The sequence below is a fragment of the Phalacrocorax aristotelis genome, chromosome 7 (assembly GCF_949628215.1).
Source record: "Phalacrocorax aristotelis chromosome 7, bGulAri2.1, whole genome shotgun sequence".
NCBI lineage: Eukaryota > Metazoa > Chordata > Aves > Suliformes > Phalacrocoracidae > Phalacrocorax > Phalacrocorax aristotelis.
In genome coordinates this window covers 29,523,006-29,583,953 of record NC_134282.1, presented here as the reverse complement: position 1 = coordinate 29,583,953, position 60,948 = coordinate 29,523,006, and the positions used below count along the sequence as shown (strand labels likewise).

The window sequence follows — 60,948 nt, the reverse complement described above, 5'->3', positions numbered from 1 at the left end:
ATAAATATATATCCATAATATTTGGATTATTGAATATCCATATTGGGGTGTGTGTATATCTATGCCATGGTTATATACCCAAATATATGTGTATATATGTGTGTATATATATGTATATACCCATATAAAGGATAGACGATGGAAATTAGGATCTTATATCCATAAAGGTGTAGCTATCCATACGAAATATTCTCTAATTAGTCATAATGAAATGAATAATAAAATTTACACGTAAATACGAAGTAATTAAATAGAACTGCACCTCAGGGAGCTTCAGGGCGCCCTGCGCGGTGCAGGCAAGACAGCTCCCCTCAGGGTGGGCAGAGCCCCAGCAGGAGAGGCGGGGGGGCTGCCACCGGTCCCCGGCTCCCCGCCCGCCAGCCCCGGCGGCCGCGGGCAGGGGCAGGCCGGGCACGCGTCGCCGAGCGCCGGTGTCAGGGCCCGGCCTGGGCGCACGGACAGACGGAGCCTGCGCAGGGGGCGGGGTCCGCCCCTGGCGACGGCGGCGGCGGCGGCGGCGGGGCGCGGCGCGGCGCGGCGCGGCCCGGCCCGGCCATGAGGCTGACGCGGGCGGCTGTGCTGGCGCGGGCCAAGGCTGCCGCGCTCGACGGTGTCCGCCGGCTCAACTGCTGGTGGGGGGCGGCCCGGGGCGGGGGCTGGGGGGGGACAGGCAGGGCTGGGTGAGGGGGGAGTGTGTGCAGGCAGGGCTGGGGGGGGAAGCAGGCAGGGCGGGGTGAGGGGAGCTGGCAAGCTTTGAGGGGGGGGAGCAAGCAGGGCCGGGGTGGGGGGCAGCAGGCAGGCCTGGGGAGGGGGGGCAGGCAGGGCTAGGTTAGGGGCACAGACGGCCTGGCATGGGGAACTACAAGGCCCATGGTGGGACGTGTCAGAGCAGCTTTGGCAGATGGAGGTGGTGGGAGTGCAGGGGCCAGGGCTGTGGGGGCAGTGGGTGGGGGGCAGGGCTCTGCTGTGCTCCTAGTGACCCCCACTCTCCTTCTGCAGGGGCAGCCACATAACGGATGTAAGTACCACACAGCCAGCTCCCATCCTGTGAGGACACCTCCCAGCCGCCATCCTTGACCCCCAGCCAGTGGCACATGCGGTGCTGGTGGGGGGGAAGCCTTAGCCTAGGCCAGCAGCTGGAGCAGGGAGGGGATGGGGTTGATGGGGCCCTGAGGAAGGCGCAGGCCTGGGTTTGGGTTGGCCTGGTGCCAGCAAGTTGCAGTGCTTTTCAGGATTGATTAGCATCTTCTACCAAAAAAAAAAAAAAAAAAGGTTTGACGTTTCCAGCGTGTGCTTGGAAAATTCCTCTTCGAGGCCCTGCACAGACCCCTGGAGAGGAGCACCCTGAGTCCTACCTCATCTGTTTGGGACTTTGGATGATGGAATCTCATTAGGAGAGGGCTGTCTGGGGTGAGAGGGATCCCTTTCTGTGTGCAGTGGCTGGAAAACCATCTCAGAGACTGCAGAGTTACTGGAGCAGAAGAGCAACGTGATGCTGGCTGCTGTGTGTGCTTCCACTCCCAGGCAGAGAGGGTGGAGGAGCTGCTGACTCTGCAATGACTGTGGAAGCAAATCTCTGGTTGTGTTAAGCTTGGGTTAGACTGAAGCAACCCTAAATTCCTGGTCTTGCTTTTATCTTGCTTGTTGGTGATTTAAATTGCTTTTATTTATATGTTTTTTCTGGGAGTGCCAGCTTGCTGTTTCTCTCTCTTTCTGCCCAGATATCAATATGTCGGGATTTGCCCAACATCGAGGTGATCACATTCAGGTGAATGTCAGGCTGCCAGACTTGGAGAGGGCAGGGGAAATTTCATTTTGCATAGGGCTGTGGCTTGCCCTGCATTTTGTACCACTTCTGTGATTGTGTGTCTGAGCTGCCTGGCTCTTCATGCCTGATTTCTCAAGCGTCAGAGATGCAGAGATTATTCTTCTGCTAGCTCCTCTGCACCTTTCCCTTTGCTACTTGAGAAAATAATACCTGTTTCGAGAAGTGTTAAAACCTCTTAGGACTGTTGCTCCCTAAGTCCTATTCCATAGTTTGGATGGGATCTTCTGGGCCCCTATATAGGGCCAGTTTGCAGAATGCACGTTGAAACGCTTCTTGGATCTCACAAACCTTTTAGTTTCCATAAGCCACCCCCCAGCACACCCATCCTGTGGATCCCACAGAGCCACTGCTCTCTGCGACTTAGAGCTTTTCAGCTTGGGAATCTTATATGGGATCTCTTTCAGTGAGTCTAAGAAACTGCTACAGAAAAGGGTGCAAGTGTGATGGGTATTTGGGGTAAGCAAAGGCAGTTTGTCATCTTCAGCGGAGAGGAGAGCCTCTTTTTTAATTCTTTCCTCTGCTTAAAAAAATTTAATTATGTATTTTTGTTCTGGGTAAAGCCATAGGCCCCTGAATACCCCTTGTGCTGTGCTGGGGTGAGACTCCTCAGTGAAGCTGTGGCAGGAAAGGGGGCTAGAATGCTTGGTACAGGGGCTGCCATGCTCCTACCTGAATGGTACAGCGAGGGAGGGATGGGCTTGCTGGTCTCTGATCCTGCTATCTCTCTTCAGTGCCAACGACATCTCAGACCTTGAGCCGCTGACTCAGTGCCAGAATCTGAGTGAACTCTATCTGAGGAAGAACAATATTACAAGCCTAAATGAGCTTTTCTACCTCAAAAACCTACCCCGTCTGAGGGTCCTGTGGCTGTCTGAAAATCCCTGTTGTGGGTCAGACCCCCACCGCTACCGAATGACGGTGCTGCGTAACCTCCCCAGCCTGCAGAAGCTTGATAACCAAGGTGGGTGTTTGCAGGTAAATGAAGAGCCCTAAGCCATGGGCAGGGTGAACTGTAAGCTGGTGACATGTTGGTTCCTTTTGTTAAGGTGTCCTTTGACTCTTCCTTGAGTCAGAATCTGTGAGAGGTTGACTCTTCCTTCTGCAAGATCCACTGCTTCTAAGCTGTTTTCTCCCTTCCTTTCCCTTCCCTGCAGTGCCAGAGTTGAGACTAGTTGAGAGCGCCTCATTACGGCTGAGGGAATACCACTAATTAGTGATTTTTTTAGAGCTCTCTGCTGTGGCAAGACAAAGATTATGTTGTTGGATCTACTGCCATAAAAAAATGAGAACCTTTTCTGTCTGGTAGCAGTAATTTGGTGGCTTTTGGAGCCTTCTCCAGAGACAAGAAATGGCAAAGCATGTTTGCATCCCTCCCTGTTTTCTTTCCCACTTTGAGAGACTGGTGATGGCTGTTGGCGTTCTCCTGCATGGCTTTTACTGCAGGAGGAGGATGAAAGCAAAAGGCCAGTACAAAGGGCAATTTTTGGACCCAACCCCTGCGATATAGCTTTGCAGCAGCAGTACGTGCACGTTACAGGCTGTCTTCCTTGGCTGCTGGAGTTCATTGCAGCAGGGTTTTGTTTTGGTTTTTGCAGCTGTGACAGAGGAAGAACTGTCCCAGGCCCTGGTTGATGGTGAGGAGATCATGGCCCCGCCAGCCAGGAGGACTGTGGAGAATGGCTGCCCCGAGTCCACCAAATCCAGCGCTGCTGAATCCACAACGGAGACTGAGAGCGAACTGCTGAACTTCAGTCTGGAGGAGACAAAGTGAGGGCTTGCTTGTGAGCTGTTAGGATTTCTGGGCTGAACTTGCGTGTAGCATGAAAGGACCCTGACAGCCAACCCTGATATTCCATGGGGCAGGCCTGCAGCTGGTGCAAAATCCCGTTGTTCCAGTTACTGTGGTGGAGCTGTGCTGGTTTAATAGCACTGTGGGTCTGGTTCTGTATCTGCAAAACAGGCTCTTCTGTAGGTGGGTACTTAATCTCAAGCGTGTCAGCTGCATGTGCAGACAGAGATGGATCCTCTCTGAAGTGTGAGCTCCAGTCCATTCCTGCTTAGCTCTGCTTCTGTGACACGCTTTGGTACATGTCAGTGCGGTGACACTGTGTGGTGCTTGAGTGCATGGTCTGCAGTCCCAGCTAGCATCGGGCATGGGAATCTGTCATCCCAGGTGGGGCTGCGAGCAGACACCTTGTAGCAGCGTGCTCCTTTACATTTTATAGCTGTGAGGCTCTTACTATGTGTGGGAGTTCTGCTTGGGGTGTTGTGGTCTGTAGGCAGTGGTGGTGTGTGAATAGATGTGCCTTGAGTCTTTCAGCTAAATGCCTGCATGGTTGCCCATGATTATAAAGGATTGGCCTGGCAGAGAAGGTTCTGCCAGCTGGTCATAATCACATTTGTTCTTCCTCCCCTGTGTTAGCAAAATTCGAGAGGAGCTTGGTATGAAGCCTGTTCCCAGGGATAAATTTTCCTCCTTTTCACCTCGAGAGACAGACTGCAATCGAAAGAAGAGAGTGAGTATCTTTTAAAGACCAAATTGCTTTCATCATGTGCAGTTCTGGGCGGCACCATTTAAGAAGGATGTTAGGATGTGTGAATGCATCCAGAGGAGGGCAACCAAGCTGATGACAGGGCTGAAAAGCATGTCCTGTGAGGAGCGACTGAGGAGTCTGGATTTGTATAGTTTGGAGAAAAGGAGGCTGAGGGGCGACCTCATTGCTCTTTGCAGCTTCCTCAGGAGGGGAAATCGAGAGGGAGGTGCTGATCTCTTCTCCCTGGTATCCAGTGATAGGATGCATGGGAATGGCTCAAAGCTGTGTCGGGAGAGGTTTGGACTGCACATTTGGAGGCATTTCTTTACCGAGGTGGTGGATGCCTCAAGCCTGTTGGTGTTTAAGAGGCATGTGGACAATGACCTTAAGAACATGCTTCAACTTCTGGTCATCCCTGAAGTGGTCGCATCATCCGTTCACTAGATGATCATAGTAGGTCCCTTCCAACTTCTATTCTATTCTATTCTATTCTAATTTTTAAGACATTATGCAATGTAAAGAAAGCCCAGTGGAGCTTGTCCTCTTGATCTGTCTGCGTATGAGCTCATGTGTGTCCCTTTGATGGGTTTGTGCTAAGAACATTTGGTAGTTGGGCAGCAGCTGAAATGCAGCTGGAGGCTGTTGGCCTGGTGGACAGGACTGAGGTGGTTTTTCAGATCCCTCCATGGTGTAGCCTCAGATGAACCTCATGGATCTTGGCTGTTCTGCTGGGAATGGCTGTCTGCTGGGCTCAGTGCCATCACTTCAATTGTCAGGGTGAGATCTAGACCACATTCTGCCTCGTTGCGATACTAGTTGTCTGTGATCTCTCTTCTGTTCATGTTTTAAATGTATTTTGAGTGTATTGCTTTGCAGCACCATGAGAAGTACTGCAGGCTTTGGCCTTTGGGAAAAGGAAACATTAAACAAGGGGAGGTTCAGGCTGGACATTAGGCGAAAGATTTTCTCTAGGAGGAGAGTTAGAGAGGCTGGAGAATCTCTCCCTGGAGTCTTTCAAGACATGCTTTGACAGAGCTGTGGTCTGGTATGTGCAGGAGCCCTGCATCGGTGGGAAGTTGGGCTGGGGACCTTCAAAGTTCCTTCCAATTTGTGCTTTCATGATTCTCCCAGCTCTTCTTATTCCTCAGATCAGAGGGTTCCTGACCCATTACATGCAGTCATGCTGGAGAGAGAGGGTGGCGGCTCTTGAATGAGCCTCTCCTTGCAAAGTCAGTTAGGAGGGTGGCCAGGAGCCAGAGGCATGTGGGCAGTCTGTGCTGGACTAGGCAGATGGGTTTGTCCTGCATTCCAGCTAGCCTCTGCCCATGTTTGCCCCAAGGGCTTGGGTGATCTGTCCCTGTAGCTGCAGGTGGCTGTTGCAAACTGCTGGCGGTGGCAGTAGAAGAGGAGTTCCTAGAAAGAAGCAATCTGAAAATCAAGTGTGCTTTTCTGGGCTGGCTTTAACATGCTGTATAAAGCAGTGTCTGTCTTGTCCCAACAGAACAATGTCCTGAATGCCATCCTGCTTCTCATGAAGGAACTGGATGTGGAGGGTCTGGAGATAATCCAGCAGACAGTGGGGAGGAGGCTCCAGGCCTTTCGGAAGAAGGAGCTGCAGGAGGAGTGACAGTGCCCATTACAAACCTCCACAGAGCACCAGCCAGCCCCAGACCTGCAGCGCCGTTCTTCTCACACATACATGGCTACAGCCAAAGCCTTGGCGTTTTCTGCAGAGGGGCTGGAACAGGGTGCTCCTGGCTGCCCCTATAGCTCCTGACATCGCCTCTGGCTGTGCGCATCACACTGGGGCTGGCAGCAACCGATCTGGCGCTCAGCTTTCCTGCTTGCGTAGCAGGCTCTGTTAACATTTGTATCTCATGTTGCTGGGGCTGTTTGATGGGAGCTGCAGGGGAACCAGCAAAGCAAAAGTGAGCAGGGCTACAGTGAGAGGTGCTACTGTGCTGTGCGATCGAAGGGGAATAGCAGAGCCTGCTGATGGCTAGAAAGGTCACTGCTTGTTGGCGGCTTCCTGTCAGACTAACCCTTGCCAGCCTCCGTGTGTAGCAGGCTCTGAAGGCAGCTTCTACCACAAAGGTTTGTTTTTGTAAAGTCTTTCTAGGATACTGCCTGAAATCATCACCAAGAACTGTCTGGTGCAGATGGTGAAGGTCAATGTCAAATTCTTAATTTATCTTCAACTCCTGACTTCTTCTGGTCCTTGTTAGCGCATGCAACATCTGATTGGCAGCCCAAAGAAAAGCTCGGTGCAGCCTAGGTGAAGCAGGAATTACTCCCTGCCAGATCCTGAATGCTCAGCTCTGCTCTCTCCCCCACATGCCCCAGCAGGCATTAGAGCAGCTTAAGGAACCTTAACGTCAGAGTACAAAGTCCTGTGCGTTTTGCAGTTGGGAGAAAACAAGCCAAGTGTTACTGTCCAGTTTGCACAGGCATCGGGGTGGTGTTTAACTGGAAAAAGCTGCATTTACTAAGATTTTTTTTTATAGAGCCGTTAAATGCAAACTAAACCGTTGTGGCATACCAAATAAAACCAGTTATCCCTCTAGGATGTGTAAGTTGTGGCTGGGGTTCAGCAAACAGTGAGAATGACTGACTCTGGGCATTGCTCCATTACGTCTGGTTCGCGGCTTGCATTGTCAGCCCTGTAGAGCAGGAGGAGGGCTGTGGGCCCTCGTGCCCTCCTGCTTCACTGGACCCATGAAACAGCTCACCCGCCTCTGGTGCTGCTTGATACTGCACCAAGCTGCTGCAGGGCTGCTTTTCAAAAGTGCTGTGGTATTTGGGAACCTTCATGCAGCCAGAAGTCCACACCTAGTGCAGGAAGCAAAAGGAATGGTGAGCAAACCTTGCTTGCTCACACAGGTGCAGAGCCTGCCCGGGCAGGATGATGGCCCCCGAGACAGGACACAAGCCCTGTGGCCACTCAGCTGCAGACCCTGGTGCTGCGCAGGGCAGACTGGCCATTCTGTGTCCCCACTCGCCCTGTTTGTACAGGTGTCCAAGCCCCTGCATGCTAGGTTGCGCTGCTGGGAAGGAATGCTCCTCGGGGATGGTGACGGACCTGTGTCCACAGGCCTGTTTACTTCATCTTGGTGGGAGGGGGCACAGTTTGACCCTGTCACTTGGGTGAAGATTGCTGATGCCTTTAACTCTTAAAATGACCTAGTTCTTGTCTTCTGCATTAAATCCAGCTGCATTTAAATGGCCAGTCTGATTTATAATATACCAGACTTCCCTAGACAGCCAGGGCCAGAGAGACTTACTGGTCATGTTTGCATCTTGCCCGTGCATTGAGGGCAAGTCCTCTCCCAGGCTGTCTCGATGGCCTGCTTGGTGGCAGAAGTCACACCTGTCCGTGTTCAGGAACAGGGGAGCTGCTGTTTGGGTGTGCTGGACCGCCCAGCTTTGCTGGGAGGAGAGCGATCAAAGCAAGTGTCATCCTTAGTCATCAGAGCTCGTTTATGTTGAAGATGGTTAATGGAGCAATCGCCATGGCCTGAGGCTGCTCTGGCACGGTTCCTCCTCTCTCCGCTGGAGAAGTTGGGCTGTTAATCCCCTGGCATGACTGTCCCCAAGCAGAGCTCGCCGCCTACGTGCCTCGCTTGTCATACTTGGCTGGTGTGGGTGCTCGGGCTGCCAGGCAAGCTGCCCTTGATGCTCCTGACTGACCACTCCTTGCAGGGTGACCCCGCAGCATCCTGCTTGTTCTCAGCACAGCCTGGGGGGGAGGCTGGCTGCTTCAGCTCATGCCTCTTCACTCTGGGGACCTGGCAGCCTGCCTTTCACTGCAAGATGCTCATGGCTTTGTACTCTGCCCTCTCTTTGGGGATGGGGGAGGCTGGGGGCTGCGCTGGATGTGCTGAGGAAGCCTGGGTGCACAGTCACCGCGTCTCCTCCTGCTTGTACTGGCAGGACACAGGGTGGTTGTTCCCAGTGGGATGTGGGGCTGTGCCTGTTGGTCTCCTGACAGGAATTTGGCACTCCAGGCTTTTTTTCTTGGGTGGAAACAAGGTGTTAGGGCTGCAGTGACCCCTGTCCCCATATACATCCAAATGTGCAGCTGGTTTGAGTGTGGGGACATCCACTCCACCCACCCCATTCACACCCTAAACCTGGCTGCTGGAGGGCTGTGGTGCTGTGCCAGCCCATCCAGTGCCCTGCCTGCTGCCAAGAGCATCAAGCTGGAGAAAAAATGCGTGCTGGAGAGGAGTCGAACACCCAGGGCCTGCCAGCTGCACCAGGGCACAAGGGTCCACCTGGGCTATGGTACAACCATGGGGCTTTTCGGCATGACCTGCCTTCACCCTGACCGGCCTCAGCCAGGGGTATTGAGTAGCGAGGGCAAGGTCATGAAAAATTCCAGTGCCTGTCTGCCTCCAGGTACAAATCCAGAAGACTTGCTTTCAAAGCATCCTTGGGGACTCTCAGAGGCCGATGGTGAGTCAGGTGTGTGGGACCACTGCAGCGCAGGGGTTCATGGCTGATGGAGGTGGGTCTGGCTTGGAAGCTGGATGTGGCTCCTCAAATATGGCACATGGGATGGTGGAAGAGCCCACTGGCTCTGGGAGGAGCAGCCAGGTCTCTGCCTGGGGTCTGCAGAGCAGATACTCACCAGGAAGAACAGTGATGCACACAGCAAGGAAAACACTATTTCTCCATGGATCCAGCTCTGGCAGGGAATATACAGTAATTATCATCTTCATCCAGGGTCTAAAACAAGTAATGTGGCCAGCTAGGGGAAAAGCACTGAAACCGGGGGGGCTTTTCACTTGGGGACAACTCCACGGAGAGGAAAAAAATTACTGCATGTTTGACCCAAAGACTGATGCATCCTGGTGCTGGCGCTGTCCCAGAGGCTGGAGCTGTGACCCGAAAGCCCCAGGAGGAAAGCGGCCTGGGAAAGGGGCTACATGCAGCCATCTGGCATTGGTCGAGCACGCCAGAGCTCAGCCAAACCCGAGCGCTGCACGCGGGAGCCGGCACACTTGGCAGTCACCCTGAGAAACTGCATTAACACACACATTGCCTTGATTAAATCACTTCAGTGCTTTCTTTGAAGGTAGAAACCAAAACAAGGGAGAAGTAATTTTCCTCTGAAATTGCAAAGTCTGTCCGCAGAGGGATGCTGATCTTGCATCCACCACAGCCTGGCCAGGGAGAGGCTGCCTGTGGTCCCACTCTCCCAGGCTTTGAGGACACACAAGCAGGGAAACGTTGTGGCCCAGCGTTAATCTGGCTCCAGCAAACCATCTGGCTTTGTTCACAGGGACTGTCCCCCCATCCTCACCCATGGTCTGCCCCCCCACTTCCCTCCCCGTGGGGACTTGGCCCATAATGATCACTCTGCAGCAAGGCAGGCTTGGTTCCAGCAGGTTTTATCTCTAGAGGAGAGCAGCACTGTGAACAGTACAAGATTTGGGGGCGTCACAGAGCAGCGGTGAGATGACGGGCACGGCCCCCGGGGCCGCACGGTAACTGTCGCAGCCAAGCATCATGCTAGGTGGCCAGGGAAGAGGGGCTTGCCAGGACCGGTGCTCTGTGCTGAGCCCTGGAGACACCTCACCACGCAAATGCCAGAGGAGGCTGGAGCTTTACTGGGGCTCATGCGGCAGCTGAAAGCCCCCAGGACCAGCCCCTACGACCAGCCCCTACCCACTCCAGGATGGCACCACATCTCCTCAGCTCCCCTCCCGCACACAAGGCAGGCAACTAAAAGCAGCAGTTGGCTCAGGTGGTCAAGCCACTAAGTAAGGAATCAAGATACCCCATCATTAAATAAGAGGAATAAACTATTATGGGATGATTAAGGGTTTGGGCTGTGCAGCTGAACACACCTCTTTTCTGCATCTGCACAGGGACCAGACCCTGGACCCTGTGATTCCAGGCAAGATTGTGCTGTTTTGGGAGCCAGGACCAGTCTCTGTCTGCTTTAAGGGGTCAGTGGCAAAGCTACAGGGCTACTGAGAACACGGGGGACCCGGTGCTCCCCGAGCAGCAAGTGGGGATGGAGAGGATGCGGAGGGGAGCTATGGCTCAGGCTGGTGGGACTAGAAGCCCTTCTCGATGCTGAGTGTGCGGCGGGTGACATGCTCCATTGTCCCCGAGATGTACTCGGTCAGGCTGATCTGGTAGTTGGCGAGCATCTTCAGCATCAGCCGCAGGTTCAGCCACCACTGCTCCTGGGGCAGCCGGTGCCTGTGCAGGTGGGTACACGGCTCTCAAGCTGCCCCGGGGTCAACTCAGGAAGGTCCCCCTGGGACCTGGTGGCTGGGTCAGGGGGATGGGGACTTACTCGAAATCAGTGACTTTCTTGAGCTCTGTCACAGGGCTGAAGGCCACCACCTTCTTCCTGAGCCCAATCACACAGGCAGAGTCGCCCGAGTTGGCAAACACGCGCCCTGGGAGGGGGACACAGCCAGCCACGGTCACCTCACCAGGGGCCAAGCAGCAGAGTCCAGAGCAGCAGGGCCAGCCCAGTGCCATCAGCCCCACCCCATGGGACCCCCAGCCCTCGGCTCACCTTTGCGGTAGACCTCCTGCAGCTTCTCTGACATCCACAGCACTGCCTTCACTCCCAGCTTGGTCCCATAGTTGCGGTCAAAGGGGGTTGGGGCTCCACCCTGGGGACAAAGAAATGGAGATGTCAAGCCTGCCCAGCACTTGGGGACAGCACTGACCCATGTGGCCCTGGCCCCCATACCTGCTGGAGGTGGCCCAGGACATTAATCCTGCAGTCAAAGATGCCTTTGCCTTCAGAGGAGTAGAGGTTGTAGAGGAATTCAGTGGTGTAGTGCTCGTGGCACTTCTCATTGCTGGAGGAGGACAGGGAAGGGATTGAGGAGCTGCTCCTTAATCTGGCATCCCCAGGGGGTCTCTCCATGCTCCCCTAAACCCCTGTTTTTCCTGTTTTGTTTTCTCTGAGGCCCACCTCCCCAGCCCATCTCCCCAGCAGGGCCCTGGGGCTGGGGTGGGGATGGCAGTGGAGGCATCCAGCACAGGAGTGGCCCCTGGTCACGTGTGGCATCCCTGGGCAGGATGCTGTGTGCCCACTGTGCCAAACCTTGCTGCACCCAGGGACCCTCTCTGGCCATGGGAAGGGCTTGGCTCCGGCCTCACTTCCCGCCATGCGTTTTTCAGCGAGCATCCCCAGGGGTCCCCAACTCACCGCAGCACCAGCCCTCTCTGGATATCTGTCTTCATTTTGTCAGTCAAGTGCTCCACGTTGGCCTGCAAGATGAATGCCAGGATGCTGGCAGCCATCCTGGGTTCCTCTGGTCCTCTTGTTTGGACCCAAGTGCCACTAACGTCAACCCAGCAGCTTCATGGGGCTTGCCCATGCTCTTCCAAATCCTGTCTTGCCCTGGAGCCCTCTCTTTCCTGGTTTTCCTTCTTACTTTACCGAAACAATGCTGCCAGAAAGCAGCCCCCCTGCCCTGCTCACCTTCAAGTCGTGGATGGTGAAGGGATCTTCATAGACGTAGGCAGCATCGGCGCCCACTGCAATGCCAGTGACGGTCGAGAGGTACCCACAGTAGCCCCCCATTGTCTCCACGATGAAGACACGGCGCTTGGTGCCTGAGGCTGACTGCTTGATGCGGTCACAACTCTGCGCCAGGAGAAAGGGGTGGGGGTTTCCATCAGGAAACCCCAAATTTGCTGCCCGGCACGGGATGCTGGTTCATTCCCACATGTCGTCCCAAAACATGATGGGACCTGGTGGAGTGGGACGGCCCCGTGAGCTGCCCCCTGCCCTGCCCCTCACCTCCATAGCCGCGTTGACGGCCGTGTCTGAGCCCAGGCTGAAGTCAGTCCCGGGGACGTTGTTGCTGATGGTGGCAGGGATAACGCACATGATGATGCAGAGCTCTTCGTACTGCCCACGGGCCTCCACCAGCTGCAGTACCCCCTCGTATGCCTGCAAGCAGCCAAGGGCTGGAGTTACGCCAACGCCGGGGCCAGATCTGCACCCCAAAAGGGATGGCCCGGGGTGCCTGCACCGCCTGGGATGCCGACAGCCCACCCTGGCCCCCACTGAAAGAGGGCTGAGGATTCTCGCGCACCTCAAACCCCCCAATGACCAGCAGTGCCTGGATGTTGAATTTCCGCACGTTCTCCACAATCTTTTCCATGCACGTCTTGGGCAGCGTCCTGTGGTGGGGAAGGGGAGGAGAGACCACAGGGTGAGGACAGGGGTTCCCTACAATCCCCAGGGACAGCGGTGTCCCTTCTGCTACATCCCCTGGCCCCCCCAGGGTTGTCCTTACCGCTTTGTGCCCAGCATGGACCCACCGCGTCCCAGCCAGCCCGCCACGTCATGCCAGCCCACTTCGCGGATCTGCAAGCAGCAGCACTCAGTTTTGGGGTGGGGGGGTGCACCCTGCCACCCCTCTCCAAGCCCATACCTGTCCCCCTGGGAAACCCACGGCACCCAGGTTTACTGTCCCCCTTACCTGCCCCTTGGACAAGCCCTCGAAGCCGTCGCTCACCACATAGACGGTGTGTCCCTGGCAGATGCCGATCCGAACGGCTGACCTGACAGCGGCGTTCATGCCAGCGGCGGGGGCGCCCACGTTCAGGATGGCCAGGCTGAAGGGGCTCTGTGGGGACAGGGACAGGGGTGGCACATTGGCCCGTGTCCCCAAGCCAGGGACAGTGTCCCCTGCTGCTCCCTGTCCCTCCTCACCTTCTCCTGCGCTGGCTTCTGGTGTGCCAACAGCTTATAGATGTTCCAGTTATTCTCAAAGCTCCTGCAAGGACAAGGAGGCATGGCACTGAGGCGCGCCTGGACCCACCCCATGGTGGGGGACCCTCCCTGGCCACAGGAGCCACTGGTTTCCCCCCAGGGAGAAGCCCCCATTCCAGCACACTCTTTTGGCTGCCCCACAGGGATGTCTGCCCCCATCCCGCTCCCCACTCCTCACCTCCCGCGAAGCTGGATGGCCTCCTCAAACCTCTTCTCATCCATAGCCTTCTGCACATCCTTTGTCTTCGCGGGGTGGGGCAAAGATGCAGCACCATAATGCTTGTGTTTGCAGGGAGGGGAGTGGGACCACCACCGAGTGGGGCTGGTGTGCCCGATACCCCCAGGTACTCACCACCTGAACGCACTCCATGAGTGGCAGCCGCACTGACTGGTTCCCAGAGAGGCTCACCACGCAGGCAGGCGTGTCTGGCGTGGCCTCCAGCAGTGCCATCACTGCTTCCATCCCCATCTTGCTGCTCTGGAAAGGGAAAGGGGCACCTGCCATCCCCTGACACTGGGGCCACCTGTGCCAGCCGCGTGGGATGCTCCCCTGGGCTCCCACAGGGATGCTCCCACAGGCTTGGAAACCACAGGGCTGCTTACAGGACTGATTTACGGCCAGACAGCTGCTGGTTTTATACAAAAACCCCCAAGAAATCTGCAGCAAATGGTGGGAAACGGGCACATTGCCCTGCCTGCCGAGCCTGCAGAGACTGTCTGAGCCTTATCCCAGCTGTCAAGTCCTTTGCAACAGGCAGAGGGAAGGCAGGAGCGGGGTTCCCCAGCTGCCTGCTCCTTTCTGCAGGTGACCCCACTGTATCCCGCCCCCCAGACCTACCAGCACGCGGTCAAAGGCTGATGGGGTCCCTCCACGCTGCACATGGCCAAGGACGGTGACCCGTGTGTCGAAGCCCAGGCGTTGCACCACCAGCTGTGGAGCAGAGAGGATGTCACGCTGGGGACCCTCCAGTCACAGCGGGTGCCGGAGCAGGCACTTACGTCCTTCACATAGTTGGAGGAGATGGGTTTGCCGGTGCGGTCGATGGCGCCCTCGGCAATGATGATGATGTTGAGCCGTGATCCTCTGCTGCGTGTCTGGCATGAGGGGAGGAAAACAGCCACTGCGGCTTAGCCAAAACTCACTGGCAGCTCAGCTGCAATATCCTTTCCCCCGCTGCTGTTGGCTGCTGCCTGGGGGGTGGCTCAGGTTCTGGGTGATTGAGTCCCTGGGCCAGTGCTGCCCCTGGCACTCCAGGGCTGGATTTGCGCTTGGCTCAGTGCCCTGTTTCACAGGGACAATGGCAGGAGCTCCCGAAGCTTCGCAGGGGCCAGGCACCGGCCGCAGGGCTCAGCCCAGGTCCTTGTGGGGACTCTCTGGGGAGAAAAGGGGGATGGGACCATAGGAACCCCCCTTGCTCACCTCCCCGAGCCTCTCGCACATGAGGTCCTCCCAACCATCTTCTGGAGGGGATTCAGGGATGAACAGCCAGTCAGCGCCTGAGGCCAAGCCGGACACCAACGCCAGGTACCTGGGGAGACACGGCAGTGGCAGTACCGGCACTGCGCCTGAAACACGACATCCCATCCTGCCGATGGACTTCCCCACCCACAGGACCTTACCCGCAGTGGCGGCCCATCACCTCCAGCACGAACGTCCGCTGGTGGCTGCAAAGACATGGGTGGGAGGAGGAGGAGGGTGGGTGCGATGCCCCAGGGTGGGCTGGCATCCAGCGCCCAGCCTGCTCACCTCTGGGCCGTGGTGGTGATGGCATCAATCACCTCCATTATACGGTGCAGCGCCGAGTCGGTGCCGATGGTCATGTCGGTGCCACAGAAGTCATTGTCGATGGAACCCACCAGCCCCACGATGTTCAGGCGGCAGTTCTCCCGTGCCACCTCCTCGCTGATCTGCCCTGTGGAGGGGGAATGGTGTGCCGCCGGTTATTTTAGGGTGCTGCCACCCACCCTAGCACCGGGCCAGATCCTGCAGAGCAGCAGAGGAGCCCGGCCCTCCCTGGGGCTCACGGTGCCCCAGAGATGGATCTCTAGACCTCAACACCCCTTGAATGCTTTCACTTTACCCACGCAGGGATTTTGGGAAAGGGGGATTCACGCACCATCCAAGACCAGCTCCTCCAACAGCCCGCCCCACTCAGAGCGGAAGATATCGGCACCCGTCAGGCTGCCATCCCCACCGATGACACAGAGGTTGGTGATGCCATGCTCCACCAGGTTACGGGCAGCCCGCAGCCGGCCCGCACGGGTGGTGAAGGCTTTGCAGCGGGCGCTGCCGATCACCGTCCCACCCTGGAGAGATAATGGGGGGTCATGGTTCGTTGGGCGGATTTGAGGGGGTGGGATTCAGGGGTCCTGCAGCCCCACCAGTGAGCCTCACCAGCTGGATGATGTTGGAGACGCTGAGCCAGTTGGCTTGCTTGATGTTGTCTCCCCCCTCCACCAGCCCCTCATAGCCCTGTGGAGAAGTGGGGGGTGGAGGTGAGGGATACCCCAGCACTGGGGGGGTCGGTTCCCCCCCACCTACAGCAGGGAGGTGCTCCAACCTCATAGATGAGGAAGACCTTGGCTCCCACGTATATCCCCATGCGGGTGACGGCGCGGACAGCGGCGTTCATCCCTGGAAAGGTGAGACGTGAGCCGGGGCAGCCCCAAGGTACCCCCCACATGGTGGGTGTCCCATAGGGGACTGGATCCTATAGGTGACCCTGAAAAGCCCGTGAACAGTCCTCTCGAGTGGGGGGCAGGGAGCCATGCAGGCAGAGACTGGGGAAACTCAGTGCACGGGTGGGAGCTGCAGATGAGGAACCATCTGAGAGCAACATGTATTAGTGCGAGCTGATTCCCCCCGGGTGGGGGGGCCCACCGTGGGGTTCCCCCGTGGGGCCCGTGACCTCCCACGGAGGGTGATGGGGAGGGGGAAGAGCCGCGGGTGGGGTGAATCGACCCCTTCCCCCGAGGGGGGAACCACGGGAGGGGAGTGTCCCCGCTCCCCGCCCCCCAGTGGGCCCTGGGGAGGAGCGTGGGGCCGCGTCCCGGCTGCGTGCCCCCAGGCCCCGCGGGGCCGGGCGGACACGGACATCACGGACACGCAGCCCCCACGGGCCGGGGGGGGGCCGAGGTGCCCCCCGCCCGCCGCCCGCCGCCGGGCCCACCTTGCGCGTCGCCGCCGCTGGTGAGGACGGCGATGGCCATGCCGGCCCCCGCCATCCGCAGCCGCTCCAGCTCCGCCGCCGCCATCGCTGCGCTCCCGGCACCGGCGCGCCGACCCCGCCCCCGCGGAGACGCGCCTCGCAGAAGGCCACGCCCCCGTCCGCTTGGCCACGCCCCTCCCGCAGCCGTGGCGCGCCGTGACGCGCCACGCCACACCGTGCCACGATATCCCATACCATTCCTTAACATGTCATACCATCCCATGCCATGCCACACTGTGCCATAGCGCCCCATACCGTGCCATACTGTCCCACACGGTCCCATACCATGCCATACTGTGCTATACCATGCCATTCCGTGCCACACTGTCCCATACTATGCCATACCATCCCATACTGCGCCATACTGTCCCATACCATCCCATATCATCATGTACTGTTCTATACCATGGCATAGCAGGTGGTGCAGTGCCAGTACGTGCCGTCCCAGGCTGTGCCAGCAGGATGAGCTGCATATTTTAATACAAATTTTGCATTTAAAAATTTTTAATCTATAATTATTTTAGGTATAATTAAAAAAACAAATGTACGGAGCAAGCCCAGCGGGGTTTTTTTAGTCCCAATGCCCCCACCCAGCCCATGACGGGAGATGCCGCATCCTGAGGGTCGCTGTGCCAGCACTTGCAGAAACACCAGCACTGGATGTCCACCGCGGGCCCCACTGGGAGCAGTGTGGTGCTGCGAGGTGCTCCCCTCTGTCCCTCTCTCCCTTCTGCTCATGGAGCCGTTCCATTGTGTCCCCACTGGCCTCCCCTGTCACCTGGGGGGAGCAGGGATGGGGCTCCCACCCAGCCAAGGGATGGGGAAACTGAGGCAGGTGCTGGTTACTCTATGCCCCACCGGCTGGAGTGGTGTTGCATGGTACCGCATGCCCTAGGGTGAGCTTGAAGCCTCATCCCCCACGACCATCCCCAGGTGCTGCAGGGCTGGGCAACCCCGGCATGTCCGGCAGGGAAGGGGTGTGGGTGGTTCAGGCTAAGGAAATGGGAGAGACCTGGCTGGACTCCCGCTCTCCTCCTCCCGCAGCCCCACCTCCCCGGTCCCACTTAACTCCCGCCAGGCCAGCACTGGGGCCACCATTCCGTCCCTGTCTCCATGATGCTCCGGTTGCTGCTGCTCTGCGGGGCCCTGGGCTGCGGCGCAAACCAGGCAGGTAAGGCAAGGACACAGTGGCAGCGGGACAGCCAAGGCTTGGGGTTGGCATGGGGGGACACAGCTTACAGGACAGGGACAGGGATGGGGCAGTGGGTGATATCCAACATCTCTCGCAGCCCCGCTCACCTTCACCATGCTGCAACGGACCCACATCTCCAAGGGAAACTCTGTCTTCTGGGGGAACGCCAGCCTGGATGGGAGGCTCAGCCATCTCCTGGATGGGCTTAATGTCACCCAGGTGCTGCCACTGGAGCCACTAGATGTCTGGGCCAGGTGGCAGCAGGACATGACCACCTACCTGTACTATTTCAGCCAGCTGGTGAAGCTCTTCAGCAAGGAGAGGCCCTTCAACTGTGAGTGGTACCCTGGGGGGGCATGGGCATGCATGGCCTGGTGGGGGACAGGTTCCACTGGAGAAGGGGAGACCCCCTGCACTGCCTGGGTACGGGGATGGCTCTCCAGGGTTAGTGGGGCAAAGGGATGGGGACATGGCCATGTGCAAAATCTTGCTCTGGGCAAAAGGAGCCCTTCTGCAGAGCCGTGAATTTCTTACCCACCCTGGGAACAGGGCAATGCTTAACCTTCTCCTGCCCCTCAGGAAGCAGGGCTGAGGGCTGCAGCCTGGGAGGACAGTGAGGTGCACCCTTCCTGCCCTGTGCCTCCACACTACCTGCACCCCACCTGCACCCTGCCAGCAGCCTGCTTGCACCCCGCCTGCACCCTGCAGCCTTCGTGGGAGTTGTGGGATGGTGATGGTTTTATGTTCTTGCCTGCATTGCTCCGCAAGCCCACCATCACCTCCATAATTCCAGTGCAGGGTGTGTTTTACCTTCATTTTCTTTGTTAACCCCAAACCAGTTTTGCCCCAGCTCTGCATTTCTTTTCCTGGCCCTTGGGGAGCACTTTCTTACCTCGGGGGCTCTGGTGTGAGCCCCATGCCTCCTCTTGCCCCATGTGCCCTGTGCTGCATCCTTCTGCAAAAGCAATGAATAGCTCGCTCTGCACCAAAACACCCTCCTGTCTCTATAAAACTGAAGCTCTGCTGTACGCAGATAAGGAACAGAAAAATAAGCACAGCTCCCCTGCCATTGGAAAAGACACTGCTGCAGCTAAACTGAGCGAAAACAAAGCTGTGGTGGGTCAGGTGGCGCAAGGCCTTGCAAACTCAGTGCACAGCTTAACACTGGTGACAGCAATGGGCTGTGAGGGTGGGAACGTACTGACCCTGACCCCCTCCCCCTGTCCCTGCAGACACCCAGAGCCTGAGCTGCCTCCTGGGTTGCCGCCTCTTCCCCAATGGCACGGCCCACAGCTTCTACGAGGTGACCCTCAATGGGACAGCTTTCCTCAGCTTCCATGTCTCCAACGCCACCTGGCAGCGACACTGGCCTGGCAGTGGCACGCTGGCTGCCTTTGCCGAGAAGGAGCTGATGAAGTACCCCAAGACCACCCAGGACCTCCAGCATTTCCTCAACACCAACTGTGTTGGCATCCTGCAGGCTCAGAGCACCTGGACAGGTCTGTGCTGGGGCTGGGGGGGACACGCATGGTGGTGGGGACCCCAGTTTTCACCTCCATCCCTCTTGCCTCTTGCAGAAAAACAGAGCAGCCGATCACACACACCTCTGGTGATGGGCCTGATCCTGGGGACCTTTGCCTTGTTGGGTATGGCTGTGGGGATCTTCCTCTGCACGGGAGGGAGCTGCTAGTGGAGCTGGCAGCCATCCCACATCACCCTGTGGAGACAGGGGACAGACCCATCATCACCCCATGGAGGCAGGGATCAAGACCATGCCCCACAAGGGATGTATCTCCCCAGTGCAGCAGGCTTTGCTCCCAAAGGACACCAGTGGCTTCCCTGCGCAGTGCCAGCTGGGTTGACCCCTCCAACAGCAGCACCCTGCCCTGGGAACAGTCCCCATGCCAGGCTGGCACAGTGCACCAAGACTTAATGCAGATATATGCTTGGCATGGATGGAAAAAATGGGGAGGGGCAAGTGACAGGAGAAACAGCCAAGAAAGGGTTAAAAGGATGGCACTGAAACCCTCATTTATCCCAGTTCCAGTAGGGATAAATGTCTGGGAGGGAGGATGCCACACTTTCGTGACCCTGCTTTGAGATGTTGTGTAATAAAACTGCCCATGAACTTTCACGGTGCGTTTGGTTGCTCTCATTTCCCCCCAGCGGCACTGCTGTGGGGCTGCAGATCCATCACTGGGGGCCTGCAGTTGCCAGTGCCAGGTAGGCTCATCGGCATTGCCAGCCCCTGCCTTGACCCCAGGCTATGCACCAAGTTTGCAAGGCCTCCGGAGAGAGGCTGGTGGGGTTTGCGCCTCCTGAGCTCATTTCAATCTGCCTGCAGCTTTGCTTTGACTCAATTAAGTCATTTTTCCAATGGCCAGGTGGCGATACTTCATTTATTTTTCATTTCCTTGTCTTTGCATGAGACACTGAGGTTGAGCAGAGACAGCTGTAACAGGGCAGTTTTTCTGAGCAGATTAATGCGTTTGCTGCTCTCCCATAAGGATGCTGCCCAGAGGGATATGGGAGCGTTGGGGTTGCCAGGTGAGGGGCAGGGAAGGCTTGGGGCGATGTGCTGGGGCCCCCAAGGTGAGAAACCACTCCCCAAGGACCACCTAAAGAAACACAGAGCTGTATTACTAGGAACACAAAACACCATTCCTTGCTGTATTTTCTTTTTCTGTAATCTAGATCTGAGCTAAAATTTGCTCTTTGACTGTTTAGACTTCAGTTATATTAACAATAACCTTTTGGCTGCATTTCCCTTTCGCAAGATTTTCAGCATGACACATCTCTCATGCTTGTTTCCACTGCTCTGGGGGCAGGAAGGGCTGGGGATGAGCCAGGAGCTGGCTTGGGCCACCAAAAGAGGGGACAGCACAGGAGCAAGGAGCTTCCCTGGATTAACCTCCAGCTCATTCCTTTCTAAATACCCTTCCCTGCAGCTCAAAGCAAGAAAAAAAGGGTGGGCAGGGGGAAGATGGGAAAGAAGATGCAGGTCAGAAAGGGAATGTGAAGATGACGCAGTGGTTGTCCTTAAGGAAGGATGGATGGATGGAGGAGCAGGTCTCCAAAGACCACATCTCATCACCCTGGCCACCGGCCACCCCCAAGCAGCCCCCGCCTCCCCCAGGCTCCTGGGGCAGGGGCCAGGGCGCTCCCCACCCTTCAGCAGCCTCCTTTGTACGAGGGAAATGGCAGCCAAGAGGCTGGAGGATCCAAAACAAGAAGGCTGAGGCACGTGAACTGCTCAGCCTCTAAAGAAGCATCCTTGGCAGGAGCTCTGCTGCAGGCCAAGCACTGGGTGTCCCCACCATGGGCATCAGGGGACATGAGGCTGATGCCAAAGGTCAAATGCCATAGGCTTGCTCCCCACAAAGGGATAAAAACACTTGTAGCCAGCTTCCAGCAGGGAGAAACCGCTTCATTCATGGCTTTGCTCTGGTTTTTGGACTTGGGGCATCTCTGCTGCCTGCACATGGAGGCAGATATTGCACCATGGTCCCAAGACCCAAAGTAATTCTCGTGCCAAGTCCCCACCCTGGGCTGCAGCTCCTTACTCCAGCTGGGAGGGCAGTGTGTGGATCCTGTGGGAGAGTGATATCCTAAGGCTGCAAAGGTATGGTTGGCCATAGGCTGGCAAGCAGAGACGGCACTGGGTGAGACCCAGGCTGGAAAAACTGGGGAGGTCTGGAACAACAGGGCTTGTTTTGCTTTTTGCTTCTGAAATGTGTTATCTTTTGGACAGATGAGGAAGTCTCTGCTTTAAACAGCTCTGGAAAAGCCTTTGTCCTGCCCTCAGGCCTCCCATGCATGTTGGTCACGTTAGGAGAGCGCTCCAGAAAGGAGATGACTTTGCTGCTGGTCTCTCAAGTCTATGCCAGCAATCAAAAGGGGAGTGGGCAGCAGCCAGCAGTGGAGATCCCCCTGAAACTGCAGGATCTTAAGAAACAGCCTCATCTCTAACCATGCCCATGGGCAACACACCCAAAGCTGCCCCCCAGCCTAGAGCCACCTTGCTGGTGGTGACCAGCACCTGTGCCCGATGTGGCCACGAGCAGAGGGGTTATGGCAATAGCATCCACCCCCCACCCAGCACATCACAGCCCCCAGAATTTCTCTTCCTCATACCAAAACCCTCAAACTGCCTCATCACAGGGCCACCAATGCCTGGCCCAGTGCAGCATACCGGGGACATGCAGCCCAGCTGCACCAGCCTGCGAGGTGGGCTCCCTCCCTCCTACTGCTCCAACATGTGGCATCCCCCTGGCAGCTAGCAGCCACATCCACAGCCAATCCTCTATTCTTCCACTCTCAATTACAGCTTAGGTCAGGCACCAACACTTAACTGCATATCCTGTCAACCAAGGGTTGTTTTTAATTTGTGCCTCAGCTTTTTTTTTTCCTCTCCGCAATAGGGTGAACCAACCCACATGCAGACCTTTGGAGACTTTAACCCACCCCTCTAGACAGCTTCTGCCTCAAAGCAAACCGTTCCAGTCATCTGCACTGACTGCCATATGAGGCTTAGCTTTCCCTGCACCACATGGTTTCCATCACTCAGCTCTGCTAGCTCTGGTTTGGGTCAGGGTTGAGATAAGACACCCAGCCTTGAGCATTGTTCCAGTGAGATGATGCCAACATGCTAGGAGCCAGCTCTCCCCTATGCCCACATCCCATGGGTGCTTCAGCAGGGTGGGCAGCTTCCCTTCCTGCCTAGCAGGGACATACAGTCCCCCCCATTGCCTTTTGGACATCAGCTGCCACCAGAAGGTCAGTGTCCCTCGCTACATCCTTCAGGAGCCTCTGGCCACTTGCCTTGGCTTCACACCCCAGCTGGCAGCCATGGCACCCTGCCTGTCCCCAGGGACAAAGGGCTGGACGGCTCCAGGAGCTGCCCAAAGACAGCAGCAGGCTCCGGTGGGAAATGCAACAGCTGGGGGAAAAGGTTGGGCTCATAGCATTGGTGCTTATCATACAAATGGGTATCACCAGATTTAAGTCCCTGGGGACAGGAAGAAGGGATTATCCTTGTAAACACCCGTTACCCACTCAGTGCTGGCACTGGTGTCATCGTTACTTTTCTGGGCTAAACAAACTCCGTTCTGCCGAGGTGCCCCAGAGGCCACAGTCACAGTCCCAGCTGTTTCTATTTCCAGCACTGCGAGTTTGTGAACATCCTTTTTAACCCACAGGCTGCACTGGGGTGAGGGGATCTGCAACATGTGCAGCCTCCAGCCAGTCCTCCCCGAGCACAGGATGCTTTTTTTTTTGGGCAACATAGTTTTCAGGGTGGAGGCTGTTGGGTCTGGTTTGGTATCCACTTTCTAGTGGCCTCCTATTCCCACAGGAGAACAGGCAAGTCCCTGGAAATATTTAACAGCAGAGCAAAGGGGGGTGCTGGTTTATCCCTCTTCATAGGGCATACAGCTACCCAGGACCCATCACTGCCCTCTTCCCTTTCCTCTCACCCCCCAGGTCAGTGGGCCTGACCAAGCCAGAGGAAACAGAAAGCTGGCCACTAGCCACAGTCAACATGGAGCAGGGCTACGCAGCAGCGGGAAGCACCAGTCCCACCACACCTCCTGCCCTGCCCCAGCCAGGCTGCCCCCTCCCAGGGGACCGCTTCGGCCTGAGCAAGCTGTCCCTCTGCAAGATGGTCCATCACTGCTCCTGCAGTGCTCCTCATCAGCCCAATGGCACAGAAGCAGAGATGGGGGCTGCTATCTAGAAATCACATTAAAAGCTCCAGTGAGGAATCATCACTTCACCTTCCCCTCCCAGGCAGAGGCCCCTATGATCTTCAGACATTTGAGCAGACATATTCAGGAACACTGCAAGTCTGTGTGTCTTTAGAGCAATCTTTTCCTGGCACCCGTCACTTCTCCCCTCTTATCTCCACTGGCTCTCAGAAGCAGAAAAGTTTACATATAGATAAGTACTTTAAGACAACAATCTCTTCAGGAAAAACAAAACAAAACACCAAACCTGCCTGCCCTGTACTTCCAGAGAAGTTTCTGTGGAGAAGAAACTGCTGTTTGGGAACCCTTTGATGCTCTGCCCAGACTTGGGGAGGGAGGGATACTCTGTGCAAGCAAGAGCCACTTGCTGTAGCAATAAATAAGATGGCAGGGGTCCCCTGCATGGCTGAAGCCATCACGAACAAAGCACCGCCTTGGGCCAGGCTGCTCCCCAGGACCCACATACCCAATGCTGAAGCTCCTGTGTGCAGCCCCAAAGCTTCAACATCCGGTCTGGGATGCGCACTGTGACTTTAGATGTGGCAAGGAGACTGGGGGGGGGACAAGAGAAGCAGCCAAGGCTGCTAGGGCACAATGCTTTCTGGAAAGGCAGATCTGAACCCTGTTTTTACCCCAGCATCTACCTGCTATGGAGTCTTCACTCTATCTGCTCCTTCACCTCTCCTGGGATGGGAGGGATCCAGCCAAAGGGTGGTAACATAGGACTGAAGGAGGCAAGGATATCTTAAAGTGAGCCTGTGGTGAGGCCCTGGAGGAACACACACAACCTTCTGGAGGTGATCAAGAACATTCACTTCAGAAATCAGCCAGGATCCCATTTTAAGCCAGGCAAGGGCCATGTGCTTGTTTAAACACACCCTTCTCAAAACAGCAAGGACTTCCAGAAACATGTTTCAAGGACAAGTGTTTTGCTAGAAGAATTGAACGACAAGCCTATATCTAAACTCTCAATAATCCTTGACTTGCACAAGGATTTAGGGTAAAAGGGGACCAGGAAATTAGGTTTTATTTGATCCAATTTGGGAGTAACAGCATTGCTTAGAGGGGCTGGAAATTGAGAATTACGAATTACAGGATTCCCAGCTCAGGATGCTTGCTTGGTCTAAAACCAAGAGGCATTGTGAACATCTAAGCCCCCTAAGAAGCATGTATACAAGACAAAGGAGTCCATGCATGCTATGACTCACTCACACCAGCTAAACATTACTGAAATAAGGGGCACAGGACAACTTCCACATCCATCTGGCCAGACACCCTGGGGCCCTTGGAGGACAAACACCCCCACACAATCCTAGAAACAGCACAACTTTCCTCAGGCAAGCAGATCAAAATCAAAACAAGTAGAAATGTTTGACCCAGACCCTGGCAAGCACTGTGTATGCTGCTGCCTGTGGAGGAAGCATAGAAATGCTGGAAGATTTTTCTGAAGGTGGGAAAGGCGGAAGACCCCAGCTCCGCACACATGCCACAGCAGAGGGGGGGAAAACGGAAAGCAGCAGGGTTGCTTGGTATGATTTGGAACTTTCTTTTCTGTTTTTCTTCTCACCCTTATAAAAGCTGGGGCTTTGCAGCTGTTGTTGCTGTTCTACACAGCACTGGCCTCTCAGAGGAGTACAGTCCCACAATTAAAAAAAAAAAAACAAAGAAAACCCACAGGAAGGAAAAGAATTAGCAGGGGAAGGAAAAGCAACAACAGGAACAAGTACTCATGCCTGAAATAAATGCATTGCCTGCTACTAGAGTTGCAGGTAGGAAACGTTACACCACCATCTCCTGTGGAAAAGTTGAGACTTTGGCACCAAGTCCCAGCTTTTTGGTGTTATTGCTACAGGCGAGCACTGGCAGCATGGTCATGCACCACTGGAAAAGGCGGCAGACAGGCAATCATCAATGAACCCTCAAAGGGCTGGGATAACAGGAACCAGCCCCATGCACAGGGATAGTAGAGGAAGAGTTTCTTTGAAATCTGAGGTTCCTGAGAAGTTTAAGCTAAGGAAGGGAAGGGGAAGGGGGGAAACAGGGGCAGACCTGCCTACAGACACCTGGAAAGAGACAGTCACCAAATGATCACTAAGTGGCAGACACTTGAGGTAGCAGCCTCAGCTGGGATTAACAGCTTACACTAGGGGATTTTGAGGAAGACTAGCATTGAGACCAAGAATTTGGCATCCTGAGTTTGACTTGCCCCCCACTCTCTCTGCTGTTCCCAAAGCCCCTGCTTTGCTCTGCCAAGGCAAATGTACAAAGGACCCAACAGGAAAATCATCTTGGTGCTGCTGCTTCCGCTACGTCAGCTCCTGCTGGAGTTTAAGGGTTGGGTGGGACATTGCTAGAGACCAAGGGCACCACACAAGGGCTGAGCCAGAGCTGCTCTCCACCTCTGAGCTCAGATCTGAGCTACTTAAAGAAAAAAAAAAGAAAAAACAGACAAAAAACCCCAAACAGACTATCCTGAGTCTCCTGCTGCTGCTCCCCAGCAAATATTTCTGTGTAGAAAAAACAGATCCCATTCACTTCCCAGGCAGGGGATGAGGTATAAGGCAACAGCTGCAAGGAGCCCACTTTATAGCCCCTAAGAGCCCAGGGGGAAAGAGCAGAACACCATCCTACATGAACAACTGCCTCATTTCTCTTGCTGCCTATATTCCTGTCACAGTGAAGCATGAGTCTGACTGACAGAGGCACCTGAGAAACTGTTTAGCTATGACTCCTGAAGAACATGTGGGGATGACGGTCTCTGATGGGGATGCTTAACACAGCAGGGTCTTTGCGACAGAGACCAGAGCAAGCACAGGTACCTCCCTGCCAGGTTACCAGGGCCCCAGTTCAAATAAGCAGGTACAGAGCTTTTGCTGGTACTCGCAGCTGTAGTTCCCCTTTTAGAGCAGCTCACAGCTTAGATCACTGAAGGGAGCATTCCTTGTTAGTCCAACAACTTGCAGCTGTCCCAGGGTAAGGGCTACTGAAATATATAGCCAGGTAGTTTTTGCCTTTCCAACTCAAAGCATCTTTATTTCTGTGCTGTTAGCTTCACCCGTCCTCACAGAGGACAGAGTGAAGGAGGTAAGTGAACTTTTCCAGACAAGCTGTTGGTTACATCTGAAGGCAATGAAGAGCCATTCCTCCCATTATTTTCCAAAATCCCACCATGAAAGTCTGAGGAGTCTTTGCTAAGTTATTGCAGCTTCAAATTTAAACCCAAGCATTAACTTTTGAGACAAGAGGACTACTTGGTAGTTAAGAGTCCACAGGAGCCTTGTGAAACGCTTTTCCCCTCCTCCTTAACCCTTTGTTGGGCCTATCATAGCCTGTAAAGGCTCTCCTGCCAGTCCATTCCCAACAGCACCTGTACTCCTGCCCCAGAAACACAGACTCTGAAGCAATACTACACTCTGGACTCAGAGGGGAAGGAAAGGAAGGGCTGGGATTAAAAAAACCCCAAAACTACCAAACAGAAACTTGGAAGAGACTGACACACAGGACATAAAAAGCAGGAGAAGCTACGAAAATATGTTGAGATGGTCAAGAAAAGTCACATCAAAATATATTTAAAAACCAGAAACTCCAATCTGCATGGAATTCAAAACTCCTTCCCCACTTTTTTCCCCCTGCTCAAGGAGTCTCTTTGTTGTTCCAGGACGTGGAACATGATAGGCAGCACCAGTTATGTCCTGAAAAGGATACTATTTCCCCCAACTTGTCTGAGCACTTCCACCATTTACAAAGGAAAAATTATATATACCTCAACGATTGCCCTACCCTCCCTCTTTTTTATTCTACAGTGGGCAGGAGAAAAGACTGCAAACAAATCTGACTCTTCATTTTCAGTTAAGTCCAGTTTTTCCACACATCAATATCCCTGCAATCCATTGTACACCTTCTGCGCTGATCCTTGTTTCAACAACTGTTTGAGACCTGCAAGAGAAAGGAAAGCATTACTGAACAGCACAAACAGGAGCAAGACACTGCATTTACACATCTGGCTCATAGGCCCCATGGCACCAGCCTTTCAAGGCTGAGCCCACATACTTGAATAACGCAAAACATTGCTACTCTAAGAGCATCATTAAAGCAAAGGAAAAATCCCCCCAAACCTAGTGGCACAACAGCTTTACTCCTTCAGCATTTCCACAGGGAGAAACAGGACTGACACTGGTGATGCTTCATGCACTCTCAGCACCACACAAGGCCAGTCGTCCTGGGGAGAGAGCCTCCTCTTCTACAAATTCAAAGCCCAGCACCCCACCTCAAGATCCTCCCAGGTCCATAAGGGATAAAGCTAACTTCCAGAGCTGCTTTGCTGTTTAAGTTGACAAGAATTTTATCATCTTAAGTACAAATACAAAACCAAACAACTTGCGGAGTATTTATAGAGTCCAATTGATCTAGCTCATCTCCCCAGGCTCTCTCTACAGTCCAAGAGAATTCTGCTAGCAGCAAGCTCAGGAGGGCTACATTTGAGTCCTTCTGGACTCACCAGCTACAGAAACCCACGAGTAATTAGAAAGCAGAGGTTTTCACACTGGTGTGTGGTGCCTGGGGCACTACTGTCCACTCGAAGTAGTCCCTGAAGGCAAATAAGAGAAGCAAACTCATTACCTGTGGGCTTAAGTATCCTACTGAAGGCCTGAAAATCTTGGTTTTTTTCCTGAAACCCACTGTTTCACAAAGGAGTCTAGATGACTTTTCAGATACCATATTCCCCACCCCTGAAAGCCCATTCATAAAACATTTCAAACAACTGAGTGCTCTGAGGTCCTGTCAGTATCAAATTCTTACCAGAGCAGGATAAGAGAAGAGCGAGTCAGCCCTTAAAACCGTAATAGCTCATCTACTGGGCTCAGCACATTCAGGGAAAGAACTGGCAAGTCTTCACTGTTACTTAAAGGGCAAGTCCACACAAAACAGAGGAAGCAGACTGGCAAGAACAGATGTGTCACACTGTTTTCTCAGAGATAACTGGAGGGGACTCCCTCTTTTAAGTCAGCTTGGTCACACACTGCCAGGACTCTGACTGCTCTGGCCATGGAGCCCCTCAGGGTGTGGCAGCATCTCTGCTCTGTCCAGCACCAGAAACCATTGAGCCTGAGAAGGGGCTGTCAGGACCCAGAACAGAGAGGGAAACTCCGCACTTTATGGGTAACTTTCATATAATAATTAAAAAATTAAGCTAAACTGCTATAATTCCGATGTTGAATGTCCCCAGAACAGCATCAGTCTTGCAACAAAGCACACAAGCAGCTGGCTTGCACCTCAACATGACAGAAGACAGGATCGCAGTCCTGCCTCAGGATCCCCTTGCTCTGCTGCTCCCCTGAAGCCAGAGTCATGGTGAGGGGGGACTAAATGCTTTACATGTTTGTACCACAGGTCAGATTAGGTTGCGTGGAAAATACCACAGTAGTTGTTAACTTTAATTGAGGTACATAGGCAGGGAAAGGGAGGATCAGAAATTAAATCAACCAATTTACTTGTATAGAAAAACACCTCAAGCTTTCAGGCATGCAAGTCCTCCTTCAGGAAATCCAGCTAAAAGTCTGTCTCCCTGCAAGCCTTGTCCTGCTTGTCTACCCTAAATCATTCTAGCAAAACTACTACTGCTGTCCTTTAAGGCTGGTGGTTTGATGCACAAGGGTCACCGTCGCTCATTAAAATGCTAGAAAACTCTCCTAGAAGTAGTAACTGGAACCGAGACAGCTCTCTGCCAGGCAATAACTATTCATGCTTCTTGCTTACCAGAGAATCCGGAACTCTCTTTTCAGAAACATCCTCAACAGGAGGGCAAACCAAGCCTTTATACAGGAGCTGCTAATCATTAAGGATAGGCCATTCCCCAGATGAGTGCAAGGCAAGTTCACTTCCCCTCCACAGCCAAAGGAGGCTCAAAGCCACTTCCTGGCTGATAGGTAAGAGGATGTGCCTCCTGGATGTGTAGTTCTTTGAAAGGAAAGACATAGCTGGAGAAAGGTGTGCTCTAGTAACCCTGAAAAAGTATAATTAACACCATTTCCGTACCTCATTTCCTGCTAGCTAGCTGTAGGCAGCTGCCTGCTGGCCTGAAGGATACCCTCATTAGTACACAGGCTATTTCAACACATACCTGATGTGATGTGTATCTGATGTGACAATCAGGAATTCCAGCGAGGAATTCTGACATCTGGTGCTACTGCACCTCAGGCATTTTTTTTTTTACTACAGCCAACTTCGAGATTTTTCTGACATCACCAACAGGTGACATGACAACACAACCCAAGTACTTCACTATCTGCTGTTGCTCTCTGAGCACTCCAGAGCTGAAGCATGGGATCCAAAGCTCCAAAACAGACAACAAACAAGTATCAGTAGAGATGAACAGGAGGTACATCAAAGAGAAAGTCACCCCTGACCTACAGGCAATAAGTTTCCTGATGTCACACCGGCAGGAAAGAACGCATATTATTTCTCTGACTCTAAAGCTTAGACTAACCAGAGCAGTGCCCTCAGAGTCAGAGTATCTCCTGCCTGCCCAGGAGTTGTACATGTTGTACAGGAGATAAGATATTAGGATCACTGCCAATGATGAGAAAAAAGGGGATGTTTTGAATTCTGAAGCCTACAGTCCTCCTTTGAATGTGTACACTAAACTGCTACCACACAATGTAAATAGACCTATTCCCTCATAAAAATCCTTAAATCACTGGATGTTTGGAGATACTCTAGCACACAGAAATACATCTGACTACCTACCCAGTCACCTTCCCCTGGGAAGCATAGCATTGCTTTCGGAAGGAGTCTAACACCCAAAGGACCTGTGCCTGAATACACTCATGCCAGTACCATCACCTGTTCCTGGGATATCCATAAAGGTGTGTGAGCAACTTTGACAAACGCTGAGGCTTCTGTCACTGCTCTTTGCCCAGTCTTTTCACAAACTGCCAAGAGCAACAGCTGGAAAAAAAACTCATTGTCTGTTTGAGAGGTGCAGTTGCCTTATGAAGCTTCAAGAAAAGCAGCAGAGCCTGAAATGAGACTTCACACTGATGCAGTCACTTGCTCCGCAGCCCTCACTGGAGGTAACACACTTAGAAAAAGCAGGAAAGCACAGAGGTCAGAACAAGCCAGGATCACTCAAAGCACAGACCTCACAGTCCAAACAGCTGCAGAAAGAGCCACAGAACATCAGCAAACCCTGGGGCTGCAGTTACCAGCTGGGCTCCAAGAGGTAGCTAGCACAGCATAGTCAACACAGCAATAAGTGCCATAGGGCTTAAAAAAAAGCAAACCCACCCAGAGCTTGGCTACCCTCTAAAAGCTTGAAGAGTCCAGGAACCCCATGCATTTGCCTCATTCTACAAGGGCAGCTGCCAGAATCCAATAAAAGGGCACCTTCAGAAGAAGGAAGTATGGTAGCCCTGACCAGCAGAGAGAAGTTCTGAGGACTGGAATTTTCTGAGGAGCTACGCTGGTACTTGCCAGGACCTTCTTTGCCCTGTGGCAGAGGATGGGGCCCTTGATCATTACTCTGATACCTTGTGCAGAGCAGCAGAACCTACTGCAGACTGCTGACACAAAGAGGAGTTTCCATCTAGGAATATAGTATTTACCCTCCTGTCAGTTTTAGGATTTCTACATGGTTCATCAAGTTTCCATTTGAGCACTGAAGCCGAGAGGCAGATTCTCTCCTACAAAACAGCTGCATTGCACCCTTCTTCCCTACAGGGCCACAAAGTACTCAGGGTAGGAGAACAATCCTTCTGATGCTGCGTGACACTCTGCCCTTGATAGCAGAGGGATTATTCACAAGGCTTGCTTCCAAGAAAGCAGAAGCACGGGCTGAAAAACTGCTTGTGATCCCGTTCCAGCAGAGGCCAAGCAGACAAGGCTAAGACCAGTAAGTCTTTCGGTTCAGACAGATGTTTACAAAACAAAGCACCTACAAACTTGCCAAGTGCTACATCCCACCAGTGGCACATCCCAACCTAATCTGGTTCCCTACAACTGCAGCAGTGAAGCTCACTTGCTTCACTGGGAAATGGAAGTTAATCACAGGGCATCGGCCAAGTGTGTTATGTTGTACAAGGGGCAGAGGGAGAGAGTCCCTCTACAGGGACCACTACAGGTTACTGGTTCGGTTGTGCCAACTTCTTATCAGCTTTGGTGAGAGGTCTGTGCAGCCCACTGCCATGACAGAGCTTCAAAACACGCACCTTCCCGCTGTTCATTTGTCAGTTGGTCTTTGGGGAACTCCACATCAAATGTTATTATTAGTGATCCTTTGATATTATTGTTATCAAAATTTGGAAGACCTTCTCCTTTCTTCCACAGTTTGGCCCCAGGTTTTGTAATTTTATCCCGAGCAATGTGAACCTAGAGGCAAAAGAAATTTCAGAACATTAGTTTTGTTCTGTTTGTGTACCACAATAATCCAATGCCCTTTTCCAACCCACTGGAAAGCTTCAACTGATCCTGATTCCTTGCCAAAGTCAGTGATATTCAGGGGGTCCAGACATTACTACCACCAGGGTGGTGTTAGTTCTGGCATGTGCCCAAGACAGCACATGCAGTAACTGCTGTGACAGGCTGAAACAGAGATCCACACTGTGCACCCCTTGTACAGAGCCTGTTTTGGCTCCATGGAAATTGATCTGAAAGGCTCTAGTGGAGAGGATACTGTATAAACCAGCAGCCCCACAGACCCCAAACAAGCTAACCCTTGGTACAGGAGACCTACAGTTAAATTTTTTCCTACACACAGCAACAATGCAAACCTTCGCCTCACCTTGTGCCCATCCAAGTGGGCTATATCCATTTCAAAGCCTGTAAGTGCCTCAACCAGCGAGATTGTCACATTTGTATACAAGTCATCTCCTCTTCTTTCAAAGACTGGGTGCCTGTGGAAATAGACATCAGAACTTTTCTCCTTCCCCACTGGGGAAACAGGTCCTTTAGCTTCCTCTCTCTATTTGTGAGTCTGGAAAATTATCAAGTCAGAGAGGAAGTGAAGAATGAATGAAATTTAGCTTCATTTTCCTGTGAAAGGGATGTACTACTAAATAACTTTTCTATTTCTAGGGCAATGAGTGGTGAGGCGTGTCAAGAAGTTGTGACTCACACAACAATGTTCTTAGTAGTACATTTCCTTATGATAGGGAGATAGTATGTTTATGGAAAAAGAAGATATTTCATGTGATTCACACAGGAGCTACTAATGCACACTAGAATTCAAGCCAAATAAAATAAGTGGAATTATCGCAGCATCTTAACAGTGCTGAATCCAGCTACTCTAGCATCAGCAGGGTTGAACATCCTGCACAGCTCTGAGTAGCAGACCCCTGGCTGCACCAACTCTGCTGAAGGGCAAGCTACATGCTAGCCAAGCAGGCAACACTGGCCAGAAAATGGCTTGCAAGCTTCCTTTACAGTAACCAGAAAGCATGGTCTAACTAGTCAAGTTACTTACTTCAGAACTTTTATTCGGAAGCGCAAATCACCTGGCTCCCCATCCACATGGGGTTCACCTGTGAAAAAAGAAAGAAAAGCTCTGCTTAAAGGAGCTAGTTATTAATAACTGAAGAAACAAGCAGCATATTAAACACAGATTTGCAGCTCACATGTGTAAAGATCAACTAGTTGGTTTTTCCTTTAACAACTAAAACCCTGCTTGCGTGTATCTATTATTAAAGAGCCTAGGACTTTCCAAGTATTGCTTCAATGAGCTCATACCTCTCTGCTCTTCCAAAAGACTTGCCTGCATGTTAGTGATGTCCTTTACTTGTTGAAGGACTTCATCTCCTTGGTCAGAGGGGATTCCCTCACATACTCAAGCCTGGAACAGATGCTTCTACTCAAAAGTTATCTGAAACATCAGATTTAGAGCTTTTTTTTTTTAACCCCTCTGTGTGTGTGCGCGCACCCCCAGTACCAGCAAAGGGAGCGGAAGTTGGAGCATTATCCAGACTTAGCAGAGTATGCTCCTGGATTTCAGCAGCATGCAGAGGACACAGCACTTAAAACCACATGTGCTCACCAGTCACCCAAAGCAGGGCTTGGACACTTTCACTGCCACAAAGACTAGCCTTGCATCATGGAAAAGGAGCAAGTCAAAGCCGAGCAGCAGGGCAGCGCCCACATACATACCTTCACCAATGAAGGGATACTCCATACCATCCCTCACGCCTGGCTCTATCTCCACTTCTAGTGTTCGTTCCTCATTCACAAGCCTGCAGAGGGGAAGACCAAGCAAGCCCTGAGTTTTCAACAGTAGCTGGTAGCACCTACTTATGTTGGGGGTGCTCTCATTACTCCAGAAATAGTTAACACACTCTCCTTGCTCACATCTAAAACTGGAGGGCAAGCATTGCCTTTCTTCTGTGCTGCTACTCATCTAGTAGAGGAGGCAAAGTTAAGCTCTTAAATGCACAGTCAACATCATTCTACATCCAACTGTTCCCAGCTGGAAACTGAGCTTCCCTGACTTTGGTTACTCAGATTTACTTGTGAAACTTCTGCTGTAGTATGGCTGGTTGATCAAGGAATAAGAGGCTGAAAGAGCAAATTGTGGAGCCCTACATCTAATAGAGACAGCCATCTCTACCTGTCTCTACATCTCTACCTCTATCTAAGAACAGACTGGCTCCCTGGAAATCAGAAACCTGTGTTAAGGTTCTCCAAATTCCCCAGGTCTTACTGGTAGTACAGGCACTTTCCTCCACCTAGTGGCAGGTTTTGAATAAAGATCCGTATAGCAGTAAAGAGCTTAAGACTCACTTGACATTGGGACATTCATCGCAAACAACTTCTTGAGTCATCTGGAACCGTCCAGGACCCAACTGGGTGGTCCTCATCTCCTGTCTGCAATTGCATTTCCGTTTGCCAGGTGCCTGTCTTGCCACTGGCTTGTTCCTGACAACCTGTGTGAGACAGGAAGAGGTTAACACCAGCACACAGGCCAGCAAACCCAGGTCTCCACAAGGATCTGAATTTCTCATACAGTCTGAACAAAGTTTGTGTGGCTTTTTGTTTTAATGCCCTCTCTGCTGCCTCCACAGTAGCGCCACATGGTCTTGACAAACACACCTGATAAGCTTTTGCTTTACACCTCTTGCTGACCACACAGTAAATATCAAAATAACAGAAAAAACCTGTCTCTGACACCGCTACTACCACTTACTTTCTTTTTCTGGCACACTAGGATGAAACATCTGACACCTTTGGTTATAATAGCTTCCTCGTTCCACACAATGGGAGAAATTAGTCAGAGTTCCCCATTTATCTGGACATTCACAACACAGACTCAAGGCAAATTCTAACATGCAGAATAGCAGGGATTGTCAGCACTAGAAATGTAGCTTGCTTAAAAAAACAACCAAGGCCATCATACATTTGCCAGGTATGTAATCCAGAAATTTGCAATGACACATTTGGCTATATAAAGAGGCTATGAAAAATCCTTAACATGGTTTTGCAAGAATTGCAAAATGAATTTGAGGCTTATGAATGGGCTCTCAAATATCACTAAATTCTAGAGACACACCCCTTACACCTTTTCCAACTGCGTTACTACAGTTTAAAAAGCTGCAGCTAGTCACTGAAAGCCAATAAATAAGCTATGACAAGAAGCATTACTTTATAGAGAAACTGCCAGATAGCAAAGATGAATAAATGTATTGTTTCTTCAGTTATCTACTAGCAAACAGCATCACAACATCCTCCACTGTCACTGCCAGATACCAAGAAAACGAGCATCTATTTTAGTTTTATGCTTTAGGAGAAGATATTTGAGCAGAGGCCAGACCAGGCGTCTCAAACCTGAGAACACACTGGACAGACCGAGAGGCAAGCAGTCAAACTTACTTCTACAAAGTTTCCTGAATACACTTCCTCTAGTGTAACCTCCAGGTCCACAATGATGTCACTTCCTCGGGGAATGTTCCTGTCTTGTTGGCGAGGGTTACCTCCAAACATGAATCCGAAGTCCCCAAAGAAGCTGGAATAAAATCACATCCATTAGCTCAGAAGGAATTCTGATCAAACGAAGCTTTGATGAAGAGAGCCACTCAAGGCAGCAGCAACATGCTGCTTGGCAAATGCTTCTAGGCTCCTGAAGAACAGCCTCCTCACAGTACAAAAGAACTGTGGTAAATCCAGATGCCTCTTCTTGGTCCTCCAGGACACAAGCTAATGCCTTCAAACAAAGCAGTCACTGTGGAAGAGTCTTCAGTACTAAAGAACACAAGTTCTGGAGGAGTTGAATGCAAACACCTCGAAGTCTTACTACTGGCTAACAGAAGTCCTTTCCACACTGTGCTGCTGCTCAGCTACCATCACCACAAGGTGCAAGCTCCAAGTAGTGCTCCATCTCTGGCACTGCTAGCAGTGCTAGCAGCTTAGATTTCAGTAGTTTGAGGACAAAGGGGGATGAGAAGAGACTTTCTAGCAAGTCTGCCTATTTTTCCTCAAAACAGACCAGTACATGGTATGAGTTCACACCAGGATTACATGAGAGGAACTTCAGGAATTATTTTAGTAAATTTGTGCCTAGTAGAACAAAAAAGGACCTTAAACAAATAGAAAATCAGGTTCTGCCTGAGTAATGTACAAGTGCCTTCAGATTCTAATAATCCAAATTCTACAGCTGCTCTGAAATGTAGTGTAGGTCACTACAGCATTACTTTGCAATAGAGAAAAGTGATCCGCAAACCGCACACACGATCTATGACAACAGGTTAAACACCAATCACATACCAGATAGCACAAGAAGGTTCCTACATGTTTAATACAGCTGTGGCACCTTACAAATCACCCACATGGGTGACACAGCTTGCCAAATGAGCAAGGGGAAGACAACACCAGTGTCACTGCTCTTGAAGTAAGGACTGATGCAAGACAGACAACTGAAAACTGCATATCAGATATCCACTGTAAACGTATTCATTGAAATTCTCATTTGAAGTGACAGTTGAGAGCCTCCTGACTGGGTAAGACCTTAACACTGAAGTTTCCCACATCAAACATGTGCATGAGCATCACAAAATTAGAGCACCAGCTGTAGAATAGCCTAAAGTGGCAAAATCTCCTTACTGTGAGAAGATGTCTCCATGGGAGCTCTGGTGCCCATCCTTCAATCCCTCCTCACCGTATGCATCATACTGCTTCCTCTTCTCCTCATCTGACAACACCTGGCAAAGGGATACAAGCCAAGAAGGTATTCACCCACAGCTGAGCTGGGTTATTTAAACACAACTGAAAGGAATCTCACCAGTACTCTTCACCAGGGGACAAACAGCAATGCCTTACACTACAGAAGTACTGGCTAAACTTGTGTGTTACACTGGACTAGAAAAGTTAAAACATTTATCAGTTAAACCCATAAAAAGTACAGTTAGTTGATTAAAACAGAAGAAGCTGGCAAGTTTGCCTACCAAGCCAAACCTGCCAATACAGTAACACTTTGAATACTTGCCCTCATCCCTAAGGACAGCAGAAGTTAGAATTAACTTAATCACTGAGGCAGTATAACACACCCCAAAACACATGGCTTTCAGGACTGTAAAGCTTCAATTTTAATTCCTAAGTATTGATCTTTGCTCTTTCCTCCCCCAGAGATCCAGAAGTTTCCCATCACATTTAGTCTTCCTTCCCTGTTGATCATATTTGGGAAGGTTAAAATTGCCGGGCTAGCTTTCAGAAGCCTAGAGAAGAGTGGAAACAGTTGGAGAAGCTGGCTAAACAATGAAAACCAGACTGAAATTGTAACAAATGATAAATGCTGGCAACAGCAGAAAAAAGCAATAGTGACTTTACTCACTTCATCTAGCAGGTAGGAGTTCAGTTATCCCTTTGTCACTTCAGATTTTGCATTGAAACACACATTTCCCAAAACTGGGATAAGCTTTCCATTCTGTGATCTGTTGGTGTCAGTGCAAAATTCTTCCAGGAGAGTACTGCACAGTACTGATGATACCACAAGCAATAAGAAAGGAATCAAGAACACAAAATATTTGCCTTTCCATTCATTTTCCTTTTTCCTGCAGACTGTTGGAAAACACAACTCCAAAACCACAGTTTCAAGAACTGTGAAGAGAGTTGTTGTTTGTTATGTTAAGTTGCCTTGAAAGCAAAGCAACTACAATGGATAAGCTTAGAAAAAAACCCACGGAAAATCCACCCCCAAGCCATCCTGAGACTAATAACTACACCTAGAGGAGTGTCAGTTTCCTCAGGTGGGATCAGTCTCCTTTCAAATTGAAAATGTGTTCAAACCACACAGCTGCAGGGTGGAAATCACTTATGCTGTTAAAATAAAGGAGACCAAGTAGTTTAATTAATCTGCTATCCCCACATGTTTTTTTTGAAGACTCTGCTATAGATAAGCAGCTAGCCAAACCCTGAACAGCCGTACTACTAATGGAGGCTGTTGCTTTACAGCAAAAAGCATCTTGGTTTAGATTATAAGGGAAGCAATTCTAGATCCCTTTGCCAAAGCAATCAAATTGACATACCACATCTCATCGCCAGTTTGGCGGAATGATCTGCAAGCTGTACGGGCTCAACAAAGAGACAAAGGCCTTGCAGGACATCAGAATGTTACTTCTTCCAAACTTACTTTTAAAACTATGTACACATTACTGGATTTCAATATTCTGATGCATCTATCTTCAGCAAGAGGCACATGAATGAAGACTTTGAAGGGGGGTTTCCTAGTTTAATTTTCACCAGCACCCAGCAAGAACATGTTGCATTTGTATTGTCTGTACTAGCACTAGAACTCCACGCTTTATGTTGAGCAAGGACACTACTGTGCTTCAATAATACCCTGGTTAGGGAGAGGCAGGCTTGGTCACTGCTCATAAAAGTTAATATTCAGCTACTCCTGCCACCACATGCCCTGCCTGATTTGATTTTACAACTGTTTTCTCCCTAACATTTTTAACAGAAAAAGTATTCCCAACTGTTACTATGGTAAAGACTTAAACTGGGACTTGGGAGGACGTAGAGAAATGCTCCCCATGGATAAAAGTACCATCAAACGTGACAAGATCCCAACTCACAGAAATTACAAACCCACAGCTTCAAAGTAAACCGCATGCATCGATCTTCAGATGCTGCAAACGACAGGTAACAAATACTTTTTTCCACAAAAAAAAATTCTTTACATTCACTGGTTTCCCTGTGAAAGTTCAGCCCATTTTTTTAACAATAGATAAGCCTTAACTAAAAAGAGCTCCCAGCTCTGATACAAAAATAAAGGTAACAGGTTTTTTTTTCCTGACCAAAGAGGAATGCATGCAAGCTGTTTCTCTTGCTTCCTCATTAGTTTTATACTTGCATATCTGAAGAGCAGAGGAGCATCAGGGATAGAAGCAGGACCCACGCTATGGCTGTGGGCCGAGCAGTGCCATCAGACCGCAGTAGGAACACAAACCCTCTCCTTCTGAAGCTTGACTCCTCAAAGAGGACACAAACCTCCCACCCAGACAGCCCACCAGCGCAGGCAAGCTCCTGGTGGAACCACTGCTACGAACTTCTGCTGGTCAACAGTCTTCTTCAGGGGCCCTTCTGCGCCACAGGGATGGCAGGAGCAGATGGAAACCAACAGTGACAGAAGAGAGACAAAAGGGCAGAGGATGTGGAAGAAACAGATCCCCTGCCTAAATTGCATTCATATGTATGTGGGTGGCAGAGAAAACAGGCTTTGACTTAAAACATTAAAACTTAAATCACTCTATATGTGATTTATATAGTGCAGTGTGCTGCTAGTGTTGGGTATCATTTGTATGCCACTCCATTACCACGGAACCAACAGGAATCCTCATGCATAAGTGTTAATTCACATAGTTTTCCCTCCTTAATGCCTTCTAAAAGGCAAGCCACCCGCCTTTTCATCTTGCATCAGCTCAGACTTACAGCCAGGCCCTACATATACACACACTTGCTCCTGTGCCAGTATTTATAGCTGATACAACTCTATTTCTTCCTCAAATAATTATTAATAAATACCAAGTAACTTTAACTTGCTGCCTTCACTTCTTCCTGGCTAAGTGAGCCAAGGTCTTTTATTGTCCTCTGACACACAGAGCTCTCTTATCAGCCTGACAGCCTCTCTACCTTTGTTTTTATTTGGTAGAACACCTGAAGTTTGGTATAGTAATGGAGGAGGAGGGGTTACACCTGTGCTTTATAAAGGGGCCTTTGCATTTCCTAGAAGCCCTCCTTTCTCCTTCTCCGTAGTATTACAGAGGGAAGCTTGTTGGCCGAGCTCAGCTTCACGTTCTCACTGTTTTACCACAAACCCCCTCCTACAGCCTGAAAAGGGCTGAAAGGACTCATATTCTCCAAGTTCCTCATGACAGGCTGCAGAGCTTCACCCCTCTCCCTTCCCAACAGCCGCACCTGGCCTCGCTACACCCTGCCCTACGCCCGGTGGGAAGCAGTGCCGCTCAGCAGCGCCCACGGAGGGGTGCGGGGCGAGGCAGGCGCCCCCACCTCACCTCGTAGGCAGCCCCTAGGTCCTGGAACTTCTCCTGCGCCCGGGGGTCGTCGGGATTCCTGTCGGGATGGAGCTGCAGCGCCAATTTCCGGTAGGCTTTCTTGATGTCCTTGATGGAGGCGCCGCGGGAGACCCCCAGGATCTTGTAGAAGTCTCTCCTGCCAGGGAGGGGGAAAAAGGGAGAGAGGAGGAGAGCGAGGCCCGTCAGCGCCGCGGCCGCCTGGCGGGGTGGGGACACACACGCACGCACAGACCGGCCCGGCGCCGGGGCGGGAAGGCAGAGCACGGCACTCACCCGGCGGCGGCTTCCCCGCAGAGGCAGAGCAGGAGGAGGCAGAGGCGGCCGAGCCAGCCGGGGGCCATGGCGGGGCCGCGCCGGGGCGGATGAGGGAGCGGTGTTCTCAGGCGGGTCCGCAGCGCCGCAGCCGCCCGCCGCCGCCCGGCCACCATTAGACGTGAAGCGGCGCACCGGCGGCGGAGCGTCGACCAATGGGAGTGTGGCGCAGCCCCGCCGACCTATCGGCTGCGCACACTTCATCACACGCTCCGCACCGACAGCCAATCACCTGCCAGGACGTCGGCTTTGAGCTCGGCGGTCCAATCGCGGCTCAGCACAGCGGGACGCACTGAAGTATGAGTTCACCCGCCAATCAGAGGGCGCGTAGTTTATTTCCGCCTCCGCGCCGGCTAGAGTAGCCAATCAAAACCGGCTCCTCGGGGGGGGAGGGGCGGACCGAACCCACCCGGCTGATGGGGAGTCCTCCACAGTGGAAGGACATGCCGTCTCGTTGATCCATGCGGCCGCCGCTCTGCGCGGCGCCTCAGCGGGCATCGGAAGTGGGCGGGCGGTGATGGCGGCGGTCGCCTTGCAGACGGCCTCGGTGCGCCTATGGGTGAAGACGGACCCGTTTGTGGTGGGGGCCCTGCCCGCCCCGCCGCCCGCTCGCCTCGCTCCCCACTACCTGCGGAAGATGGCGGTGTACGCCCGGGCCCGGGCGGCCGAGGGTTGCTTCCCGCGGCTGTCATGGCCCCGGTGGCGGCACATCGCCTGCGGGAAGCTGCAGCTGGGCTGCGGCCTGGCCTGGCTCTACTTCGACCTTTTCCATAGCCTCCTTCGGCGGGATCCGCCGCGCCGCCTTGCGTGGGCCGAGGCCGAGGCAGCCTGCGCCAGCGCCGACGAGCTGGAGCGGGAGCGGAGCAAGGCAGGAGCCCCCCCTCCCGGGCCGGGCGGGCGTGGGGAGGCCCAGCCCCTCATAACGCCTCTTTTTCTCTCTTGGCTAGCTGTCGGTAGACACCCTGCAGTTCCTGCTGTTCCTGTACATCCAGCAGGTAAACAAGGTCTCTCTGCGAACGTCCCTGATCGGGGAGGAATGGCCCAGTCCCAGGACTAAGTCTCCCAGCCTGACCGGAAAATGTTCCAGCGAGAATAAGGTATTTGTGGCTGTGGGATTCTCTGTGTGGGAAACAGCAAAGCCCTGCCTTGAGATGGGTTGAAAAGTGGCTGGTTTGTTCCTGGGAGGGTGTAACCCTGCCTGTGGTAGAGCCTAAGCTAGAGTCAAATTGGAGATCCTTCCCTCAGTGGTAAATGAAATAAAGTTGGTGTATTCTCTGCAGTTTTATCAGCAAAAGTTGTCCAGGGGAATTTCTGAGAGTCTGAGACTAACAGAAAGTTCTCTCAGAGCCTTGGTAATTATTCTTCTAAGAATCAACTGCCTCTCTGCTTTTTCTGTTAGTCAGACAGCAAGCTTTACCTGTGTTGGAGGCTGCTGTTCCATGATCCACTGTAGAGTGGATGGAAGAACACTGAGGTGCTGCAGCGTGTCCAGAGAAGGGCAACGAAGCTGGTGAAGGGTCTGGAGAACTAGTCTTAGGAGGAGTGACTGAGGGAGCTGGGGTTGTTTAGTCTGGAGAAGAGGACGCTGAGGGGAGACCTTATCGCTGTCTTTAACTACCTGAAAGAGGCTGTAGTGAGGTGGGTGTTGGTCTCTTCTCCTAAGTAACTAGTGATAGGATGAGGGGTGATGGCCTTAAGCTGTATCAGGGGAGGTTTAGATTGGATATTAGGAAAAATGTCTTCACTGAAAGAGTGGTCAGGCATTGGAACACGCTGATGAGTCCCCATCCCTGGAGGCATTCAAAAAATGTGTAGACGTGGCACTTTGGGACATGATTTAGGAGGCATGGTGGTGTTGTGTTGGTGGTTGCACTTGATGGTCTTAGAGGTCTTTTCCAACCATAATAATTCTGTGCTTAAGTTACTTTTCAGAGAAGGGAGTTGGTTGGTCGTCTGTAGATCTACCATGTGGAAATGCTATTGTTTCCTTTTAAAATACTATCAAGTATTTTGAAAGAACAGAAGTGAGTTGGATGTATTGGGTGCAGCTTGTGGGCTGCTCTGTATTTGAGAGAGTGAATTACAGATTGGCAACATCATTATAACAGCCAGCTGCGAACCTCAGTGAATTTCTTTCATGACTATGATGTGAGCTGTATGAGCTAGTGAAACGTAGCTTGGGATGATCTGAAATAATTAAAAATAGGGACTGGGTAACTTTATACTGAAGACTGAAAAAAATGAGAAAAAGAGATGAGGGGAACTGGTATAGGGTTGTGAGTTGGCTGGCTGTGGAGCATCCGGTGTTATTTAAAAGCTGAGGTTTTCTTTTAACTGTAGCCATTACATAAAACTCTGGACAGAAAGGAGATGTGTCTTGGCTGCCACTGTACCCCTCCCAGAGGTTTTGGTCCCGATGGGACTGGGGCTGTATCCACTGGTGTTACTTTTCCCTGTGCGATCGGGAGAGGTTCCCCCAGCTTCAGTGATGCGTGATGTGAACTGTGCCCCTTTTTGCAACAGCTTAGCGACGCATGTCTGGTGCGAGAGGGTCTGTATCACAGGGCAGGGATCTCCAGCCACTAGACAAGATGCTTGCAGCTGCTTGTTATGCCCTTTTGGCCACAGCCCTTGTGGATGGTGAGGCCAATGTGTAATCACAGCCCTGTGTTGCTTGTTCTGCAGTTTGCAGGCCAGCAAAGGTTGTCTTTATTAACGTCTGCCATCATTCCAGTCTTCTGGGTATTTTTTTTTTGGTATGCAGCCCTTAGCATTTGAACTAATGATTCTTTCAGAGGTTGTTTGGTTTATTGGTCTACTTGCTATGAAGAAATGACCCTCTGCTTTTTCCCTGCAGCACCTCGGAAGGCAGCACTTAATCACTGAAGCTCTGGAACAGAGGCAGTGATTTTCCAATAGAGCAGTTGCGAGACCTTGACTGTCAGTTATTGATTTGTTTCCTACCTTGAATTGCCAGCAATAGCTGGCTGAATTTGTGGGGGAAGGGTTGTAGGAGAGTGTTTCCACTTTCTAGAATGAAATATTTGGTACTTGGAGTTAGAATAAAATGTTTGATTTTTTTCTTTTTGGGGGGAGGCTGCTGATGAGTCCAGTTTCCTTTCTGTGTTTTGGAAGAGCAGAGCAGCAGAAGCAGCAAGCAGGAGAGAGCACCATGTTTGACTTGCTGTCCCTCTTTTAGAACAAGTGTAAGCGAGGGTGTTTTGTATACTGTTGGTGGAGCTCGTCAGCTCTATGAGAACTCACCCTGTTCTTTTGGTTTTTTTTCTGCCCGCTAAGAACTGGAACGATCAGGACCACCGTGCCTTCATGCAGAGCCACCTCTCAGATATGCTAGAACTTCTGCTGGAGCCGGAGCAGCTCACTGCCTCCTCCCATTCCACCCACAGTAGCTTGGTGTCTTACGAAGCCATCTGTGCCCTCAGCTTTCTTATTGAAGGGGCCGTGAACAAATCCAGGATGGTCCATCCTCTGCATGAGCTTGCTGTCTGGCAGCCCTGTCATGGGCAGAATGGCTACTCCAAGGTCTCCAGAGCCTTCTCTTTCCCCAAGCTAGAGAGCTGGCTGCGGTCTTGCCTGACAACAAACCCTTTTGGAATGACTGCTTGCCTCAAGTCTGGGAAGAAACTTGCATGGGCACAGCAAGGTAGCTACAGGCCTTGCCTTTATTTTTAGAAATAACTTTCCAGTCTTGGCTTCTCTTGCTGACCAGGGATCTGGCAGGGGCATGGGGGCTTGCCTCCTTTTCCTCCTAGTGTCAGAGGAGATGGGCAAAATGACAGCTTAGAGGCTAATCTGGGCAACTAGAGGGTGCTGCGTGACATCTGTGCGTGTTTTTCCAGTCCTTGGATTGCTTTTGTGAGCAAACGTTAATGACTTCATTTTTCAAAGGCCTTGCTCAGTGAGGTCAGCATCATTATCCTCATTCTCTGTGTCCAGCTGTACTTGAATAATAGATAATGTGTTGTGTCTGTGGCAAAGCTGATTTCTGATCTAAGTTTCCTTGCCATGGATTGCAGCCCCTCATCTGCAGGGACATGGCAGTGGAGCCAAGGCACCTTTCACCTTAGGAGAAGAAAATTCTGATTAATATTTTCTTTCCTGTTACTGCACAGTCGTAAGAGTGGCAGTGTGTTAGGTAGGACTGTGAGGTTGCACAAGGATTGTACTGTAGAGGGAGCATTTCACTGCCTTAAAACGTACAGTTCCTGCTTTCAACAGAAAACTTGCCGTAAGGATCTTCCTGCCAAGCTAAGTCTTGTGTTCAGGAACAGACTTCTGGAAATGGAGATGCCTAGGTCAGCGCGGTTTGTAGCTTGTGGGAGGCTTTGGCTGCCCCTGAAAAATCTTGAAGTGTTTTTGATCTTTCAATGTGCCCTGACTTCTGGAGCTTTTGACTGCTACGTACTGCTGACCTGCCCAGTAGGCATTGATGGAGAGGTGTGTGAAGTGATGCAGTTCGATGGTACCATCCTTGAAACTTTGGGCTGATTATTTTCTTGAGGGATTGCTGAGTGATGTGGATAGTGAATCATCATGTCTGTGTCTGCAGAAATCACATATAGCTTTTTTGTGCTTCTTTTTAATTTTAAATGCATTGATGAACTTTATTTTGCAGTTGAAGGAACAACCAGAAGAGCAAAGATTGCCTGCAATACTCCTGTGGTGCCTGAGGTGTTCCCCATGGTGATAATGAGTCAGGTGTACAAGCAGACGCTGGCCAAGAGCTCGGATACCCTGGTGGGGGCTCACGTAAGAATTCATCGCTGCAATGAGTCCTTCATTTATCTCCTCTCTCCTCTCCGGTGAGCTTTCGTTCTGCTGGGACACAGCTAGATGTCTTTTCAGCAAGTTTGTTCAAGTGCTAAGTTCTTGTTAAATGGACTAAGTAGTGAAAGAGTCCTGGTTTTGCTCTGTCCTCCTCACTCTGTCTTTGCTGTCTTGTTCTTTTGCAGATCTGTGACCATTGAGAAGTGCCGGAATAGCACTTTTGTCCTTGGCCCTGTGCAGGTGTCTGTTCACATCCACAGCTGTGACAACATCAAAGTAATTGTGGTTTGCCACCGTTTGTGCCTTTCTTCCACTGCTGGCTGTACTTTTTACATTCTCACGCCTACGCAGCCTCTCATCCTCTCAGGGAACCAAGCAGTCAGCTTTGCCCCTTTCCACACCCATTACCCGATGCTTGAAGATCACATGGCTCAGGTGGGCTTGGCCACTCTGCCAAACTACTGGGACAGCCCCATGCTGGTGTGCAAGGAGAGTGGCGACATGAGCGTCTTCCGTCTCCTGCCACCCTCGGACTTCTACACCTTCGTGATTCCTTTTGAGATGGAAGGAGACACCACGGAGACGCCAGGTGGGCTTCCCCATGTGTACCAGAAGGCACTGAGTCAGCGAGAGCAGAAGGTACAAATCTGGCAGAAAACTGTGAAGGAGGCAGGCCTGACCAAGTGAGTGCTGCATTCGAACAGGAGTGCGTGAGCCGCGCTGAAGCTCAGCTCAGACATACAAATGGACGATTCATTTCATGTCGTTCAACAAAAATGCTTTAGTAATGGGTTGATTTGCATGAGCCATGTCTTGCATGCCATTTCTAGAGCGTTAGTAATTAGCAGTCTTGGGATCCTGGTCTTTGCTATTAATATAGCAAGAAGGATAATGCTCACAATCGTAACTCTGAAAGAGGTGCTTTGTCATGATTGCATTTTCCTAGCTTGTGAGACTGAAGGAGAACCATGCCTAGGTACTGTTGAGGGCTGAGGTGAGGGATCCACCCTGGCAGTAAGAGTTTACAACTTATATCTCACACTGAGTACTGTCTCTGCTGTCTGTGTTCTGCTTCCAGTGTTGTGTGCTGCTGTGGGTGAGATGTGGGCACGTAACCTGAACAACAGCTCAACTAACTATTGGCCTGCGGCTAATCAGTGGTCACGCTTAGCCCGACCTTTATATTGACATTGAAGCTTTAAAATACTGTCCCATCTGTTGCTGAGGTGAGCTGAGAAAGTGCATGTGGACCATAACAGTCAACCGCCTCATGGACAGTAGCTTTTAAAGTCCTCTATCAGATCACATTGAAGCCTCTGCCCAGCTTTTACTGTGCTAGCTAGGCCTGTGCTAGTCCATCTCATGTACTGGTGTATGTCTGTCTGCTTTCTCTGCACCTGTTGCAGAATTCTGAAAAAGTTCACCTTGCTTCCTTTGTCAACGTGTTTTCTTCTGCAGCCAGCCAGATCAGGCAAGGGTACAAATATCTGCTGACTTCAGTTTAGCTGCTTTTTATCTTTTTGTGAACCATTTTGATGCAGCAACCGGAAGGACCAGGCTTCCTTCGCAAATACAGAATGGGGATAGAAACCCAGATATTAAATTGTAAAGGCTTGAAGAGATGAGAACAACTTTTGTTCCCTAAGATGCACTTGAGCTGTATAGATTTTCTTTCTGTTCTGTGCTCAGTCGATGACTTGTAACGGGTGTGTAGCTGGGTGCTGATAAGCAGTGATCTCGGAGAGCTTTATCCTGTGGGGAACACAGAATATGAAAACCTCCTCCTGGGTCAAACTGTTCACACTTCCCATCATACCAAGATGACGAGTTCTAGTCCATTTCACTGTTCGTTGTTTTGGAGGAGCTCCTTCTGCTTCCCTTGTTCCTTTCTGAAATCCAGGTGCCTCTGTGCAGAGCGTGGAGGTGCCTGCGGTCTGAAAGAGCTCTAGACTGGGAGCAAGAAAGGATTCTGGGGCAGGATTTTGCTACAGGTGGAGGGTGGCTGAGCACTAGTGGTGGTGACAGGTGTAAAACCCTTCAAAACTTTCAGTCTTTGAGTCTTGAAGGGCAGAAGAGAGGAAAGTTATAAGTTCAGCCCTTGTGCTAGAGTCATCCATTGTGTCATATCAACCTCACCTAAGGTGCTTCTTCCCCCTCCAGCCATTGTACCCCCAGGGCTGCTGCTTCTCATCCCAGGGTTTTGTGAAGGTGTTTGGCCTGTAAGTAAAATCCAACTGTTAAAGAAATGTGAGATGTGCTTAGATTTAACGTCCTCCACAGCAGTCACAGGAAGCAGGAGCTCAGTACTTGAGTGGCTTATTTCATAAAAGGGGGAAAGCTGTGCCAAGTTGAGAAGCTTGCTGAAAAGAAACTGGACAGCTGACAGTGTAAAATATCTCTGTCTCCTGCAGTCAGGGAAACGACTAGGGGGACAACTAGGAAGCTTAGAGCAAACAGGACATCAGACTTGTAGAAAGAAAAAAGCTGCCATGCTTGAACAAGGAGGTGAAAGAGAATGTTAGAAATAAGACATCTTTCAAGAAGTTGAAGTTGTCTGAATGAGGAAAGTGGGGCAAAAAAAGAATGTAAATCCTGCAAGGCTGGAAAGTAAAAACCCCGTAAGACAGGACCAATAAGACAGCTTGAGGAACAACTTGCAAAAGCATAAAATCCCGTTATTTATTTTCCAGGCATATCAGACAAAGTCTGTCAGGGTCAGTAACAGATCAAGGTATATAAAAAGCACTTGGAGAAGATAAAACCATAAGAGAAGAAAGAAGTGACTCCCTTTGTGTTCATGTTCACCAGGGAGGAATTTAGGTTAGTTTCTGTCCTACAACCCTGTTTTTTAGGGGGTGTCTCAAATGGAAGCGGTAGTATGAAGAAGAGCCTTTTAGCTTGAAAAAAGGGTCAGGGTACAGCGGGCCTCTCTCAAACTGAGTGGCGCAAAAAAGAATAGGGTTGGTTTGCTGCTTTTCCCAGTACAGGATGGGATCAGTATATCAAATTGGGAATGAGATCAAAACAAAACCACATAAAATCTCCATAGGATATTGAAAATGTTTGGTTTATGTGGGTTCAAAAAGGAATTGTTTAAGCTCATAGAAAAAAATAGTGCAGCAGGAGTTACTCAATGCTCATGCCACCTTTGGGTTAAGAAATTGTGGAGCTGAGCTGATCCCAGGTGGCCGGGATGCTATTCTGCAGACATATTGCCACGAGCCTGCACTGCTCTTGGATGTCAGAGCAGCGCCAGAGACAGAGAGCGTGTGCTAGGTGGTATACCCTGTTATGGCTGGTCTTACCAAAAACACCTCAGAAATTATTTACCAGTAATGGGAATTATTTGAGGAGTCTTGTTTATATACACATTTTTTCCCCTGATCTCCATCCTCTCTCTTTCAGATGCTGTCAGAACAGAATTTTGTGTCTTCAGTGCTTAAATGCTGGTTACTGATCATATTTTTCTTCCTTTTCAGGCAGTTTTTAATCTGTGCTCTAAGAGTAAAGCAGAGGCAGCCCTGTGGAGCAGGGCTGCTGTGCTAGTGGGTTAGGGAAGTTTGCATGATGAGTTCTGCTTTTGGGATTCATTATAATTATATTCGCTTGGTAAAAGCCTTGTCTTGGTAGAGGCAGGTCATGAACCAAGCCCAGCTCTTAGCTGATATATATGGAGGCTTGCTTTGGTAGTGAAGGTGAGGTTTAGAACTATACTATTAGAAATAAACGTGACCTTTACACACTTCTATGCTGATCTTCTTTTGGTCTCAGGGATCAGAGGAAACAGTTCCAGACGCTGGTAGAAAACAAATTCTATGAATGGCTGGTTCAGACAGGGAACCGTCAGCAGCTGGATAGCCTTGTCCCTCCTGCAGTAGGCTCCAAGCAGGCAGCAGGATAGCATTGTGTTCCTGTACAGCAAAAGGAAAGGAAGGGTGAGTAGACGGCCTGTTTCTCTTGATTCCCCTCTATCGGGAAGAATTGTCCCATGTTTATATGCACAGCCTAGGCAGAGATGGAAGAAGCAGGAGGCTCTTCAGTGGACATTCTCCCAAGAGCCTTGCATTTTGTTTTAGTTCTTATTTTGCAGTCAAAACTTCTTTTCAGTTTTAATGTTTCCTGTGTACTCAACGCCTCCCTTGTTCTCTGCAGGTGTTCTGTTTGCTTTGTCATGGACATGTGTGTCCGCCTGTAAAAGCAGATAGGCATATTGTAGATAATCTGATGTAAAAACTTATTTGAACAGCTGCTCTTTCAAAAAGGCTGTGTGTATCAATGTCAGTACTTACCTGTCTCACTTTTGGCTTAAGAGAATCGAGTGAAACTTCAAATAATTCTTACTTTGTGATGTATTTCTCTTCCCAAGTAGAAGTGGTTTAGGAGCTGGAGACAAGCCCTTATCATGCTTTTCTGCCATTGCATGTTTCAAACCATTAGAAAGTTGGGGTTTTTTCTTTTCTTTAGTCTTTGAGTTGCTTTTTCTTTGCTAGCTAAATTTGGGAGTAAAATTTGCTCCTCTGTTTTTTTACAGAGTTCTGGGAACAGACAGCAATGTACTGGGAACAGTTCTCATTAAGACTTTGTGGCCACCCTGCCTGAAAACACTTGATGTGGACCTGACGCTGAGCCTCAGCGCGGATTGGACTGTCTGTCTGCTTTAGGATTTCTAATCACTGCCGCTTGCCTAAGAATGTGCTGTAACTATTCTGTTCATAACAGAAAGTGAATGTCACTAGGGGATGATGAACAAGTACACCTTGTTGCAGATCCTTTAGTGGGGAAGCTGTCATCATGGTTAGCATCCACAGTGTGCAAGCATCTGGCAAAGGAGCCCTTCCTGGTGCAGACCTGGGCATGGGGCCTTGGCCATCGCGTGCATCTTCATGGTACGAGTCAGCTGCACTGTTTTTAGAAATGTGAAAAGGAAATGTTTGATTTTTTTAATGAATGAAATTCAGTGGATTTTTTTTATATGAAGATGGCACTTAAGCAATGTGATTTTATGGAATTAACTTTCTTGCACATTTGCATAGTTTTGACAGCTGTCAATAAAACATTTCTCAGATAAGCCTGGCACACGTCCTAGGGAAAGGGTTTTACCTGTACAGTGGGTGTTAGAAGAACACAACATCTTTACTGCTTAATGAAATGCAAATCGGTCAGCTGAGAGAAAAGTGCTAATTTATTAACAGTCATGTAGTTGAAGGTTTTGAAGGCTGCCCTAGCACAGCATTTTGACACAAACACTGTTTCCTACCTTTAATGTCTTGTAAAGAATATCAACTTGACTGAGTACCACTCTCATGTGCTAGTGGAGCCTGTCTTGGGGAGGTGTGCTTGTAGCTGAGCACCTAAATAAGCTACTAGGCAAAATAGGCAAAGGCATTGTGTGGATAACTGAATGCAGTGGCTGTTATGTGGCTTGTGAAGAGCTATCCAACCTGAGAGTGAGAGCAAGGCAGAGACATTTAGTGCTCTGGGGTGCCCAGCTGTTGTGTTGCTAGAATTTTTCTGAAGGTCTCTCTTGGCTCCTGGGCAGGCAGGTCTTGCAATGCAAGGCGAGTTTATTATATTTAACCAACTTCTAAAACATGGCTGTGCAAAGTGATTGCAGTGGAGCTTTGAGATGTCCTAGTGAGCCCACTGAGTTGCCTTTTGATAGGGCCTGGATTGTGTTTGAACTCTGATCTTCATAAGACCGCATTTGTATTTAAAAAAAAAATATCTAAGTGGTGTCACAGCTTTCTAGCAGTAAGAGCTGTAAGCAACAGTACTACGTGTTTCAAGACACCTAAAATGGTAAGAGGACGAGATGCTGCTGAGCATGTCTGTCTCAGACTGTCGTACCTGACTGCATTTAGCAGGGCTGCAGCAGTATACATGGGGTGGCACGCCTGGCTGCTGTTGCGAGACTGCTTGTCCTGACAGATTTGAAACAGGGTCTGTGTGTTTCAGGCGCTGCTGTGACAAAGTAGTTTCCCGTTGTTTCACTAAGCCTTCGGGCTGGTGCAGTGAATAGCTGCAGAGGTGTGTTTTCATAATTCACTGGTGGGGGGGTTGTGGGTGTACATAAGCCAGCGATCCTTGCCCTCCCAGCTCTGTGGGCCAGCGTGTGGCTAAAAGAAAGACTTTCCCCAAACATCAGACAGTGGTGAAAGGGTTTTAAGTTGAATTTGTGACACTGGCAGATTTTGTCAGAAATTGGGGCACATTCTTTACTATTTGATGTGTGAAATCACTCACTTTGGAGATGTGCTGCCAGACATACTTATTTTTCTCTGTGTCAGGCACCATTTGGAACAATATAGCTCAAGCTGAAGGTGTGCTGTAAAAATACACAGCCTCTTTGCTGCCCAAATGCTTTCATTGGGCGCTTTTGAAGCAGAGCCTCTATGCAGAGGCCATTCTTTGCAAGCCTGTGGTGTCTGCTCAGAGCACATGTTGAATGTTTCCTACCTGCATCCTTCACTGCATGGGAACATTCTCTGATAAATATTGGGTCTCCTCCTTACAAATGGGGATGGGCATTTTAGTCCTGATGAGGATGCCTTCTCGTTTAACATGCTTGAAAGGGATGGAGCAGCCAAATTGCCCCCTGTCCTCCAGGACTTGGCAGGGGGCTGCATGTTTTGAGTGCATTTGGCAGAGTTTTGGTGTTCCGACTCAGCAAATGGTAACAAAGGGAGGATGGTGAAGCCTTCCTTTATTCAATAATCCTGTTTGCTTTTCTGGAAACTGGCTATAGCCTCGGAATCACTGACTCAATTTTTGGATCCTATTCTCATGACAAAGCGGCTGTCTGGTTTAAAACAAGCCCATTATAAAAAGGGTGCAGTGGATCCTGTCTGATTGTAACAGCTTCTGACGTTCCTCCAGCACTGGGGAGCTTGGCTGGAACGGAAAATGTCCAGAGCTGAAACCAAGGTAAGTTTATTTGCAGCCTATTCATGATTGTGGCTAAGAGTACAGAATTTATCAGGGATAAGTTGTGGAGAAACTTTGGTTTCTTTGTTCTGCTGACAGCTTTCCCCTCTTGTCAGTCTGTCAGCAAGCGGAGATGCTTGAAATACCTTCTCAAGTGGAGGGAAGCTGGAGCTGAGTGCTCCCTAGTCTTTTCCCAGATCTTGGCTATTTCCTCTAGGTATGGCTCAGCGGGAGGATGGAGCCAAACACAGTGACTGGTGAGGGAATATTTTAAAATGCATTAGGACCTGATGCCTTGTAAATTGATGGCAGAGGCTGCTGGGCCAGCAGCGAATGTGACAAGCTGTGTTTGCAGAGCAGAGTCTCGTGGAAGGTTTCCTTGGGAGGACCTGTGTCCCAGTGCCAGTGGCAGCCATCACATCCCCCTTCTGTGGTGAAGCAAAGGATGTGCTGCAACAGAAAGACACCTGAATGCTGACTATAGCACCGAAGGCAATTGCATTCCCCGAGAGATGTGAACCAGTCTTGTGATTTGGTGGAATTGGCAGAGGTGGATTTAAACTGGAAAAGAAGGTAGATCAGAAAACTCAACTTCAGCTAGAGTGACGTGCATCGGATGGGTATCCAGCTTGAATGCTGCATTCTTCAGTCTTGAAGTTAGCAGAACTGAGCTGGTTGGTTGTGCAGACCTTGTTGCGGGGTTGGTACTGGGCAGGGGTAAGCAGCTCAGAAAGGAAGGTGAGAACTTTGAGCTAGTTGGCTGTTTCTCCTGTGAAATATTACATGACTGTTAAGAGGCTGTGGACAGATGTACGTCTTCCCACTGTATTAGTTTTGCATTTGGGTTACATTCCTTTTAACCTGTGGAGGCTATAGGACCCTATGGTGTAGAGGGTGCAGAAGCAGAGTGGTCTTGAAGGCACTGGCCAATGCTATGAAAGACCTGGATCGAGTCTCTGATTTTCTGCACCTTTCGTCTGTGATCTTGGCTCAAAGTGATTTGGCTATTTCTGAGCGGTCTTTAGAAACTGAACATGGCAGGCTGCTTCCTCCTAACCTGGTGTCCATCAGATTGTAGTGGTACAGTCTTTAGGTACTTGTGCATAAAGGAGGTGCTGGGGAAATGCAACTGATTCATGCTTGAGTCTTCTGTCCACTTGAAGAGACTTAAGCACATACTGCCTTTATCCCTGCTGAAAGCCATGTCCCCTGTGAGTGTGCTGCAGGGAGTTTGTTGATTATGTGCTGCTGTGGTACAGCAAAATGTCCAAGAGGAGTTAAGTCAGTGAAGGAGTGCAAATCTTATCTTTTCTTTCTGCCTAGCACATTCCAGGGAGAAGAAAAGGGCAAAAGAGAGAAACACTATTTCCCACAACCTAAACAAGCGGTCTGCCCTAGAAAGGAATTGCTGCCCCCATGCTACTTTCTAAGAAAGCAGTGGGCACTACTGGTTATTGTTTACAAGTTTCCTTCTAACAGAGCCACCATTGGGAAGAAATGTGATAACTGCTATGAGGTGGCCAAGGGAGTAGGAGTTTTACAGTCCCATAAGGAAGATCTGCTGTGGCAAGTCTATAATCTGCCAGGTAAGCCCCAAAACGCAAAGTTTGGCCAGCGTGTGGTTAACAGGTTAGTGCTGTAAGCAGAGAGCCACTTGATGACTTTACTGGAGGAAGGCAATTTGTGTCAGAGTAAGATTCGACTGAAAGGAACTGACGAATCTGGAACTGAAATCTGTAATTCACCTGCCATTATCCTGCGGGTGAAAAACGTCAGTCTGCTCTATTTGTGCCTGAATCATTGGAGGAAAGCTGAGAAGCGCTGAGTGTGAAGGTCTGAAATGAACCGAGGGTGTGTGAAAGGGCTGTGGTGGAGACAGGTTAGCAGGAGCTCTCTCCTGAAGTCTTCCTATCAATGGTTGAGAATAAAACAACAAAGAACACTTTTGGTTGGTTGGTCGCTGTTCCGTGGGAATGGCTATGTCCTTAACGTGCTCTTGGATTTCTTTGGCTTTTTAGCTTTATAAGTACAAGGAAAATACCCACCTACAAACACCAGGTAGCTTTGCCAAATTGAAGTTCAGTTGTGTTAGGCTGGGTGGGGAAGGGACATCAAATGAGCTTTTCTGTTACAAAATTAAAGGCCAGCTTAACCAACTTTATGCACAGTTGCTGTGATAGGGCATTGCAAGAGGAACTGGTTCTGCTGGATTCCAGACACAAAATCAAGGCAGCTTATGTGGAGCCAGGACCAGTGTTGACAGGAGACCCATTCCTTTCCCGCTGTCAATCACTTTGCTGTGGTGCAGGAGGGGGCACCCCTCTGCCTGGGTGGGGTGCTGCCTGCATGGAGACCAGACCTGTGGTCTTACAAATGTTGGGTAGAGTTCATCATCAACGGTGCTGGACACTTGCTGCACAGACAGGAGTGGAACTGCAGATCAGAAGGCGCTGCAGAGCTTGGGGAGTGAGGCTGAAGAGTGGGAGAGCTCATCAGCTGTCCCAGCAGAGGGTAACAGCTGAGCCGCAATGAGATGTACCCCTGTGTACTACCCTGTGGATGCTGTGCCTTCCTTGACCACTGGCTTCAAGAAGAGGATTACTGGTGGTGAGTGACTGCCAGACCTCAGTGAACAGGGCTTTCAGCGTTGCCTCTGGACTCGTGGCGGCAGATTTTTCAGGTGATACCTCTAGGGTCAAAGATCCAGAAGCAGGATCTGTAAAAAACAGCAGGGTTGTGGCTGGCCAGCGTGGTTCACTACCCAATAGTAGCAGTGTGGGAAAACAGGAACCGGACATTTTAGTACACACCTTCTACAACCTTTATTTAGTTGCTCTAAAGATGGTAGTGATCTCCCAACTCTCCTTTGCAGTAAAGATGGGAAGAGCTTGCTCAGAAGGGAGAGATGTGGGGACAGGTTGCTTTGTATGTGCTGACTCCTTCGTAATGGGAGATCAGTCTCTTGAAAGTAAGAGGAAAATGTGAGGGAAATTACATTATCCTAATAAAGGTCTACCAACAGGCCACAAGACCCCAAGGACATAAATTCTCTGCCAGGATTAGTCTGACTCCCCAGACACCTGGTCAGGCTGGTGGGACGCACTGACCAACCAGCTCTAGAAAAACTGTGGGTAACTTATTTTTTAACACAAAGTAAATGGAAAAAAAAATAGACTCAAATCTAGAAAAACCAACTATCTGCTGGGTTGAAACTGTGACAATGAATAGTATTTTTAACAGCAGTGATGTTAGATCAATACCAATAGCCAAAGCACCATAGGTGAAATACTAGAAGCAAAAGGTGGTTGTGTATCTTAATACCCGGGCTATGGAAAAACTACAGGAAAAGTGGATTACAGAGGACTGCATGTTAGATGTTTAAATCACAGTGACCAGAAAAATTCTCTCCAGAGCACCTGGGGGAATTGGCTGAGGCAATCTCAGATGCTACCAAATAATCTGGCAGCAAGTATGGGGCCATACTGGAAGGATGGAAAAGGTGAAAAGTTGTCTTGAGTATGCACTGCATTGGATCAACCAACTTGCACATCAGTTAATTCTAGAGCTTTGCATTGAAGACACTGGAGTAAGTAACCAAACTCCTGTTAAGGTGGAAGATGGGCTGGTGATTGGGTGCAGCTGAAAGGGATCTACTGGGACAGATTCACATCAACCTAATGTAATTTTTGGCATGGACTGGCATCACAGTATCATAAGCAAGCAAGGGATATAGTCAAAATAAACGTGATGGTTCAGGAATCCATACTGTGAAGGGCAGCTCTTGATGAATAATTGTCATCCGGAAGGATCTAAAAATGAGGCTGTACGAAGGATTGGTCTGGGTCTAGGGCTTGGCAATATTTCCATGAAGGGATTTTTGAAGAAACCATGCATTGTCTCTCCAGGGCTGGCTGGGTTGGTGATACCTCAGGCAAGAGGAATGGGATTTGCTCACCAGCTCTTGAGATCATTTCAAAACAGGTTGCAATCAAGTAGGGAAAAAGTGTCCCGAAGCAATGTGCTTTGCAGTCAGCTGCCTGGCTGTAGAGCAGCTCTTGAGAATGAAATGTGGTGATGGATGGAAAATTTGTCATCTGTATCATAAAATAGCAGCAACCAAAGCAGAAACAGCCAACTGCAAATGCAGTCCTCAGATGTCTGAAGAACTGTGCTATCCACCACGTCCATGGAGCGCTCCTTTAGTTTTTCTTAGCACTGTTAAAGCTTGTGTGATGTCCAGCTCTTGGCATTGACTTTTGAGGAAGTAAGCTGTGCACCATTAGAATGGAAACAAGGAGAACAACTGCACAGCTAGAAAACATGACCCAGGAGGAAAGAGACCTCACCACCCTCTTATTAGTAAAGGTCTAACTGCAAACACTCGGTAAGCCAATATACATGAAATACTGCTTAGTACAGTCCATTGACTACTTATGGCTCCCTTGGCCATAATTTAGTAACTACTGATCCTAGAGAGGGTGGGAGGGAAATACATTAATAGTGTTTTGCTGCAAAGAGGACAGAGACTTCACCAAGGGAGCTTTGAGTCTGATTGGGACAGAACTAGGTGCTGGGAAGGGCAAGACATTGGTGGCAGCTGGAGGTGTTGGGGCCAGACTGGTGAATTGGCTTCCAGGGTTAGCTGGGATGCAGTCGATCCTGCTCAATGGTTGGGCTTGATGACTTTTTGACATCTTGAGGGCTCTGTTTTCAGATATTTCACACCATGATGTGGCTAGACTACGGATGCAGGCATGTGCTGGGGGGTGAGGAACCTCCCTGCTTTCCTTCCTCTGCTTGTGTTTCAGGTCGCCTTCTACGAAGACAAGAATTTCTTAGGCCGTTGCTATGAATGCGACAGCGACTGCCCCAATTTTCACACCTACCTGAGCCGCTGCAACTCCATCCGGGTGGATGGAGGCACCTGGGCAGCCTATGAGAGGCCGAACTTTTCTGGGAACATGTATGTTCTGACGCATGGGGAGTATCCTGACTACCACCACTGGATGGGCCTCAACGACCGCCTTGGCTCCTGCAAAGCTGTCCAGATAGTAAGTGTGACCTCTTCCCAAGGGACATTTTAATTTACACACCTACGTTTGAAGAGTTTCAGCATGGTTGTGGGTAGCCCCCATCTTCCTGGGGACCCATGGGAGCTCCCTTGGAGAGGATGGCTGTAGAGGGTTTGCTCCCGCAGTCCTGCTCTGGAAACGGCAAGGTGTTTGGTGAGTGGAGATGGTAAGAGTCTACCAGTCTTGACTGCAATGGAAAAAAGCAGATCCCTCTGAGTGCTTTGTAGGTGGGTTTCCACAGGAACAGCAGCATAGTTTTATTTGCATGTTCTTCTAGGAACTTCAGTGTCTGGGCAGGTTGCTCCACAGTTTGCTTCTCACCTTCCCCCCATGGTGTGCTGCCAACTGATGGTTGATCCATCAGTGATGATCTAAATCTGATGATGGACACAAGGCTTGTAAGAGTGGGATGTAGATTTTGCAGGTGCACGCAGAATGAGGGGCAGTTTGTTTGCCTCTCTAGCAAGCCCCCTTCTGACACAGGGAACCAAGCCTCAGTATCACTAAGCCCCTCTGTGTATGGGAAGAACAGCCCCAGCAGCAGACCTGGAGTGACCAGGAGTGGGAGGTACGCCTGAAGCCCTCCTTTGGGATGCTTGGAGCAAGCAGCCCAGTGTCTCCTGGTATTATGCATGTCTCCCTGCTGCAGCACAGGAACTGTGCTCATTCCCTCCTAACTGATGATGGAGACATGCTTCTGCAGCTTCTGGCAGCACCTGTCCTCCTACCAGCGGGAGACGGGATAAACGCAGGTTGGCAGTGAGCAGCTTTTACACCCTGTGGAAGTGCTGGGGGGAGAAATAAACAGAGGGAATGATCCCTTTGGAAAGCCTATGGGGAGAAGTACCCTTTAAAACTGGCAGGGGTGGGAGTGTGGATGGAGTGAGGATTGGGGCAGACATTGGTGATCTGTGCATTGCTGGCTTGAGTAGCACAGCCATGGATTCCCATGGCGTGGAGCAGTTCTTAGAGCTGAGAAGGGGTTTTGATTCTATGTCTAGAGGACTAATGCCAGTTTGAGCCTGTTCTGGGTTCAAGCTAGGTCTAAATTGCTTTGCATAGAGCAGGGAGAGTTTCCAGCCAGTTCAGAGCACTGATCTGGCATAAGGGATGGAGCCAAAACACATGGGAGATATAACAGCAAGACAGGTTCCTCCATCGGGATGAAATGTGGAGGCCTTATCCTGCAGGTCCACTGGGTGTCTGGCTTCCCCTCCTGCACGTGGGGAGGTTGCATGGGTACCTGCCGCCCACAAGCGTTAGGTCAGAGTGCCCTGGAGAAGCTACAGCGGCAGCACGTAGATCCAAGAGATCCCACAGAGCTTGGCTGGGGCTGGCAATGAGAGTGGGCTTGGGTTGACGGGAGAGCCAGGGAAAGATGGTGTCCAGGCAGCTGCAGATTAAAACTGCTGCAGTGCCTTCAGGCAACACAGTGCTTCAAATCACAGTGGAAAATACCCACACTGCATTTGTCTCTAATGCAACCCAGCTGGGGTCACCAGCTCATTAAACTCCTTGTTGCCAGAAGGAGTGGGGAGTGGAGGGGGTCTGTCTATCTCTCTCTCCTTCTGATGCTCACGTGGAGTGGCCGAAGGGTTCAGACCAGCAGCAGGATGGGCAGGCTGCCTGGGATAGAGAGCTCAGCACTTGCTGACGTGGCCTCATCCTTCCTTGCACCCTTCCTTCCTGCGAAACTGGGGCTGTGGTGGGTGTTTGAAGTGAAACTGCTCTGCTTAGTGCTTTTATGCCCTCTTTGCACATGATGCTTAGTCAATAGTTACCCCGGCTGCCTCCTTGCTGTGCTTTTAGGGGCTGAGATGAGCTGTTCATCCCGGTGCTGTGCAGGGTGGTTTGTACCTGATTTGAGTCTGACTGTGCCTCAGCTCTGCTCCCATCTGCTGGCAACTGTCAGAGCCGGGGAAGTGTCGGTGCCTCCCTCCAGCACCCTGCCATTTTCTCTCCCCTTTTTCTAGCCAAGTGGAGGCCGGGGCCACATCCAGGTATTTGAGAAGGGAGATTTTGGCGGGCAGATGTTCGAAGCCACCGAAGACTGCCCTTCCGTCATGGAGGAGTGGCACATGCGTGAGGTCCACGCCTGCAGAGTGCTGGAGGGCGTCTGGGTTTTCTACGAGCATCCCAACTATCGGGGCAGGCAGTACCTGCTGCTCAAGGGGGAGTACCGCAAACCCGTGGAGTGGGGAGCAGCGAACCCCGCTGTCCAGTCCTTCCGCAGCATTGCCGAGTAAGGCAGCCATTGACTGGGCTGCTGGAGGCTGTCAATAAAGCAACTGAGTCGCTCAGCTCAGCCTGTTCTACTTATTCCCAGGGTCTGCATGTGAACTATCCTGCCCTGGGAGAGCCGGTGTGGAGCTGAGCCTTCTCTGAGCAAAACACCCTCTGCCAGCCCCAATTGCCTCTGTCTCTACTGTCACCTCCTTCCTCCAAGCTGGTCCCATCCACTCCCCTCAATCCCACTGCTCCTCTCCAGGGAAAAGCCATCCTGAAGCTGGAGCTTGTGCTTCAACACTTGGCCAGCCCAGTGGAGCAGTGGGACCACCCATCCCTAGGACCCCAGTTTTTGATGATGGCTGTGGGTGGCTCAGTCCGTCATGACCCTGTGGAGTCCCTGCTTGCTGTGCTGCTGATTTGTGGTGGCTCGGGAGAAGGGGCTGCTGGTGGCTGGGGAGAAGGGATGAGGTTTGCATTCATGCCACGTGCAATAAGACACCGCCCCCTGCCCCCCCGCCCCTCTGAGCAGACAGCAGATGACCTGTTGCTAGAGGAGCATGTTCCTCTTGTGATGCACATGGCAATGGGATGGGGGGGAAAGTGGAGGTGACAGGCATGGATCCCAGAGTGGGCAGGAGGGAGTTTGCCACAGTCTTCAGGGGGGATGCTGGGGACACTGGCAGGCCAGTGTGTCAGGTACCAGATGCTCCTTGTAGGTGTGAGACAAAGGGGCTGGTTGCTTAAAATGGGACTGAGCACCACATCAAGCTGGGCAGCTGGAAGGGGAAGAAGAGGCTGGATGTGAATAGAGACAGCGAGTGCCTCTGAAAGCTGCCCAGGAATGGGAAGTTGCTGCTGAACGATCTCAAAAGGCAGGAAGGGATCCCTGGGCACCTGAGACATGCAGGAGGCAGAGGGGACTGTCAGACTCCCCAGGGCTCCAGTCAGCCCAGTTTGCCATTAGCTGGAGCACCCCACTTTGCCCAGTGCCACTAGGTGTCAGGCTGGGCTTGTGCCGCAGCCGCACAGGAATAACTGATGTCCGCTGTGCAGGGCACTCTCCTCCCGGGCACTCCCGGGACCTGCAGCCTGTTTGCATATCAAGCCAAGGGGCCTTGGGATAATGATGCTGGATGTAGAAGCAGAGCCCTTCTAGCCATGCTCTGCGGTCTCCTCCCGGTTGATGTATGAGGTTATTACGGAGCAGGGAGGCAGGTTAAGTGATGCGCGTCAAGCCGCGGTACTGTGACCCCCCTGGGAGTGCAGCCACTGGCGGGGAGTAGGAAGGGGCTGCTGAGAGGGGCAGCTCCGGCCCTGCAGGCTTCCCCCAGCACAAAGGTGAGCTGAAAAGAGTTGCCTTCCTCATCCTCCTGCCATGACCCTGCAGTCCACCTCCCCCAACCTTAGCCCCCTGCCCCGTTTCAGCCTTTTGCTGCTAAGGGTAATGCATCTTCTTGAGCAACTTCTGTCCCGCCTTGCCTTTCTCCTCTGTTATGGGTCAGCAGGGTACCGACAATTCAGCATTATGGTTGGGTCTCAGTGTGGTTTTCCCCAAAATGTTTATCTAGGACCAACCAGCCCTGCCAGCACCCAGTTTCAGCTCCCCTTTTCTCCCTGGCTCCTGGCAAAGCAATTCAAGCACCTCCAAGGGCTGCCAGCTCCTGCCTGTGCAAGGCACCAGCTCATGCATTGCCTGGCTGCTGTTTTTTGTGGGGAGCCTGTTGCATTCCCATTTTGGAAGGAAAATCTCCTGTAGGTAGGTGTACTCTGGCTTGTGCATTTCCATCTCCCACCCTGGTCTTGGGAAATGTCCGCCTGAGCGGTGTGCTCTGCCATGCTATGTC

General features: G+C 51.0%; 6 protein-coding genes across 10 annotated transcripts; 4 read left to right on the top strand and 2 right to left on the bottom strand.

Annotated features, from left to right (window-relative positions):
• Positions 1–477: 477 nt before the first annotated feature.
• Positions 478–6,925, top strand: CFAP410 (cilia and flagella associated protein 410). Its single transcript, XM_075099556.1, has 7 exons — positions 478–632; positions 1,000–1,018; positions 1,722–1,768; positions 2,560–2,789; positions 3,424–3,595; positions 4,251–4,344; positions 5,864–6,925. Exons 1-7 carry the CDS (start codon positions 556–558, stop codon positions 5,987–5,989), a joined length of 765 nt encoding a protein of 254 aa, XP_074955657.1. The 5' UTR covers positions 478–555; the 3' UTR covers positions 5,990–6,925.
• Positions 6,926–9,739: 2,814 nt separating this feature from the next.
• Positions 9,740–16,438, bottom strand: PFKL (phosphofructokinase, liver type). 2 transcript variants are annotated; one of them, XM_075099553.1, is made up of 22 exons: positions 16,294–16,438; positions 15,685–15,758; positions 15,519–15,596; positions 15,241–15,430; positions 14,871–15,036; positions 14,744–14,788; positions 14,544–14,652; positions 14,123–14,218; positions 13,962–14,054; positions 13,476–13,601; positions 13,302–13,366; positions 13,064–13,127; positions 12,831–12,977; positions 12,645–12,715; positions 12,441–12,528; positions 12,143–12,295; positions 11,822–11,986; positions 11,546–11,607; positions 11,081–11,192; positions 10,901–11,000; positions 10,673–10,778; positions 9,740–10,603 (listed from the first exon to the last, which is right to left on the bottom strand). In XM_075099553.1, exons 1-22 carry the CDS (start codon positions 16,376–16,378, stop codon positions 10,414–10,416), a joined length of 2,385 nt encoding a protein of 794 aa, XP_074955654.1. In that variant the 5' UTR covers positions 16,379–16,438; the 3' UTR covers positions 9,740–10,413. The 2 variants fall into 2 exon arrangements, with proteins under 2 accessions (XP_074955654.1, XP_074955655.1); XM_075099554.1 differs by having other exon boundaries at positions 9,740–10,575.
• A 961-nt stretch (positions 16,439–17,399) lies between these two features.
• Positions 17,400–19,658, top strand: PROCR (protein C receptor). Its single transcript, XM_075099558.1, has 4 exons — positions 17,400–17,503; positions 17,622–17,858; positions 18,757–19,023; positions 19,102–19,658. The coding sequence occupies exons 1-4, from the start codon at positions 17,446–17,448 to the stop codon at positions 19,212–19,214; spliced, it is 675 nt and encodes a 224-aa protein (XP_074955659.1). The 5' UTR covers positions 17,400–17,445; the 3' UTR covers positions 19,215–19,658.
• A 7,142-nt stretch (positions 19,659–26,800) lies between these two features.
• Positions 26,801–40,362, bottom strand: DNAJB11 (DnaJ heat shock protein family (Hsp40) member B11). Its single transcript, XM_075099555.1, has 10 exons — positions 40,053–40,362; positions 39,759–39,915; positions 36,349–36,446; positions 35,122–35,254; positions 34,036–34,178; positions 33,406–33,488; positions 32,729–32,786; positions 32,048–32,159; positions 31,476–31,635; positions 26,801–27,204 (listed from the first exon to the last, which is right to left on the bottom strand). Exons 1-10 carry the CDS (start codon positions 40,205–40,207, stop codon positions 27,140–27,142), a joined length of 1,164 nt encoding a protein of 387 aa, XP_074955656.1. The 5' UTR covers positions 40,208–40,362; the 3' UTR covers positions 26,801–27,139.
• A 121-nt stretch (positions 40,363–40,483) lies between these two features.
• On the top strand, positions 40,484–50,591 carry TBCCD1 (TBCC domain containing 1). 4 transcript variants are annotated; one of them, XR_012661576.1, is made up of 8 exons: positions 40,487–40,959; positions 41,039–41,188; positions 43,389–43,755; positions 44,728–44,914; positions 45,065–45,562; positions 45,958–46,105; positions 48,651–48,814; positions 49,411–50,591. XR_012661576.1 is itself a non-coding variant. In XM_075099551.1 (7 exons), the coding sequence occupies exons 1-6, from the start codon at positions 40,609–40,611 to the stop codon at positions 48,778–48,780; spliced, it is 1,683 nt and encodes a 560-aa protein (XP_074955652.1). In that variant the 5' UTR covers positions 40,484–40,608; the 3' UTR covers positions 48,781–48,814; positions 49,411–50,182. The 4 variants fall into 4 exon arrangements, 1 of the variants encoding a protein (XP_074955652.1); XR_012661575.1 differs by lacking the exon at positions 45,958–46,105 and adding an exon at positions 47,040–47,098 and having other exon boundaries at positions 49,411–49,944; XM_075099551.1 differs by lacking the exon at positions 45,958–46,105 and having other exon boundaries at positions 40,484–40,959; positions 49,411–50,182.
• Positions 50,592–53,626: 3,035 nt separating this feature from the next.
• CRYGS (crystallin gamma S) lies at positions 53,627–59,176 on the top strand. Its single transcript, XM_075099552.1, has 2 exons — positions 53,627–56,854; positions 58,849–59,176. Exons 1-2 carry the CDS (start codon positions 56,558–56,560, stop codon positions 59,119–59,121), a joined length of 570 nt encoding a protein of 189 aa, XP_074955653.1. The 5' UTR covers positions 53,627–56,557; the 3' UTR covers positions 59,122–59,176.
• Positions 59,177–60,948: the final 1,772 nt, after the last annotated feature.

Bases quoted from the DNA above. Each gene is read 5' to 3' on its own strand.
- PFKL (XM_075099553.1), bottom strand. From the start codon at position 16,378: ATGGCGGCGGCGGAGCTGGAGCGGCTGCGGATGGCGGGGGCCGGCATG. The intron at 14,653-14,743 runs GTAAGGTCCTGT...GTGTCTCCCCAG, and splicing joins GTGATGGGCCGCCACTGCGG to GTACCTGGCGTTGGTGTCCG. The intron at 11,001-11,080 runs GTATGGGGGCCA...CTTTGTCCCCAG, and splicing joins TCCTGGGCCACCTCCAGCAG to GGTGGAGCCCCAACCCCCTT.
- PROCR (XM_075099558.1), top strand. From the start codon at position 17,446: ATGATGCTCCGGTTGCTGCTGCTCTGCGGGGCCCTGGGCTGCGGCGCA. The intron at 17,504-17,621 runs GTAAGGCAAGGA...CATCTCTCGCAG, and splicing joins CTGCGGCGCAAACCAGGCAG to CCCCGCTCACCTTCACCATG. The intron at 19,024-19,101 runs GTCTGTGCTGGG...TGCCTCTTGCAG, and splicing joins GGCTCAGAGCACCTGGACAG to AAAAACAGAGCAGCCGATCA.
- TBCCD1 (XM_075099551.1), top strand. From the start codon at position 40,609: ATGGCGGCGGTCGCCTTGCAGACGGCCTCGGTGCGCCTATGGGTGAAG. The intron at 43,756-44,727 runs GTAGCTACAGGC...TTTATTTTGCAG, and splicing joins ACTTGCATGGGCACAGCAAG to TTGAAGGAACAACCAGAAGA. The intron at 44,915-45,064 runs GTGAGCTTTCGT...GTTCTTTTGCAG, and splicing joins TATCTCCTCTCTCCTCTCCG to ATCTGTGACCATTGAGAAGT.
- DNAJB11 (XM_075099555.1), bottom strand. From the start codon at position 40,207: ATGGTGGCCGGGCGGCGGCGGGCGGCTGCGGCGCTGCGGACCCGCCTG. The intron at 39,916-40,052 runs GTGAGTGCCGTG...CCTCCCTGGCAG, and splicing joins TGCGGGGAAGCCGCCGCCGG to GAGAGACTTCTACAAGATCC. The intron at 27,205-31,475 runs GTGCGTGTTTTG...TTTCTCTTGCAG, and splicing joins GACAAATGAACAGCGGGAAG to GTCTCAAACAGTTGTTGAAA.
- CRYGS (XM_075099552.1), top strand. From the start codon at position 56,558: ATGTGCTGGGGGGTGAGGAACCTCCCTGCTTTCCTTCCTCTGCTTGTG. The intron at 56,855-58,848 runs GTAAGTGTGACC...CCCTTTTTCTAG, and splicing joins CCTGCAAAGCTGTCCAGATA to CCAAGTGGAGGCCGGGGCCA.
- CFAP410 (XM_075099556.1), top strand. From the start codon at position 556: ATGAGGCTGACGCGGGCGGCTGTGCTGGCGCGGGCCAAGGCTGCCGCG. The intron at 1,769-2,559 runs GTGAATGTCAGG...ATCTCTCTTCAG, and splicing joins ATCGAGGTGATCACATTCAG to TGCCAACGACATCTCAGACC. The intron at 3,596-4,250 runs GTGAGGGCTTGC...CCCCTGTGTTAG, and splicing joins TTCAGTCTGGAGGAGACAAA to CAAAATTCGAGAGGAGCTTG.